The sequence below is a fragment of the Notothenia rossii genome (genome assembly GCF_949606895.1).
Source record: "Notothenia rossii genome assembly, chromosome: 5".
Classification (NCBI taxonomy): Eukaryota; Metazoa; Chordata; class Actinopteri; order Perciformes; family Nototheniidae; genus Notothenia; species Notothenia rossii.
This window is the reverse complement of record NC_136903.1, coordinates 72,951,538-73,012,698: the sequence shown is the minus strand read 5'-3', so window position 1 is coordinate 73,012,698 and position 61,161 is coordinate 72,951,538. Positions and strand designations below refer to the sequence as shown.

The 61,161-nt window shown below is 39.3% G+C and overlaps 4 protein-coding genes across 7 annotated transcripts; 1 reads left to right on the top strand and 3 right to left on the bottom strand.

Annotated features, from left to right (window-relative positions):
- The first annotated feature begins 24,986 nt into the window (after positions 1 to 24,986).
- On the top strand, positions 24,987 to 34,479 carry oxtra (oxytocin receptor a). Its single transcript, XM_079685659.1, has 2 exons — positions 24,987 to 26,385; positions 31,208 to 34,479. The coding sequence occupies exons 1-2, from the start codon at positions 25,458 to 25,460 to the stop codon at positions 31,447 to 31,449; spliced, it is 1,170 nt and encodes a 389-aa protein (XP_079541785.1). The 5' UTR covers positions 24,987 to 25,457; the 3' UTR covers positions 31,450 to 34,479.
- On the bottom strand, positions 33,548 to 36,390 carry cav3 (caveolin 3). Its single transcript, XM_079685670.1, has 2 exons — positions 36,135 to 36,390; positions 33,548 to 34,886 (listed from the first exon to the last, which is right to left on the bottom strand). Exons 1-2 carry the CDS (start codon positions 36,249 to 36,251, stop codon positions 34,545 to 34,547), a joined length of 459 nt encoding a protein of 152 aa, XP_079541796.1. The 5' UTR covers positions 36,252 to 36,390; the 3' UTR covers positions 33,548 to 34,544.
- A 195-nt stretch (positions 36,391 to 36,585) lies between these two features.
- Positions 36,586 to 54,724, bottom strand: LOC307042014 (caveolin-2-like). 4 transcript variants are annotated; one of them, XM_079685660.1, is made up of 5 exons: positions 54,479 to 54,724; positions 41,003 to 41,107; positions 40,016 to 40,290; positions 39,244 to 39,431; positions 36,586 to 39,025 (listed from the first exon to the last, which is right to left on the bottom strand). In XM_079685660.1, coding segments are annotated over exons 2-5 (624 nt in total). In that variant the 5' UTR covers positions 41,004 to 41,107; positions 54,479 to 54,724; the 3' UTR covers positions 36,586 to 38,865. The 4 variants fall into 4 exon arrangements, with proteins under 4 accessions (XP_079541786.1, XP_079541787.1, XP_079541789.1 ...); XM_079685661.1 differs by lacking the exon at positions 41,003 to 41,107 and having other exon boundaries at positions 40,016 to 40,206; XM_079685663.1 differs by lacking the exon at positions 41,003 to 41,107 and having other exon boundaries at positions 40,016 to 40,196; positions 54,479 to 54,574.
- Positions 54,725 to 55,991: 1,267 nt separating this feature from the next.
- Positions 55,992 to 60,598, bottom strand: gpr61l (G protein-coupled receptor 61-like). The gene is made up of 2 exons (XM_079681254.1): positions 60,284 to 60,598; positions 55,992 to 59,606 (listed from the first exon to the last, which is right to left on the bottom strand). The coding sequence occupies exon 2, from the start codon at positions 59,555 to 59,557 to the stop codon at positions 58,259 to 58,261; it is 1,299 nt and encodes a 432-aa protein (XP_079537380.1). The 5' UTR covers positions 59,558 to 59,606; positions 60,284 to 60,598; the 3' UTR covers positions 55,992 to 58,258.
- Positions 60,599 to 61,161: the final 563 nt, after the last annotated feature.

Here is a 61,161-nt window from a genome sequence, read left to right as displayed (position 1 = left end):
TTTTTTTTCTCTTTGTTTTTTTCCATGTCCCTTTAGGGCAGGGGTGGGGAACCTTTTTCCTCTCAAGGGCCATTTCAATTTTTACAACATCCTCCGAGGGCCGTACAAATTATTGACCTCTGCTTAAAAATACTAAAATCACAGCAATCATCATTTCGCCTTTCTTTCATGCTGTGCAAAGAAAAAGCAACCTCTTAATCCAGATATCTTTCCATGACACGGTTGTGGCATGACCACCAAAACAGAAAGATATGGACACAAGATGTGTGGAAAGGAAATGTATTTAGTTAGAAATGTAAGAAATCGCTAGATTATTTCCTAAACAAAGCCCAACTTTAAGTTATGTTAAACTGTGATTGTTAGAAATTGGAAAGTGTGTTGCCTGTTTGACTCTGCCTTGTCATTTAAGCCTTAACTGTTTAAATATGGTCATCAAGTCCTGTCATCAGTTGAATTCATACTTACAGTTTAATGTAAATCAGTCAGCAGTCGTTGCATAAAACAACTTGAATCTATGCATTTCAATTTTGTACCAGATGGGTGAATAGCAATTTAGTGAATTATTCCCCAGGTAAGAAGAATAGGCCACCAGGTGTGCAATTGCAATGCAGGCATGTTGAAAAAGTTTAATGTGGACTGACAGATGCTAGATTCAAAGGAAATGCTCAGAAAAGCCATAATAATGTCAACAATATGGTGAATTCAATCTGTTGTTGCAGTTTCAACAGGAATTTGCCTTTTAGCACAGATGCACACTTTGATCTAAAGTTGCTATTAGCCCAAAATATCATTATACAAATGACAACTTAAACATGTACGTGTAGATGCCCTGTGCAAGTTAAACAGAGTGTAGACACCTGCCTTGCATTGGAACATTTAGTTCTACTTGATATTGAGGCTTCTTTATGTAGATCTGACCTGATGATCTAATCAGTTTCCTGCACCAATGGCTGGTGTCATCATGATCAGAGCTTTATGGGAGTTTTATAGTACAATGGCTATTGTAACATTTTCGGACACAGAAATATGCATACATAAAGCAAAAGATTCCTTTATGCAAAAGTCTGAATGCAGCGTTACTCAATAGATATCAACATTAAATCTGTCATAGACGTTCAGTGAGATCCCATTGAATTAACTGAAATTACCTTTGGCTTTTGTGTTTATACAAAACTAGGAATCAATTAACATTGGATGAGATTATTTTTTTGGATACGGCGTACTCATACAAAAGTTATTTAAGTAGTAGGATAAAGCGTTAATTCAGTAGAATGCCAAAACTCTGCCCAGAGCAACATTTAATCAAACAGCTAAAATAAATATTGTTGGATAGAATTGTTACATTGACCTAATTTAAGTACTTTTCTTGACAATTTAAACAATCTTCACATTTTTCCCAGCCATGCTTGTATAACTTTGAAGGTAATGTACTGTATCTGCTAAGTGGTTTTGTGTTTTCTTTGCCCAGAGAGTGCCCAGAAATTCAATTATCCCTCTGAGAGAAGTCAAAGTTTACTGAAATGAATTAGAAAGCCATATTTCTTTTGAAGTCCTTCTTTGACTTTGAGAGACATGAAAAGGTCGCTCAGCAGCAGGCTGTGCAATGACTTGAGAGACCTTTTTTTCTATCTGGAAAATATGAACAAAACATCGTGCAGCACTCACGTGTCACGAACCTCCCTGCAGAGGAAATCAAGCAAAAGGTGACATTTCAGAGATCAATAATATTTCAAAACAGATCACCATCATTTGACTTGTTTGTGCCTGGAGTGTTGAAGCAGTATGGCACGACCCCGTAGTCAACCCACAGTTCTGAGTGGTTCTGTGGTTTTAAGTAACAACACACAGTCAAAAAGTCTTACACCACAACATGTGTTCTCTCCTAATCTCCCCTCAGTGCCTGTTAGCTTGTTTAATATGTCGAGAGAATTTCACTGAATAAGCCACTGGCTAATGAGGCAGACGAGCACTTAATTAGAGGTGGAATACATTGTCCTCAAGGTTTTTTTAATCTCTAAAACCAATCCGTTTTTACCCCTTAGTCACCTTTCTTTAAAGGATGTTGCTGATTGGATAAAAGATGCAAGATCTTTCAAACCATAGACAAATAAGCACTGAAGGGGAAATGAAATGCTTAAAAATAAACACTGGAGAAGATCTACTGTTCTCAATCCATCTATTAGCACAACTTTCCCTCAGCCACCTTTATTTTAAAATGAGCTATTAAAGCACTTTACGTCGATTTGTGCATTGTGTATCTCATTTTGTGTTTATTTGGATCCCCACGAGTTCAGCTTCTACTCCTGGAGTCCGAACGCAAGACAAAAGTGTTAATACCAAAGTTGTACAGTACAAATGAGATACATTCACAATCAACGATAACCATATTATTGTGAGTTGAGTGGTGAACTCTTACAAAAATAACACATTTATATGATTAAAGTGCACAATAAGGATTAATATAGGGTTTATATTGGTCAGTGATGCACATTTATATCTAATTACAGTATGTGTTGAAGGGTTGTTTTATATGTGAGCAATATGTAATACAGCCATGTACAAACAGAGTTCTACATTATATCATCTGCATTACAGTGATTGGTATTACAAAACGAGCAATAACACATGAGTCCTTCTGAAAATGCCGTTTTCATATTCAAATATACAACGTCAAGCTTAACTCACTGTATGTTATATTTGCCTTGCATTGCCGGATCTTTCTCTGTTAAGTCTTTGCTATTCCAGCGCAGCAGAGAGTCATTCTATACTCTCCGCCTGTGCCTCCACTAGGCATAATGTGCCTGCAGCATTAACATCATTCTTGATGTGAAGAATGTGGAAATAACCAAGTTATTTTCTATTTTCATATCGGCAGTGAAATTAAATTATATTTTTATTATATGTACCAAGTCGAAACAATTCCTGGTCATTTGAGCCAGTTATTTTGGTTTTTATACACTCTAAAATGAAATACAAGTTTTTAAGTTGATTACTCCAAAAATTAAGTTGATCCAACTTGTTTTACTGTATGATCTAAGAGGAATTTTAAGTTGTATGTACTTAATTACCATCATTGTGAACACACGTTTTTAAGTTGACAACCATTTATAAATTAAGTTGCTCCAAATATATTGTATTCAATAGTTTCTTAGTTTTTTTTATGTTTTTGCCTTTAAAGAAAGAAATTAATTGATTCCACAAGAAAAATATTAGGCAATTTACTTTTTATTTTGAACTGCAGTTGTTTATTTCAACACATGATGTTTCAATCAGGAGAGAATTCATTTTGTTTGAACATTTATTGACACATGCCATATGATAAGGTGCATGAACACATTTTATAGTTTGGCTGCAGCACGTTGATTGGCGGCTGGAGAATGAGGTGAAATGTAATAGGTTAAAGAGAACGCCTGTGATGAGCTGATTATATGCAACTGCGGAGTGAATGTATATACACCCAGTCTTCCTGAAAGAACTTGCACTGAGCTTCATTTAAATCTTGAAAAAAAAGATAAATAACACAAATTTAAATTGCCCCACAAATAATAAATAAACATATTAGCCATATTACCATGGGAAATGGGGACACAGCAAATAAATGCTGACATCACATCGAGGTTTGAGGCCTTTGCATATTTAAAACCAGTGCCAAATATGTAAAATCTGTAACGTTTTTGTAAAACTACAGAAACAAACTCTCAATGGCCGCCAATCTGCAGATCACACACATCAATTTTACAAAAGATGTGATAAAGATGTTTACACTGCCGACAGTCATTATTTCAAACAGTATGAACACATTTAATGCAGAATGCTTGCTCATTCATTTGTTTCCCTGGTTACCATCGTATGGTCAGATCCTGGGGTGGACCGGTCACTGATGAAGCACTTATAAAGCATTATTGATTGGGGTGTGGTCAAAAGTGCAATATGCTTCAAAATGTAACTGACAGAGAGCAGTGCTTTGTCCTGTGTTTTCACACTCTGCCCATGGATTTTATTTTATTTCAAGATTTTTAATTACGTCACTAAACTCCTTGAAAAAGTCCTCTTCCTTTTCTCCAAGGTACACGACAAGGCAGTGGATGGCTATAGTTCTCTGCATACTTCAATTGTATTGTGCTATTTTTGAAAAAGGAAAAAAAGAGAAATGACCTAAATGAATATGTTCTGAATGGGTGACTGCCAACAACTTGCATTTCAATGACAACTCTAAATAACGATCCTACCTCAAGAAGCATGTCCTTGATCTGCTTCACCGAGATTCATTTTTAATAAAAAGCGATATCACAATAGTAACCAAAGTATTTTTACACTCACATTAGCCTCTACAGTACTACTTTGCAGTTCAAAGGCTGCTAATTTTGGTCAAACAGCAATTTGCCTATACAGTGCAACTACAAGGCTATCTACTGTATTTGAATGACAAAAGATGACACTCACCTTAAGATGTCCTTTGTATATTTCTATTTGTCTTAACTGTCGGAACTTGTCCAGGCATGTTAAGTAAGAGTGGACTTGAAGTCCTTAACCCAAGGTGTAGAACAATTAAGTTATCAAGCCAATTGCATTACTTACTACAACTTGAATTTTGTTTTAAGTCAATTAACGCAGAAATAAGAGTTCAAATTACACACAATATTAAGTTGATGTAATTACCAACATTATTACGTCAACACAACTTATAAATTAATGTTTGCAACTTAAAATGTTTAACTAAATCCATGAACTCACATTTTTATCTTGCACCCATGCATTTAATTAAGTGGAGGTGAAAAGTCGCCTGAATTCGTTTTTAGAGTGTAGTAGCTTGGTACCATCAGTGAAAACAGAGCCATAGAAGGCAGTGAGGTGAGTCTTCAGCATCTCTCATCCCTTCTCACCAGGAGGGAACAAATCGACCAAGGAGGTTAAATGAAGGGAGAACTGTCACTGTTTTGTTTGCAAGTTCTCCATCAATTCTCTGTGAAATAATATGTGTATCTGTTAACACCTAACGATTGTTTTGGCCATGAATGGATGCAGTTTAGCGTTTTTGTGTTTTTCAGGTTTATCATGTATGCTCCCTGTAGGACAAATCATTTCAAATCACATCAGGGCGCTGTAACGTCTGACAGCCTGCAAACGTCTCTCAGCCACTCACGGTTCCAGTGTGTGGCTCACAGGGACGGTGAATGAGTTTCAAAAAGACTCAGGAATTGGACGATTTCATTTCTATCTTTGCTTTGCAGGTCTATATTTCAGTGACATGTCCTGGCATACATTCATCCTTTTTTCAGCAAACAAACCTCTGCTATCTTCTCTATTGTACTTTCTTTCAAATATTAACGTTTCTCTTTTCCCATTTCTCTCCTGCTTTCTCATCAATATGTATTGACTCTTTTACTGGTTTTCAAAGCCTGTGTGTGTCTGCTATTATGCAAAGGTTAAGTAGAAATAGAGGTTAAATGAAAAGAAACATTGGGGGAACCCAGCAGGATATTGAAAACACCAACCAACCAAGCTTGCCCTCCAACGCTTCTGGGTGAGTTTCTTTTGGTCATTTTTCCTATCAGTTCTACCCACTGACTAAACCATGTTCATTTTTGTTGTCTCATAATGACATTTTCTGTGTTTTGAAGTTACTCAGTGGACACAGTTACAAATACAGAAATGGAAAATTTATAGATTTGATGAATACAAGGTATGAATTCAGCCTCACACAGACAACTTAATGTACAATATAGTGTGAGGATTGTTTGTTCCTACTTTTTTCTCCTGATGACTTTTTCTCCAACCTTTGTCACTGTTTGGCTGTTTATAACTCTGTTTCAATCAGGAGAGACAGTTTTGATGTAAGAATACATATTTATTGCCAGGAATACACAAATGAATGTAACAGAGTTTTGGCAATTAGGCCCCGCTGTGCAGGAGTATCATTCGGGAGGGGAGAACCGATCCGATGAAATCCCCCGGGGTCTAGACACTGGTGGTGGTGAATGGATGGTTGGGTTTCGGTCTGAAGAGGAGTGGCTTGGCTTGACCCTGGATTCAGAGGGACAAGAGGTGAAAAGGGGTGGAGGAGGGTTGCGTCGAGTCACCTGAAATGACGCTGTGGAGGGGAGAGCAGATTTAAAAGGTTTAGCGGAGTGCTATGATAGGCTTGTGAGAATAGAGCGAAGCGATTGGTTAAGCTGGTGACGCCCCCGATCACTTATTTCTTGAGAGGAGAGAGAGTAATAACATGGAAATAGTAAATGAATGAGTAAAGAAAGTCTTCCTGGTTGAACTTGCGCTGAGCTTCATTACTTTATAGGGATGTAACGACACCAAAAACTCAAGGTACGATAATATCGCGATAAAAAGTCCACGGTACGATATTTATCGCGATCTTGAAAAATAAAGGGAAAAAATGTGATCTTTTTTTTTACTTGATTTTTTTTTTCTTTATTAAATAATAAATCTGATTTGTACAGCATTTTGTTACGATAGTACTATTTTAAAGTGTCAACAATGTAATAATCAGACCCTGCAATAGAATAAATCAAGTTTCACTTTAGTTTTTCAAGTAACTCAACTCTAACTCACTCACTCAGCATCACCAAGGTTATCTTTTAGGAATATGAGCGTGTCCACATTTCCAGGTAGAAGGGATGTTTGGGCCTTTACAATATCCCCTGCTGTGGAAAAAACTCTCTTGCTTGCTACTGATGTTGCTGGGACAGAGAGATATGCTTTGGCCATGGATGACAGCAGTGGGTCAAACTGTGCATTGTCTCTCCACCACTTCAAAAACGATACAGTTTTTGCCAAGAAGGTGAGGCTTATTGACAGGGCGAGATATAAATATACTGTTGGTACTTGTCAATGTCTCTAGGTATGTACATGTAGCCCTGTACATATGATGTCCTTTTGTGTTATCTGTTGTTTTATGTTCATGTTCTAACCGACTTGTTGGACAGGTCTCCCTTGAAAAAGAGATCAATGATCTCAATGGGACCATCTCGTTAAATAAAGGTTTGAAAAATTAAAAAATTAAAAACCGCGGTAGACTTTGTCAGTCTCACGACGCTATTGAGACATTTATTTACCGCGATATTCGATATATAACGTTACATCCCTATTACTTTAATAATTGTTTTTGCCTCTAAGCATTATAATAACCTCTGTGTGAGATTTTTTTTCCGGGATGACACATATTTTGAAGCTGTGTGTTTCCATGCCACTTTAAACTGGAGCCATTTCAAAGTATTTAAACTGCAGTGACTCTTTTATTGTTGTGATCTGTGTTGTCTGTTATATATTGAAAAATACGTATTTTATTTTTAAACTTGAGTTGAAGTGATTTTCTGGAGTTTATGTTGGAAAAGGTCAGAGAAACAATCTCTTTCAGAGGAGGGATGATCCCCCGCTGGATGTTTTTGATGAGGTTCTCCCTTAATATTTGTCCTCCCAGTACTTGTATCTGTTTTGGCAACATACCCCGACAGCGTAATCCCTGTCTATCACATTAGTAGGGATAAAGCCCTGAGGTGATGCGGCATCAACTGTCCCTGCATCTCAAAGAAACCTCAAAAGCAGGTTTGCTGTGGAAAGAAACACAGCTGTCCTTCCAAAGGGCAATATTTCAATTGCTAATCTCTCATCTATTGATATTCTGAAGGTTATTACTTTTGTTACCGTCACCATTTGCTGGAGGCTCTCAGCAGCGTGCAGGAGTAATCCACTTCTTTGCTGCTGTGAATAAAACTCCACTGGTAGGTGAGGTTCAACTATTTCTGGAGGATTTCATTTAAAAGGGAATTGAAGTATAACAAGTTGCTAGATATTTTCCAGCAGGTGAAATAAGGATTGTCAGAGTGAGTTACAGTGAGTTTCTGAGCTTGCTCTGAGTTTGTCTTTATAAATAGTCTAGCTGAATCACTGCTCAGTGTTTTCCTAGACTGCTGACATTTTGAGTACACTTTAAATTAATGCTATTACCTTTTGTGCTGCCTATTCAATGAAGCTTCAGCCTTCACCCTGAGACGTCGCTGAATGATATCTGTCAGAGCATGACATGGAGAGAGAATAAAACGTGTTTTGATTGAGGCGGATCGCAGCACTTTCTGTTGTCAGGGGGAATGTAAATAGCATAATACGATTGGAAGGGGGGGGGGGGGGCATTAATGCTTTGAGAACAGTGTGCACATAATCTTTTCAACAGCTTGTAAATGAAGTGCGTCCATGGAGACAGCACACAGTGTTCATGTCGTCAAATCTATTATCGTAAAGAGGCCTCTCACTGGGGGGGCAGCTGCATTATCTAGTTTGCTATGACACTATTCACAGTGTGTTGGACGCATTTAAACATGAAACATCTCTTCTGCCTGTAGTGGCAGATGCTGCAGTCTGAAATATTTACATCCTAAATACTCCCTTAGCTGCTGCCTTAAAGTGAAGAGGACATTCTTCATATGGTGCAATCATTTAGTACGTCTAACAATGTACACTTCCCCAGAGAGGAAAATACAAATTCATGTGTAATGGTTCCACCAATCTTTCTTTACACATATCTGGTGTTAGTTGCAAATAGCTCCGTTAGCTTAGAGACTTCATATTTTGTAAAGACATTAATCAAGCTGCTTCGAGAGTGAAAAGCACTTTATAAATTAAATGTGATATTATTATTCTGAACCCAAGGGGCCACTCTTATTCCTCTAATTTACTAAAACGATGATCACCCATGTCAGGTTCCCAGTTAAATGAGCTCATGCAGAAGCAGGAAAGGCTAATACATTTTTGTTGACAATATAATGTGACCGTGTCATAAAAAACACGTTCTGTTTGGGGGACTTGCTAGACAATATACAATAGCAGAATACATCCTAATTTAGTTTCCTCTGAGCGTTAAATCCCTTTTTCAAATTAAATATGCTTTCCGTGCTGTAATTCCTAACAACCCCATCAGCTGCCTTTGTGTGGGTTGGTTGTAACATTTCAATTAAGGTGTACTGCAAGGGCAGGCTGTGGGATTTCTGGAATGAGAGTTTATTGTCTGATGTATTTCTCTGTGAATATGTCTTGGCCTCTTTTTTCCAGAGAGCCTCTAAATTGTCTTGGTGTGAATAGTAAAGAGGCTGCAGGTACAGTTTCCCATTCAATTCAGGAACACCTCAGTAACTTCACGTACTGACATCTGGCTGTTCATGAAGCTATAGTATGAATACAAACAGGATTGTTGACAAGAGGATAGTTTTTTGTGTAACCTGTGCTAAGTGCCTTTTAGAAACTACATTTCAGAGCCCACCCTGCCACTCGTTCCTCTATTCAGTAAAATCACCTTAGGACATAAACATCCGTATACCGTTCTCTATCTGCCAGCCGCAAGCCTTTTATTCATTAGTGTGAGCTAGAACTTTGCAAAAGAACTGAGCACCAGAGCAGTTTTAGGAAAGTGTCATAAATGTAGACTGTAAAAATAAAAGACACTATAAAAATAATTCCACTTCTGAAGCAGGAATAATGATCATATCCAAGCCTGCTATCTGCTCTCTACACTTGATATTATCTTAACCTCGGTGGAACTAATTAGAACCTCAGATTACACTTGCCTCGAAGTATTTCCATTTCCCAGGCGACCAAACAGACCCAGCATGTCAAACATATGAAGTAAAAAAACATCCAATGGACAGACAATCAGACTGCGTGACTGGCCACCATGCCTCACACAGATTGTTTGAACAGATTTGTAGAAGCAAAATGTTGAGAGTTTAGAGATGTAGTGCATATTTTGGTGTCACAGATGGCTGATTCCTGTCTTCGAGACTATGACTAGTTACTAACTACCCATGTCACTCGTGTTTTTTAATCAAACTGAGAAGATGTCCTCCTCTTTGGGGATTCATATCTGTGTGCAAACACACTTATGCTAGAGTGCTGTTTCTACATGCTCAGGAGGGACGTGATCGTCTCTCCTTTGCACAGTCTAACAGGCCGAGCACCACTGAGACACAAAGCTTAGAAGTGAGCCCTCCTCATTCATCACAGCAGGCTCTGCTGAAACACCCTGAACTTTTGACCTTCAGCAACGTCAAAGACCAGTTACGACTTAGAGGTCCTCTTCATCCACATGAGGAAGTAATATATGTATGCTTTCACCAGCCGTGGCAGCGTGTTGCTGGTATTGCTTTGACCTTGTGAGTCGGCGTGTGTGAGTGTCTTCATGGTAAAGTGTTGTCATAGTAGTAGCAGGAGCTACCGCAGAAGCAGCTTTGAGTATTTTGTTAGGTTAATAGTTTTACATTTTGACAGCGGCGCAATTACTGAAGACCCAATCAAATAACCTTTCAGGTGTTTAGTTGAGATCTCCGGACAAGAAACATCTCGGACAAGATTGGGTTGAGGATTTAACTAAACATAGATGTCATAATCTAGATTGTGGACAGAAGTCAGACATGTTTAAGTATTACTTTTCCAATGGGCTCTTGAGAAACGTTTGTCATGTATCATGTTAGCAGAAGGCTTCAGTGGATCACTTAAGTCCATGAGTTCGAAACAATACAAAAGCTGTTTATGTAAAGAATTATTTGAATATTCTCCAACATCCTCCTATTGTTCTCAATTTGAACATCAGCCAGCCTGCTGATGTTCAGCATTAATATCCCTGATATGTTTACAACATATTTAAAGGTTGCATCTCAGATATATCATTAGAGTTTTCCTGGAATTAATGTTCACACAATTTAATAATGTGTAATCTTATTTGAAGCGAAGTTCCATCGTTTTTAATGTGACTTAATTTAACTAGCCACTAATTAGATGAAAGTTCATGATGTTTTATGAAATCATTGGGAAGAAATCTACTTTGTGGTTCCCTCCAGGCAGCTCCACTAATATAGTTAGTTAAAAAATATGGCGACCCCCTGATGGTAGCTGCTGAGATCACACCTCTGCAATAAGTTATGATGGGAAAACCCTGCTCTGGTCAAACCCTGTCAAACATTGTCCTCAGTAGGTCACAGTGTTATGAATGACAGTGATTTAAATGTCAATCATGGTCAATGTGTTTACAGCCATCTGTGATTGTCTTGTGTTGTCTCTGAAATTACTTGGCCTCATGTTATTGCCGATCATTTAAATCAGTCTGGTTATGTATGTTCATTGCAGCTGCGGCTGAGGAATAGACATAGTTTATCATGATACTTAGTATGGATAAGACAGGAAATGATCTAACAAATTCAATCAAATCCATGTACTGCTCTGTGTCCCAGAAGCTATAGAGACATCCATTAGTCAGCATGAGAAAAAAGAAAAGCAGGGCTGCTTTGGAGCATGACGCACTAAACAGAGACCTTGAAGAAGTTGTTAAATGTGCACTACATAAGTGTTTTTGCACTTTTAATGATACAATAACATATGCTGTTATTCAAAGTAATTATCATATTAGGGCTACTAGCACCATGCCCAACTTTTTCCAGGGAGAGTTAATAGAAGGCAAGATACATTTAGCTTGAACTGTCAACAGGTACATACATTTACAAGTGCTACGAACCACAATAGGCTAAGCTCGTTTGCCACATCAGTGTCTTTATGGAGTCTCATCAACATACAATTGCACACAACTCAGCAAAAATGCATACAAAACAACACAACACTTGCCTTTAATCCATTACTTTTCTGGCATAGATAATTGTGTCTTTCAAACTTTCTTTGATGCACTGCTTGAAAGGTTTACAAAAAACACAAACAAACTTGCAAACTTCAAACACAACATGGATGAGAAGGATGATTGGCGCAAACAGTTTCAAAGAGTGACCTATACCGAATCTGCTCTCACACAATGTCTCCTTCTGTGCTTCTGATTATTAAGGGGTTTGAACACAAGGTGCTCATCAGAGCAGTGTAGGGTACTCTCCCATAGCATCATGGACATGGGAGTATCAGTCTGACTTAGTTCTGATTCGACTTTTTTAGCACCATCCACTCAAGATGCAGATTGTCTACAGGATAGATACCTCATTGTGTTGCTAGGACTTAAGTGAGATGTAGAAAAGCCCAAAATACATGATTAATGTAGTTTATTTATTAAACTGTGTGTTTGTATCCCCTGATGGAAGCTGTAAACAGTGTATCTGAAGTACTAGTTAACTATCTTTAATAGCAACCCAGCTCACTTCCAGGGCCAAAATCATTTCACACCATGTTACTTTTTAGGAGTTGTTTTGAAAAGTTGTTTTACGACTTGCACATTCACTATGCAGTATTTCACCGCTGTGTGTAAGGCAGTCCCAGACGCTGTGAGAGTTTAGGCATTAGTTGCTCTGTCCTGGTCTATTGTTTTTGGCTAAGTATACAGATGTAATCCCAGCCAAAATCCTTATCGGAAATAATATTACATTTGCCAAATAGTTTGGTTTGTTCTTATAAGGCATTTTTCAAACTAAAACAGGAAACCAAAGAAAAATCTTGACAGGACAAAATAAAACACAGACAGATTGTGACACTCTGTGGCTGGAGCAAGAGTCGATCTTTAATAATTTCATCAAGTACATTAACAAATGGTAAAGTTTAGCCGCCCAACTGTACGAAGCAACAATTTATAAATCCAGCACAGGCAGGCAGGCAGGCAGGCAGGCAGGCAGGCAGGCAGGCCTGTAACTAGGTTGATGGTGCGCAGTACCCTAGATGTTTTGGTTCCTCGAGACGGCCACATTGTTGAGCATACACGTAAGGCATTTTATTCATTCATTCATTAATTTGTTGGAGCCCATTAATACTTTGTATTTTCTCATCTGCAGAGGATGCTAATGGAAGGCATGAAATACTTTCAAATTCATCACAAGCACAATGGACCCTGGGCTATTTGGTTCAAATAGAATACCTGACGCTAATACAGAGTGAGTGTAATCCTCAGTCCTCTGTTAATGGGGTGATATGGAACTGACTAATAAGCTACATTTCACTTTCTAAGAGGATTACTTTTGTTTCAACTTAATGGGATTATTAACCGCTGATTCCATACTCTTTGGTGTTCGACAGGATCATGAGTAGAAGTTCACTTTCATGACACTCACCCACTGTCCAACAATAACTTTATTCTAGTCAGACTTACTGTTGAAGCATAAACTTGAAAACTTGGATGAATAGTAAATGCAGTACCACAGTTTTTGTGAGACAGTTATATAACCATCAACTTAAATCTAATACAGGTAAAACCCTCTTATTTCCTGCTAAATCTCATGTCAATTGTCTGCTGGTTTTGAGGGATGATACAAGAAGACTTGTCAATACACCTCATTTCATTGGGACCTCTTTGAATAGTAAAACGTAGTAAACAGTACATTTTAATTAAAAAAGGATCCACCCTACATACGTTAACAAAATGTGTTTTTCTGTTAAGGGAAAGGATTTGCTCGTAGAGGCGTAACCATAGAAAATGGTAGTAATCCCCCAGTTGTGAAAATATAACCTTTGCAGCTTTCAATTAACTTTGCAGTTCCTCTGCTTATGAAGCAATTTCTTGTTAATGCTGCTTCCTAGCTGCTGAGTGTGTGAAAAGGCAATATGTGATAACATGTCCGTCATAATTAGGAAGCTAAAGGGTTATAATATGTCAATGTTGTGTTAAGAGATTGTTTTGCTGCCCCCTCTGAAACTCCTAATACATATTATTCTACTATCATAAAGTCAGAGAACTATAAGTAGCTGTGAAATATTGTTTATTGATGTTATTTCTATGACATTCATAGTTAATCTTGTTTGGATTGTCACTGTATATTTAATTATTTTATTTTATGTGTTTCTTTTATTTGAAACACATAACTTAGCAGAAATAGAGCTTAACAAAAAGGGGCATCAAAGAACAAAGATGTTCTGTCTTAACCAGAGACGTTTACTGCACAGGAAAATGTATTGTATTACAGGACTGTCTCAGAAAATTAGAATATTGTGATAAAGTTCTTTATTTTCTGTAATGCAATTAAAAAAACAAAAATGTCATACATTCTGGATTCATTACAAATCAACTGAAATATTGCAAGCCTTTTATTATTTTAATATTGCTGATTATGGCATACAGCTTAAGAAAACTCAAATATCCTATCTCTAAATATTAGAATATCATGAAAAAGTATACTAGTAGGGTGTTCAACGAATCACTTGAATCGTCTAATTAACTCGAAACACCTGCAAGGGTTTCCTGAGCCTTGAAAAACACTCAGCTTGGTTCAGTAAACTAAATCACAAGTATGGGGAAGACTGCTGATCTGACTGCTGTCCAGAGGACCGTCATTGACACCCTCCATCAGGAGGGTAAGACACAAAAAGAAATTTCTCAAAGAGCAAGCTGTTCACAGAGTGCAGTTTCAAAGCACATCCACAAAAAGTCTGTTGGAAGGGGGAAATGTGGCAGGAAACGCTGCACAACCAAGAGAGATGACCGCAGCCTTAACAGCATTGTGAAGAAGAGTCGCTTCCAGAATTTGGGGGAGCTTCAAAGACAGTGGACTGAAGCTGGAGTCCAGGTATCAAAAGTCACTGTTCACAGACGTGTCCGGGAAATGGGCTACAATAGCCGTATTCCCATGGTCAAGCCACTTCTGAACTCAAGACAACGGAAGAGGCGTCTGACTTGGGCTAAGGAAAAGAAGCACTGGACAGTTGCACAGTGGTCCAAAGTCCTCTTTTCAGACGAAAGCAAGTTTTGTATTTCATTTGGAAGTCAAGGCGCCAGAGTCTGGAGAAAGGCTGGAGAGGAGCAAAATCCAAGTTGCTTGAAATCCAGTGTGAAGTTCCCACAGTCAGCGATGGTTTGGGGAGCCATGTCAGCTGCTGGTGTTGGTCCACTGTGTTTCATCAAGCCCAGAGTAAATGCAGCTGTGTACCAAGAGATTTTAGAGCACTACATGCTTCCGTCTGCTGAAAAGCTCTATGGAGATGAGGAATTCATTTTCCAGCATGATCTGGCACCTGCCCACAGTGCCAAAACCACCAGTAACTGGTGTACTGACCATGGCATTACTGTCCTCGATTGGCCTGCAAATTCCCCTGACCTGAACCCCATAGAGAATATGTGGGGTATTGTGAAGAAGAAGCTGAAAGACACCAGACCCAACAATGCTAATGAGCTAAAGGCCGCTATTGAAGCATCCTGGGCATCCATAACACCTCAGCAATGCCACAGGCTGATTGCCTCCATGCCACGCCGCATTGATGCAGTAATCCGTGCAAAAGGATTCCCAACCAAGTACTGAGTGCATTAATGGAAATTTTCAAATGTTTGATTGTGTTTTGCTGTTATAAATCTTTTTTTTTTACTTGGTCTGAGGAACTATTCTAATTTTTTGAGATAGGATTTTTGAGTTTTCTTAAGCTGTATGCCATAATCAGCAATATTAAAATAATAAAAGGCTTGCAATATTTCAGTTGATTTGTAATGAATCCAGAATGTATGACATTTTTGTTTTTTTAATTGCATTACAGAAAATAAAGAACTTTATCACAATATTCTAATTTTCTGAGACAGTCCTGTATATTGTTTTTGTTTCTTAACCTGTAACGTTTTTGTGGATTGTCCTGAACTGGGTGTGTGCATGTGTGCAGGTGCGTCTGTGTGTTTCAGATTAGCTTCACATAGTTAGCTTCAAATCAGATATTGCTGTGGGGCAAAATCACCTTTTGTTGATATTTCTGTCAGACCAGTCGATTTCAATTGATATCATTTTTCCGACTTAATTTATTAGCCTATTTCACTGACTCAACATGTCAGAGAAACCCTGGTGTTGTAGTTTATATAGTAATTAAATGTTATTTTGGTAAGAGGAGGCAGTTTTAAATTGTTATTCAAGATCCTTTCAGATTAGCTATTAGTGAATGATGTGACACAAACCTAACACTTTACTTAAAAATGCACAAGCACATCCTCCTGACATGAGCATGTCGGGTTTACTGATGCCAACTTTCGAAGTGGTTTTTGAAATCACTGTCACATAGTGGCTGCCGGCAGAATTAATCGGACTTGAATTACATTTGAAATGAGTGCCACAGGCGTGCTGCTGGACAGATATAAGACTCAGGGAGGCCTTCTTTCAAGTGTTTGTAATAGTACCATAGACTGAAAAGCCCCATTGATCTCCTCCCATGGCAACACACACACACACACACACACACACACACACACACACACACACACACACACACACACACACACACACACACACACACACACACACACACACACACACACACACATACATATACACACATACACACACACACACACACACACACACACACACACACACACACACACACACACACACACATGCACATACATACACACACATACACACATATACACACACACACACACACACACACACACACACACACACACACACACACACACACACACACACACACACAACAAACAGTCCAATGACCAGCTGCTAACTGGTGTATTTGGAGGTAATGGTCCGAGAGGAGGCAAACTACCGGTGTTGAAAAGAGCTCTGATTATCCTGCCTCATGTACAGCCCTGTGCCAAGTCTGCTTGTCTTGATAAAATTCAAAGTCCAATAAGCAACCGCTTATCGTTCTGCCTCTGGGGTAGAATAATATATTTTAAAGCAACACTGGGTTCATTTCTAAGGTTTTTAGATATTCACAAAATTAAGAAGTTAGCGTTTCAGGTTACAGTTTTTCTCGATTGCTAACACATATTTTTTTTTTATTTGCTCAGTTTCTCAGAACACTAAACACAATTAACAAAACCACACACCCAAAGTGCAAAACACCTCATTTCTCCTGCTAAATGAATAACTGCCCTCAAAACTACATAAAGACTTACCAAATGCAAACTTTAGCACCAAATATAACACACTTCATCCTTAATACTAGATTTTGTTTGACACACTGCTGAGCATAATCTAAAGCACTTCCATCTTTTATGGGCTATGCTCTGTACATAGAGGTTTCTGCAGAGAAAGATTGCTTGAGTATACAGAAATACAGAAAATGAAGAAATACAAATTAGTTGTGGAAAAAAATCATATTTTATTCAAATATAACATTGTGCAACATGCATCTCAGCACATAGTTACTATGCTTCGGATCTCTCTAAGTGTGATGGCATTGTTTGCCAAAACCAAGTTTGTAACTGCTGCTTCCTGTGCCTCATTGAAAATCCTTAGCCTTCCACCTGCACCTCCTTGTTTCTCAGTCCTTCAGATAAACAACAAAGATATAGTGGATGTTCAGTGTGCGTGTTGCATAAAAGTAAGTCTACCACAGTACATTGTGCAGGATGTTTGTACAGTTATAGTATGCAACATGCCAACAATTCAATTACAGTCATGAAGTAAATACGTTTCACTCAACAGATATAAGCACTGATACAGTATATCATGATTATGCAGAGCTGAAAACTGGGAAATAACCTGTTTTCAAGTCTAAGTGTCCGGATTACAGAGGCAACAGTACATCGGCTTAGATTAGGCTGAACCCTCTGTCCAGCCTCTCTCATCGTCAAACCATGGTTGATAACATTTAATTTCATTAGAGAGTACTCTTCTTTGTCACGTCCTCTCCCTCCAGCTCTACCTCTACCTCTCTTCCTCCTCTCACTCCCACCCCACCTCTTCCTCCTCCTCTCACTCTCAGCCCAGCTCTTCCTCTTCCTCTTGCTCTTGCTTCCATGTTGGCTTCCATTGTTGCTGTAAGAAAGTACTCACCTGTGGTCTTTTTATAGTGCTAACATCCTGATTGATGAGCCAACAATTATGCCATCAGGTGTTTGGTCAGGTGGAACGTGTTTCTTGATCATTGGTCCATGTGTGAGGCATTTTGAATATCAGTGTTATGAATGTGCTAACACGTGACTTTATGTCAGATTCCTGTGTCTTACATGGAGAAACGTGTGCTGTTGTTTGCAAAAAGTGCCATGTTGATTTGCAAATTGGGTGAAAAGCTGAAAACGTGTTTAGAGTTTTGGAGATTTGAGCCGATGTTTTGCTCTTTGAGTGTCAGTTAAAATAATTGTGCTTTATGTTGAATTTTAGTGTGTTAGCAATCGAGAAAAACTGTAATACTTTTTTTTGTATTCCCATCATGGTTCACAGCAGGTGAATTCTTTGTTAGTTCAAATGCAGTGTCTTGGTTGCACAAACACATTGCAGATGCCTGATTTCTAAAGGGTTACATTGACATTCAGCATAAATGTTTGTTGGGCACATGTGTAATATGCTTTTTTTCTTCCCCCCATTTAGAAAAAAATGATATTATAGATTATAGTGCCTCTTCCGCAAACCAATCTTTCAAAATGCGAGATTTATTGTAGCTTCGTCCTTGTGAAATGTTAGTGTTTTTCTCTCCATCGCCACCTTTTTCCCATAAATCACTCACAAACACTACCATGCAAAAAGAAGCGGGGATTTGTGCTTAACTGGTCTGATCGTACACTGGGTTCCTTACAGTATATGTTGATTACAGTGAGTTGCACGATTACAGGAAGTGTCATAATATCAAAGTTGTAGGTGGGAACATTGTGTTTTCTTCTAATTTCCAATTTTTTACTCAAGCAGTTAGATTTGTTAGAAGCTGGTTCACATCAGTGTCCAGTACTTTTTTTGTTTGCTTAGCGCATGGATCTTATCGGCTTCGCTCCGAGAACTTTTTCCTTTAACTGTACCAAAGGTCCGTACTGAACTGGGGAAAAGGGCATTCAGTTACGCTGCCCCTCAAGCTTGGGACCTGTTCAAACTGAGCTGAAACCCAGAGAGCTGGTCTCATTAAACACCCTCAAAGCAACTTTAACTGGCCTTGAAGCAGGCCGCTGTGTCTGTAAATGCTTTGACTAAACTTGGTGTATGACTGTGTTGTGATTGTGTGTAACTGTAAAATTGTCTGTAACTGTGCTGTTACCATTCTTGGGCCAAGACTCTCTTGAAGAAGATATTTTTAATCTCAATGAGACCTATCCTGGTTAAATAAAGGTAAAATAAAAACAAATAAAAAGCATGTCCAAAAATAGTCAGGTAACTTTAGGCTTAACCAGTTGAGCCCCGAGCGTGATGTCAGCCGTTGTGGTAAAAAGTCAAACTCATGTCTCTACAATTTGTTGTTTTATCAACTCTCTACTTTGTTTTAGACACCGATTTAACAACATACGCTCTGGTACTGTCATCCACTGCATGTTTTGTTCATATAATGGAGTATGATAGTTGAGTTGTTATTTATAGAGGAGACAGCCCTGATTTATCAGACCAATAAAAGGAACAGAAAGACAAATATAGTTTACTGGTCGTTAAGTTTTGATAAGCCCAATGCCTCTGTTATTATAAACTAAGGCTTTGTGAATTTGAAAAACCCAATTACCTGTATCTGATATTGCTGAAGCTTGTAATGAAAAGGGATTTGCAATAACACATCTAATCAACATTCTCTCCAAACTTCCCCCTTTTATGGCATGAGTCATATGCAGCCATTTATTTATTATCAATATATTTTTCAGCAAACAAGATATGATTTGTGCTTAAAAAAAATAAAAGTTATTTCCTCAAACATAAAACAGACATCCGAAAAGGGGTAATGTTGAGTTGTTTATATTTTTAAAGATCCAATTCCACTTCCTGGTACACCATTCAGAATGGGCAAACACGTATATCAATCTTTTTCAGACCTGCCACTGGAAGTCTTTTTCTGTTATTGTTTTCGAGGCAGAAGTCTTAGATCTTATTTTTAACAAAAAGATCAAACAGCGACTCAGGAAGCTCCTGCAATGAAGCACGTCATTATCTTAGAAGTGAGGCCCCCCTGAAGAACTCTGTATGCAATACTGTTTAACACATTTGCAAGTTACAATCCCATGCTGGAGTGAGATATGTCTCAAACTGGTGTGATGTAAGACTTAATGTAGCCTGTTTACCTGCACTTCAATCTTACAATCCTCTGAAACATGTGGCTGTAATCTTGGAAATCTCCAACACCTTCTTCTCTATGAGGCTAATGGCTCACCGTGGTGCTTTAAATAACATGCAGAATCTATCATCCACCCACTGAGCCAGGAGTGACAGCATCCCTCTGTGTTGATCTACTTTTTCATGCACCTCAAGACACAAGATCAACTGGGGGAAAATGCTAGGCTGTGAACTTGGTGTATTGAGTGATTACATAAGCAGCAGGAGCCCAGAGTATTAGCGTGCCCAACCTTTTTATCTTTCTTCATCTGGGGCTTGGGCCTTCACCTTGTCTCTAATTGGATCTGTCAACTCAAAGCCCAATATGTGTGGGAATGGCACAGAAAAAACTGCTGAGCAGCTGGAATCAGCCGGGAAATGGTGGGATAGATATGTTGCACAGGTTTATGTGGCTTAAGAAAAAAAGGAAAAATATAAATTACTTAAATACTGGGAATAATAATCCCTAAAGTTGTCAGTGTTAAAATAAGTGTTTCTCCAATGTTTACTGTGTATCCAATGACCACAACAATCTGTTGTTATGATCAGCCCTTAAAGCAGCTTTCTTAGCGCCTTATTATATTACCATATTTCTCTAGAAAATAATCGTTTTATACAAAAACATTTTGACCTGAAATCCATGTAGATATTAGCGGGAAGAGAAATTCCTTTAATGTGTCTTTTGTAATGTGTCTTTTGTAATTTAAGATACAAAAAAACCAAGATCTTTTGAAGTCTCAAGTGGCACATGTTTTTACAGCAGAGAAAGACTGAGATTTAGAAAACACAAAAAGAAATATTTATATGAAATAAAAATAGAAAAATAAATAATTATTGAGGTAGGTAAAAAAAAGCCATGCAATGACCATGCCTATAGTGAATTATACTAATCTTTGTTTAAAATATGTTTATTAGTGCAACTCAAGCTTCCATGATTTACAAACTCTTTATTTAGTTTTAGTTATAGGTTTGAATAATAAATACAATGTAAACAATATTATAGTATTGTAATGTTATTCAGTACATGTGTTTAGTATCTTTATTTAGTACAGGGAAAATGCATTACTATATAAAATATAAATGGATCATCGTAGCAAAATAGTTTTGTTAGAGTGATGCAAGTAATATTATACAATGTCAAATAAAATTGAGTTGTGTTTACATGGTATTCCCTAACAACCCAAGTCTACGCATTTACTGGAGTCATTCTGTGTAACCAAATGACATGTCTGCTGACTTCATTTACAACCTTCGCCTTCAACGCTCCTTACTGGGCCGGACATAAAATAAATCACTCTAAAGATGTTTTGAAGATTTCACCTGGCGATGTCAGAAATATCAGAAAAATCCAGAGCATTATTTTTTCCATCCTTATTCTTTCTCTTATATCCCTCACAGTTTTGGCTCGCCACATGGATCCTGGACTTCTCTCAGCCTTCTCATCTTAATTTGTTCTTTTTATGGCAAGAAGAATCTCTCCACTACCCCGCCTCTCTATTTTAGCAATCAGATCTACAAAGCTTCACAGCTTTCTGTCCTTTTAATCCGACAGCAGAAACTTCACGCCAGACCTCATGCTGCTAACATGTGCACCTGAATCACAATGGCTCACATGCAGTTGTTCTTTCCAACTTCAAATACTATTTTCCTTCTCCTCCTGCCAAAATGAAGTGATCCTCACAGAGATGAAAACTGAGTGTTCAGGTGTTCCACATAAACTCCTAAAATCAGGTCCTTTTAAGATTGTAATAAAGAATTTGACCTCAGTCATATTAATCTGTGATGATGAAAAATTGCCACATTTTTCATCATCACAGATCAATATGACTTTGAGGTCAAATTCTTTATTGATGTCAAATTATTTTAACGAATTATAAATACCCATATTTTTTTCGTGACGACCCTGACTAAGAACTAGAACAGGCTACCAGCAATACTGATTTTCTTGCCTCCACTATTTAACAACTGGTGAATGTGATAATGGTCTCTGCAAGTTGATGAAGCGCACAGCTCATTTAGATAGATAGATAGATAAGATAAGATAGAGCTTTATTGTCCCCCTTAGGAGAAATTTGTTTTGGGCATCGAGATAATAAACATAAAACATTTAGGACAATCAGTCATAGATACAGAACAGAGATCACATACTGTATCACATGGCAAAGAAACAAACAAGAAACACACAGGTACAGAACTTTCCCTTTTGCACATATCCCTATTGCACATACACAAATCAATATTGCACTTTCCCTATTGCACCTATGCATAGTGTCCGTCAAATTGCACATATCCCTATTGTGTCCATACCTATTTACACATATTGCACTTTCCCTATTTAACCTTCTCGGTTGCACAAACTACACTGTAAACATTGCACCTCCCAACAACTCCTAACACAGCATGATCGCAATACTGTTCAGCAGCTTGATTGACAGTGGAACAAAGGAAGACTTATACCTGTTCAATTTACATAGAACACAGTCAAAGCAGAGTCAACAGGACCGGGGAGGCGGCGGCCGTAACAAACACTATTAAACAATGCAATATTATGTATTATTATAGGCTGCAGAGTGAACCTTGTGCAGGTTGCTCGCTCCACACTGGACTGTACACTATTTATTTGTTACATTAAGAGGATTCTTTGTGAGACAGACCTCATTATGACACATTTAGTCGAGAAATGCAGACTTTGGAGGACCCAGCACCTGAAACGGACATCGCTTATTTATCTCTATTTACCGTTAACCGCATCTTGCTTGTTGCACACAGCTTCCATCAGATACTCACTCCACACTGCTAAGCAAGTCCAAACTCCTGACACTAAAATATTCTAAGCCTTATCTCCCAATAAATCTTATCTGGCATAACCTCCCTAAAGCTTTGCAGCAGTGACTGGCCCTTTCTTTTGTGGACGTAAAACCTTGAAAAACACATTTCTTTACTTCACATCTAAGACTTAAACTGTATTTACTTTATAATGAGTGCTAGCAATATTCTGTATGCACCAAACTTTCAAATGGCACTATTCTGTTGTTTTTATTGTTTTCAGACTATTTCCAGTTTCTTTCCTCATTTGCTGTCTCATTTCACGTGGCTCACTCGAAAATGTAGTTAGTGAGATCATTCAATGATTCTTTCCAAATTCACAAGTCACATCATTAGATTTGATGTATCATTATGCTTCTTCCTCCTTGTCCTTTTTATTTCCAGTCATGCCTAAATCATCTTCAGCTTTCATGTGTTTCATGTGCTTTGAAATTCCAGTGGGTCTGCCATTTTCCAAAACCCAAAGCCACAAAAAGGGGGGAAACAACCCTCCCCCTTGGCATTGGTATAAGACCAGAGGCCTTTGCCCGCAGGGTTTGCAACTGCTGGAAATTTAAAGAGCCGCACAGTAGTTGACAAATATGACTTCCAGCACTTCTGATTCTGTTAGCATTGGGGTTAATTAAAATCATATTATCAATCATGTCCCTACAAGATGTGTAGTTAAAAAGTCAGTGTTGAGTATTGGCACTTATAAACCTATAAATGATCATGATCGACAACATGTTTGGTTTCACATACATTGTGCTGTAGTTTATTTTGTATCCATTAAAACAGAATTTAGAAAGCATAATGAGACACGATTGGTATATTACATTTTTACAAAAACCCTACTCCTCTTAGTGTCTGTAACGAATCCTCTCATATGGCCATTTTCATTCCTTTACTAAGACATTTCAGCATTAAACTGTATACATTCATGTATAATGGTTTTCATGACTATTCCTGGTACATCGCTCTCTTTAATTAAGTATTAATGGATTGACCTTCTTTATTTTAGTCCCTAATTCTGCAGCATTGCACTTGGCGACACAGATAGGAAGAAGACATATATCTTCGAGAGAACGGCTGGAATGTAGCACATGGATATTAACACGGACGTCGCACAACATTGCCAGCTACATTTCAACAGCTTTCCCCCCATGGTTATGAGGGTAAGAGGTAATCATGGACACCTTTACAATAACCTTATGAACTTCAGGACAAAAGTAATGAGAAACAGAATAACAACAACAATAAGGAATTTTGTTATTCATTTTATCTTCAAATATGGGCTTGGATCCGATACATCAACAAGGTTCTCCCAAAGTGTGTCATTATTGTAGTCTAAGATGCCTTTAGACATGGACGATAAAAAACACATGTATAGTGTGAACATGAAACATGTGTGCCGAGCTCTGTGTCCTCTCATGAAAAAGCGTATGGCTTTATGGGCCAAAATACTCCTCTTCTCATTCATATTCATTTAGCTCAGAGGGTGTTACCTTGATGGTGTCACACATGCAGGTGCAGTTTACTTTTAAACCAGGGTGGCTTTGAAAAGTTTTTAAGTAGATAGAAACTATGTTTTTATTTTTCCGCTACTTGCTTGCCCCCCCCCCTCCCTGACCTGTCTGCCTCTTTTCCCCTACTCCCCCCCCCTGCCCGACTTGTGAAGCGACCTTGGGTTTCGTGAAAGGCGCTATATAAATATTATGTATTATTATTATTATTATTATTATTATTATGTTTGTGTGTGTTTTTGACACACTTAAACCTCAGAAATCGTTTTAATTCTGATATTTGCATGTCTCCTGTTTTACCTTTAATGTTGCCTCTCAGTTGAAGCCTAGGAATGTGTATGTGTTTAGCTGTTCACTTATTAAAAACGCAGGTCAAATTACATCTTCGAGTATCCAGCAGAAGGTTCAGTCTCATTTGAACCCAGATTATAGCACACTGAAACTATCTCATAATGACAGCAAAGCTTTTGCACCAAAGGCTTCACTGTGTGGCCACTGCTTTCTCCCAAACATCAGTATGGACAGCTCAATTATTGCACAAAATGAGGTCAGTGAGAGTATGTCGAGGGGTTTATGCAGGGGTTAGGGCTCAGAATTGCAGAGCAGGATGGGAGGACACTTATGAACGCCTCACATCGCTCCCTTGTGGAGGTGATGGGTTTTCTCTCTGCACACTGAACCGGGGACAGATATAACGGGTTGAGTGCTGAGGTGCTTGCCATTCCGATTCTTACCAGAGAGGATGTTGGAGCTTACAATTTCTGCAGCACTTTTTCTCGTCACATTTTAATTTAAGTGGCATTTTTTGTTTTTAAAGTGAATATTGACTGTGTTTGTATTTCTTCACAGCCTGCTAATTCTTTGGATTTTGGAGAATTACCTATAGCCAGTAAATTGTAAACTCACAGATTTTTTTACTCTATTATTGCTATCTAGTAAATCCACATTGAAGATTTTCTGAACTTTAAGGTTACTTTTCTTTTGGCAGAGTGTGTGGAATATTTCAGTCTGCAGTTTCTAGAAAGGATGGGAGATTGATTTACAAATCCTTGGTAATCCTTGATGAATATGTGTTAAGACTCATCAAACCTCACCCTGCGTTTGAACACCTGAGGACGCAAGGAAGACTTTTCCACTTAAGACCCTCTAGGTGACTGTTTAAGTTATTTCATGAGTGCAAACCCCTTACGCATCTACAGAGGACAAGACTGCTACAATGGAGAGTATTTCAAATGAAAGTGACTTTTGGCAATTTAACGATTCCTGGAGGAACTCAAGTATCGTTAACGGGACCGGTTTGTTGAATAAGACGAACCCTCTGACGCGGGATGAAGAGGTGGCGAAGGTGGAGGTGACTGTGCTCGCCCTGGTGCTGTTTCTGGCGCTGGCGGGGAACCTGTGCGTCCTGCTGGCCATCCACACTACCAAACACAGCCAGTCCCGCATGTATTACTTCATGAAGCACCTGAGTATCGCCGATCTAGTTGTGGCGATATTTCAAGTTCTCCCTCAACTTATCTGGGACATTACATTTCGGTTCTATGGACCGGACGTTTTGTGCAGGTTAGTGAAATACCTACAGGTCGTTGGGATGTTCGCGTCCACTTACATGTTAGTTTTGATGTCCGTAGACAGGTGTTTGGCAATTTGCCAGCCTCTCCGCTCTTTGCACAGGAGAAAAGACCGTTTTTATGTCATTGTTTCCTGGGTCATAAGCTTGATCTTCAGTATCCCGCAGATGTTCATTTTCTCCCTGATCGAGGTTGGCTCGGCTGGATCCGGAGTGTATGACTGCTGGGGCGACTTCGTAAAGCCTTGGGGTGCCAAAGCTTACATCACATGGATCAGCCTCACCATATATATCATCCCGGTGGCAATACTGAGCATTTGCTACGGGCTAATAAGCTTCAAAATATGGCAAAACTTTAAACTGAAAACCAGGCGCGAGCAGTGTATAAGCCTGACGCCCAAAGCCTCCAAATGTAACACACTGGCCCGCGTGAGCAGCGTTAAGCTCATCTCCAAGGCGAAGATAACCACCGTGAAAATGACTTTTGTGATCGTTTTGGCTTATATCGTCTGCTGGACACCCTTTTTCTCTGTTCAGATGTGGTCTGCGTGGGATCCAGCTGCACCCCGTGAGGGTAGGTTGATTTTGAGTGTGTACCATGCTGCGATTTATTACGCATTTACAATGATTAAAACCCTAACACAGTATTCATATGTTCAACCCTTTTGCACATTTTCCTGACGATATGGTAATTAATGGATATCCGTGAGGCATATCAATATTGCTGTGCGCAACAGAGCTCTTTACGCACGAGGATACCAACGCTTGCGTATCCATGGAACAAACATAGAACACCAAACCCAATATTTGAGATGTGTGTATTTTGCTTTCCTCATTCACATTAATAAAGCACTATGGTTTAATGGCTGACTCATTGAGAGCCTGGTTCTGCCGTTTTAATGTCTCGGTAAATAACGCAGCCAGGGTGCGGGGCGGATGGGTGCAGTGCAGGAGGTTTGACACTCAGACAAACCATAAACGTGAAATACATTTTTGAAGTACTTAACATGTCAGATTTTATAGCAAAGGATTTGGATATTGTCCAATTAAGGCATTTTAAAGTTTGTAAATGTCAGGGTTTTTAATCAAAAACACATCCTTATCCCACAGTTATTATGAAGTCCCTGTCCCCTCACCACCAACATTTGAAACAGACCATTAGAACACGGGGTCATTTTACATCAGAAATGCATAGCATGAGCAACATGTCATATATGTCATAATAAATCATATTTCTCATGGTTAAAAAGAATTGGGTACGGCCCTTTAAAGTGCAAAAAGCAGTATGTATTACTTCACGAGTTTCCTTCGACGCTCCTCGACCTGCAAAGACCGACTGAAGGCTAATCATTGATCAAATTATTGTGCGCATACACGCGCCAAAGAGCTCTGTGCCTGCAAGGTACGTTGGAGTGTGTCGTTGACATTTAATCACAATAGGTCACTTAGCAACCATGTATATGGTCCCTACATTTATCGACAGGCTGGCACATGGCCACACCCATTTACCAAAAGAAGATTTAATCTACCAATAATCACAAGTTATTTGGACTCTGCCTCTTTTCTCCTTCTATATTTCCATTACATTTCAATATAACTACTGTAAATAAAAGGCGCCATAAAGTAAAAGCCAACAGAGTGTCCAAAGTGTTTAATATTAAATGTGTTTTCATTTGTCTGTAGGATCTAAGGGGATTTCTGGGCAGTACAGCTTTTAATATGAGATGTCTGCATGTCCTCAAAGACATTACAAACCTTGTATTTTCCCAGACAAAACATTTAAAAAGAGAAACATGTTCTAAAAAGACAGACTTAAATAGGCCTACATGTAGGGAATAGGAAGTTTCAGGATGAGTGAAGAGTAAATAGATGTTTGTGTTTCAGGCCTCTGGTCTTTTCTTTGCCTCTGTGGGTTTGTGTTTAAGGCTCCAGCTGAATGGTTGTGTCGCTGTCATCAAGTGGCATTGTTCATTTGAGCTCTTTACACTCTGGGGCTAAACAGTTGCTCTTAGCTGTCATCCAGTTCTCCAACACTGAGATAAATTGCTATGAATGGCTTTGTTGCTAAACCTCTCAGTGATATTTACAGTGCTGGAAAAAATAGCAGCAAAGGTGCTCTGTCCCTTGAATGGAAAAGAAAGTGATGAATTCATTTTCTGTTGCAGAGCATGGCTCAGTGCAGGGCGGAGGTTGACGTCTGATGGCTGTCGTCCACGTACACACTTGTTCAGAAAGGCTAGAATTGGCAGTGACACGTTGCCAGTGTTTGTGTAAAAAAACTAGGCGGCAGTGTCTCCTGTGTGTGTGCAGATAGAGTGGCCATTAGGTGAGCCCAGACTGCAAAGCTTTGAATCCCTCGCTAAGGGAAGACCCTGTACCCTGCAAACGTGTTTCAAACATTCACAAATGTTAAAAGGAAACAGTATGAACAAAACATCAGGTTAAGTAAGATTTTGTTGTTGCAGTAAATTGCCGTTAATGTAGTCATTAAGGTTGTTTGAATGTGTTTTGAATTTTAATGGGGCATATGAGAACAGTTTTAGTGAAATATTAGCAGCCAGTGAGGAGCGTAAACAGGAAACTAATTATTCATGTGTAATCTTTGCTAAGTCAACCTGCAGCGATATATAGCAAATATTTAAATAGCACCTCAAACAAAGATTATGATAATGCTTAGGTAATTCACCATGGAACATATCCATAGCATGTTGTTTGCACATTGTGCGAAGCAAAAACATAATTGGATATCTAAAGTTAAATTCATTTTCATGGTGCAGAAAAGTACATTATTTCAGCATGTTTATGAGTTATTGGCAGCATTATACAAATAATTAGAATAGTTTGCTCTGGGATATACTCAATAAAGACATCTTTTTATTTTCACCATGCATCAAACAAGCTGACATTTCAATATAAGTGCAAATTTGCTTCTTAAAGGTTGCCGTGTGTGTTTGAAAGGCAACACACAAAGGATGTGTAGGAGCAGTTTATGTACTTATATGCAGACTACCACACTTTCTCCACACTGTTCCCCATTTAACAAGGTAATCATGTGCTCTGCGATGATTGATTTAGTAAACCCTGGTACAGTCAACAACACTTTTGTTCAAATGTATAGTTTGACATTTATTAAAATTTGTTTTTTCAGACACTTAGATAAGAAGCTGGCTTGCTCTGTCATAACATATATCTCCTTAATTGGCCCAGAAACAGTCCAGCACGTAGTTCCACATAAAATGGGAAATACTACATTTTACACCCTCAATTTTGTACATATAAAAAAATATTTTAAATACTTTTATTAGTAAAATATTTGTTTACCTCTGCACAAGGCCTAGATAGCTTTCCCCAAGCTACGCTAAATGATTTCTTGTGGTAGATTCATTTTTACTTTACAGATGTCCCAGTGGTGTCTTGTCTAACATCTAATTTGAACTACTTTAGCCACAATTTGATCAGCTTTGTAGCACACACAAGTTTGAAACTCAAATACAATTTCCCATTGAGCCAATAAGTGCATGTTTTAAATGATTGAACAAAGAGCCAAATTGCTTTGTCAAAGTTCCAACAAAACTTCTGTTTTACTGTGAAAGAGCCAGTACTGTCACAGAAGGGACATTTCCATTTTTAGCAACCCACTCATCAATATGATTTTTGGAAATGTCACTGTCCTATCCTTCCAATCTTTTTGACGTCAGTAGCGCCTGTTATTTCACATTAACCGACAGATTACCTCGAGGACAAAAACACCTGAAGTGTAAATGTCAGTTTGTATACACAGTTTTGTCTTTACTAGCAGCAAGAAAAGCAAGGCAGGGTCTCAGGTATAAAGCCCTCTGAAAGCAATGTTACTCATAAATATCACTTGATGTTTGAATGGAAATGTGATTACTGCACTGCATTTACCATCAGGGAACAAGAATGACCACTAAGTGTCCTTGTTAATGACTTGCCGAAGTGTCTTTAGGGGCTGCCCAGTATCAGCTCTGACATTAAGACAGATGTACCACCCAGGGGAGGATAATTCTACCTTTTCACTTGCTGTGCGAATCATCGCTCTCGTGAAAGACACTGAATTAATTCAGTAAAGTCTTTGTCTCGATAGTTCTTTCTATTATTCAAATTGGATCCCTGCTTTGCTCTCATCCACCCCGATAAGAAGTCTTGATAATCAGCAGTTGGTCTTTCACGCCGTCTCCAATGAAGCATGGTTTCCTCCTCTCTCTCAGCAGCATAGTCTGTAATAGAGCAGGTTAACCCATGGCTCACAGGTTACATATGTCTAATAGCAGCTGCTAAAACACCTTTCTAGCTTGCCATTTTGTAGAATGTTTCATTCATTTGGATTTTAATGTTCAGGTTAAAATATATGTTTAGTATATCTAATACATTTTACTGCCAATTTCATACATCGAATATATTTAGCACAGTGTCTACCCAAAGGTTTTTTTTAAACCCATGACAAAATAGCTGAAGGGTATTTATATCATCTGCACTGAGTTAAAGTTTTAGTCTCATAAATCCATCCCCTAATGGCTGATGATAAATTCGTATTAATCATGCGTGTGATTTTCGTGCCCTTACAGAGATAATTTACTTAGAGACATTTTGTTGGAGCTCAGGGACATTAAACCGTTGTCTTTAACGACAACATGAGAATAGCAAGAGCACAGATGGATTAACAATTAGTAAGAAGAGGCTAAATACAGGATACGAGCCAAATACATGGATGTGGTGTGATCAACATTTCCGTCTCTCGCAGTCTAACCTTGAAAGTGTTTTTGCAGGAATTTGCTTTGTTTTAGAAATTCATTGTTTTCTGGCTTGATTGAACATATTTCCATTGACATCATCTTGTGTTTATTTCTCACGCTTGAGCTGAAAGTATTATGACACTCCTATGCCTTCTCAATTTCTGATTCCAAAGACTGAGAATTGTTTTTATATTACGGTATTCATGTTAGCATGATCTAATGTCAGCCAGCTAAAATGCTGGGCAACATGTGACCTGACATTTTTTCTAGATTAAAAGCAGTACATTAATTAAGGTTTGTATGATTCATCCTAAAGGTGGGCATAGATTTCTGTACCTTAGTTCAAACCAAACCACTCAATAGTTGTCAAGGCTCAGGTGAATGCCACCGTTATTGAAATTCAATCCCTGGGGACCATGGGTTTATGTTTCAAAACAATTCACATAGCAGTTAATATATTGCAATCTGGAAAAATAGTATTACATTGATCAACCAACAATGCCTTCTCTACAGCCATGGATCAAAAAGCATCACAAGTGAAACTCAATGCTAGCCTCTAACACCCTTTTTTTCTTTCACAGAGTAAATTAAATATCAGGTTTTTGCTTTGTCAGTAACTTATCTCTCCCTGATCTCCTGCAGCCATGCCCTTCATCATCTCCATGCTTCTGGCCAGCCTCAACAGCTGCTGTAACCCCTGGATCTACATGTGCTTCGCGGGGCATCTGTTCCAGGATCTCAAGCAGAACTTCCTGTGCTGTTCCACACGCTACCTCAAGTCCTCCCAGCGTGACTTTGACTGCAGTCACAAGAGCAACTCCTCCACCTTTGTCATTAAGAGCACCAGCAGCCAGAGGAGCATCACACAGACATCCTCCACATAAACCCGTCTTCCCTTCTCTCTCGAGCCTTCCTCTCAAACACCTGCGTCACATCTAGCAGTTCAACTCCTTCAGATACACCTCGCAAGTTCAAGCCCTGAAGGAAAAAACAAACAAAAAAGGTCTTCATTGTTTTATTAACAGTATTTCACAGTGTGAAGTGGAATTGTGAGATAGAAATGTGTACAGAAAAGGAGTAATGGTGTGGTATTTCTTGTTCATAAAGACGTATAAGATAATCACAGACCAAGCTGAGCAATCACTTGACTTTTGTTTTTATATTATTCTTGTTTGAGATGTACAGTATATATGTGTACAGTGAAGAGGAATTAAAGCGAATATTTTTTAAGCACTGTAAACATTATTGATTCAGTTGCAAAGCTTGTGGATCCTGCTGTCTGTGTTATGATGAAATTAACTATCTATTCTAAATATTGTGAACTACTTTGTTATATTTAAAGTGGATTGCATACATCTATGCTTACTTACTTTACTTGATATGTTGTTAGATGTGAAATGTCATGTCTTTCCCTGGTAAAAAGAAAAGAAAAATTGCTTGAAAAATAAATAAAGAGCGAAAGCAGCACAAATGCACACACAGCTTTATTATTTATACCTTGCTGATGCTCATTAGGAGCACCTACCACCTCTTGAAAGCCTTGGCAATGTTGCTGGAAATGTTCTAGAGGGATGTTTGTTGACACAGAATCAATAACGTGACTGAGTTCCTGCACAGTTTTGGCAGCACATTGAAACTTCCTGTTTAGCCTCAGCTCAAATTGCATTATTGGGTTGAGATCAGGAGCACGTGCACACCAGGGGGGTGAAGTAAAGTAACACCTTGTTTTGAACACATTTTGGGTCAACAATCAATGGTGCAATATCCCGCAGGAAGCGCCAATAAACGTAAACTGTGTCCATGAGCTCCCTATCGCATTCTCTGTTGAAAAGCTAATTAAGCATGAGGCTGTTTTTTGTCAGTTGTGTATATATTCATGTAAAAGTTTCAAATGTAAGGGCCGTCAAGGTTGAGATCAATTTCCAGCACATTGATTATCCCTGTCAATAATTAGAAATGACCGGAATAAAAGCTAACTTTGTCAATAAAAACAATCCAACTCAATATCTCTGGAGGAAATCATGTTTATACAGGTTAGCTGCTGGGTATTTACACTGCATTACACCGTATCGTTGCTTTGATTTTATAATTGTATTGTCTACGTTTTAGAACTTATCAATAAACTAAAATTGAAATTATAAAAAAAAAAGGTAAGTAATATTTAGGGGGGGTTTATCCTAAGAATGTGAATTTCCCTAAGATAATGAAGCACAAGAGGAGAGTCTTGTTTGAGGAGAAATTATGTAAAGAACATTAATCATCCATCTAAATATTGTGTATAGTTACATATTTTAAACCATCAACCATGGTATTATAATGATCAGGTATAAATTACTGCATTATTATATTATATTAATTAGTAAACATGTTTTCATTTTAATGTAATAGTTTGTTAATAGTAATATAACTATTACCTGAATTGGTCATTTATGATCCATTTACCGATTATTTATGATTGTTATTATAAACAGTTACTTATACTAAAGACCTAACAGAGTTAAAGAAAATACCTTTGCTTTGAACTTCATTACCAAATATATTTCTTTTAATTTTCAAATCTCCCACAATGTGTGGAGGACCATTTTCATTAATAGTATGTTTGCAATTGCTCATGTTTAATTAATCATTTCCAAAATAGTCCAAAATATATAATTCAATTGTAATTGTGGAGAATGTGTTTTTTTCTTTGCTGCATTTTTAGTCTGCATATTGACTTTCTATGTATTGGCCAATAAATCACTGTTGCTTCTTGTTGACACAATCCTTCATCAGACTAATGCTTTAACAAGGTGTGGTGTCTCTGCACATATTATCTCTAGCAGTGCATTTCCAGATGCAGCAAAGGACCAGTATGTGTTGGCCAGAAGAACACGAACAAAGAAGGGCGTGGTGACACCAGAGACACTGTGAAAGAGACACAACAGCAGCCTCTAGTGGGTCAGAGCTCCCAGGTCACTGTCAAAGAAATTCACTGAAACGCAGTTAAGATGGTTGGTGAATCTTAAAAATGTATTTCTCCAGCCTCTCACATTGACCTGAAATAACACACATAATATACTTTCAAGCAAACGGTGAACCAGTGATTCAATACACTTATTATAAGGACAGTTTCATCAATTGTGAAATGTACTTAGAAAAGTTGCAGCCCATGTATAATTAACGTTTCTCAACTAGAGGTGGACAATAGCAGCAAAGGCCTTATACTTTATACATAATTAATAAAACACTGTTGAAAAATGCAATTCCCTCCTTACTTTACTCCACCAGTAGTTAATTGCACACTTGTTAACAGACGTGACTTAAATGTGGAGTAGTCAAATATTCCACTAATCTCACGCTTCGGTAAAAGGAAGTAGTTTATCTGCATGGTTGGTTCAACATATTTCTTACATGTACAATTAAGCAAGTGGAGTCATCACAAATGACAAAATAATTATTTTTTTCAAATGCTTTTCTTCTTCTTCTCTGTTAAAGCTCTTTAAATAAGGTCATTATACCAAATCCAATTACATTAATATAGAGTTAAACTTTACCAGGCACATACAGCGTCAATACAATATTTAATAATGGCAAAATGTAATGTATACATGAAGCATTGTCCACAGGTTGAGCAATGTTGGGGGGTTTATATCATCTGTTGAATGTCTTTGGCTTTTTGTGACACAAATACATGATTACAGACAGATCCTGGTCATGGCAGGCAGTCCTCTCCTCCCTCAGTGAGACGCACTGAGCCCTGCAGGAGTGCCAGAGCTGTCACAGAACCACGCTGCCTGCTGCAGCTGTCACTGGGCTTCATGGTGGCAATAGGCACACAGGGCATATCAGCACCCAGCTTGAGGATGGGTGGGTGGGGAACGGCATGTTATGAAGGAAGGAGGAGGACTATGAGGGACTGAGACGCCTGGACTGAACTTCTGGTGTATAAAAAGATACCGCACTTCATCCGATCATACTATAAACACTACAGTGTGAGTTTTTAGACTTCTTTGCGCACTGCAACGCGCACACTGCTGAAGACCTTGCCCAGTGCTTCAAAGAAGGGATCACAGAAGGTCTGGATGCAGAGGGAGTAGATGCGGCTGATGCACTGCGACTCGATCAGGCAGCTCTTGATGCAGGGAACCACGGCCCAGATGTGGCAGAAGGAGATGCAAGCGAACAGGAAGCCCCAAAGAACAGCAACAGGGATGCCAAAGACAGCAGACAGGATGCGGTAGCACCAGTACTTGGACACAGTAAAGGTGGTGTAGCTGAGTTTCCAAACCCCATCCAGGCTGTGTGTCCCGTCAGGCTCTGCAATGATATCCTCAAAGTCCACCTAAAAGGGACATTTAAAAAGGGGCTTTCATTACGACACATCCCTGAGTGCACACCACTTTTTCCTCTCCCTCAAACAGAGCTCTTTGGGCTCTGAATATCTGAAGTGCAAAGATAGACGTGTGAAAGCTGCAGATTGTTAGGGTCAAATGTATGCAGAAAAAACAATATGTGTCAAAAAATTCCCTAAATGTCATGGCAAAGTTATGGAGTGGCTTTTAACACTGATTACAATCATTTCTAAAAGCTCTCTTCCAACCTACTTCTTAGTAACTGAAGTTCACCTCATGTAAAATGCATGAGAGCAACTGTTCAATCGTCTAATCTGTTTTCAGTATGTGTCACCTTCCCCTTTAGAAAAGCTTTCCAAGATTAGACTCATATATGAAATGCAAATCAACCTAATCATGACAGACAGACGAACAGTTCTAAAGCCTTTTGTTTTCTTTCAGAGCTCTGGAGTCTGGATACCATCGGTTGTGTGTTTCCTGTAGATAGCCTCCCGAGATCATCCTCTGAATAAAGTGCTAAACATCCACTGTTTTATGTCTTCTCAGTCAGCTCTGGCCTCGTTCAGCTCTTAGAAGAATTGCTGGAGTTAAATTCAGCATAAGAACAGTCAGTGTCCTTTGGAAACTATAAATGGACACCCTAAGCTTGCAAACATCCAGAAAGGTTCCTGAGTAATGAGGTTGAAGGTTTCAATTAGAATTACTTTATTTGAAAATGTAAGCAGAAAATGACTGCTTGAATAAAACGTGTAAATGCTAAAGACCAGATTATTAGCAGTAAGTTAAAACACTTTACAGTTTAAAACAGACATGCAAATCAGTTCAAACTAAGTAATGCAGATACTGAACATATACTCTGCTAATAACGTGTAATGAACCATCTTCATTGAGCATAAAGCCATTGCAGTCATAACAAACAATGACATTTTAGCTTTTTTTCTTAGTGATTTCTTTTTCTTGCGCTAACAGGGCAACGATCACAGGATAAACAGTAGTCAAAACGTAATAAATCACAGGCACAGGTATCAGTTTCACACACTTCTACCCCATTCCCAAAATAAACGTTGGGTTCTGCCCAGGCAACAGGAAAAGCTCTTGATCTATTTAGGGATTTTCCAGATAGTATAGTAATCTCTTCTCCTGTCTTTGTCTCTACTTCATTAATTTGATCTCCTCAGATAACAGCTTATGTTCCTAATCCTTTCTGTGACAGGGTGGTGTCTCCATGCTGCACAAACCTTCACCACGTCTTCATTGATCTGCTTGGGGTCTCTGTTGATCAGATCAATCTCCTTGGTGTTGCTGTCCTTCACGATCTTTTCCTCGTTGGTGTTGTACTGGTACTGATCCGCCATGGTGGGGCCGGAGACGGTGAGAGTAAACCTTCCTGGATCAAACTGCACAGAGCCTCGGTTCACGTCTGCACCCCTGTATCACCACTGTGAGTGACGCTCCCTCTGGCATGCCAGTTGACAGCTGCTGAGGACGCCCTGGCAAAAAATGGAGGCTTGACCCCCACCCTGCATACACACAGGCCCCCGTACACAGACAGTGGAAACACACACACGGTAATGCACACACATAGAAAAGGCATGCCTTAAAGGAGCACCCAGGCTTGTGTCACATTTCACATAGGGCTGTGGGGCTCACTGGGAAGGGTTTACACAGTGGCACGAACTTCCACCACAAAGTGAGGCAGTGAGCACAAACACACCCTGCTGCTCGGGCTTCACTTAGGACACAGTTTTACATCCTAATACTGAAGCTATTTTGAAAAGGAAAACGTTGTTACGTGTTTCAAACTACATTCCACAACAAAATAGAGATCAAAAGCTTACTGCTTAACACAAGTGTGAGGATAATAGTACTAAATGTTGTACTATCCTGTATCATTCAGAAGAAAAAATGTGATTCACATTCATTGGCACTTTGCTGAAGCTTTATGTATCAATTCAACACCTTCATCATGTGTGAAACTGTACGTCAGGTGGTGCGGTGGTTAGTAGATGCCACATTGTTGACATTGTGCCAGTTTGAAAAACTCTACTGTACCTCCTCTGTCACTGTAACCGTAGAGTTGACACTTCATAGAGTAAAAATACTGCAACACCGAGTATGTAAATATCAGTTTCCTGATGGTTTTGTTTAGGATAAATGTGTGTAATGCATACCTTATATTTACAGAGGCAAACGTAAAGACCCCTCACATGTTCATATAAAAAAATGTTGCTTTTCATACATTTCATGGTCTATGCATTAGAGGGTTCTCAGAAGGTGTGTCCTGAGTCTCCTATGACGTACAATTCCGGGCTAAAAACGTAAAATCCAACAATCCCTAAAATAAACTCTGATTCAGTCTTGCTTAAGCTGTGCAGTTGTTGCTATCACTCATACAGAATGTAGCTTCCTATATTAGCAGGTTGCATAAACAAACAAACTCATACAGCATGGTGCTGCCAAAAAGAGGGGGAAGAGGAGGAGGCTCTTTTGAAAACTACTAAAAGGTCTCACAGCAAGGAGGGGTGGAATGGGATCTGAGTGCATGTGATCAAGAGCCAACCCAATTAGAGGAGTATTCTTGGTGAGGCAATGGAGAGAGTTGAGTCCAGTTAGGCATGGAGGTAGAGTGACAGAAATAGCTCAGCAGAGAGTCGTGGTGGGCATACCTCTGACTCTATGGGTGTCAATGCAATCAGCTGAGACTGCACTGGCTCCTGTCTTTCATTTAATGTAGACAGACAGACCTAAATTTAGAGTCCTATAGAATGTAATGGTGAGAGTGGGTATCAGTTACTCGGGTTAGTTTAATGAACAGTGCTGAATGTGTTACTTGACGCATACAACATGTGTTTTAATATCAACTACACTTTCAAACATAGTATTTGTTATAAGCCTTGATTCCAGAGATCTGTTATATGTCACATGACCTTTACAACATCTGCAAATTTAAAAACTGTCTTAAAAAGGCAAGTTTTAATTTTACGGGATGTTATGTGTGTGTGATTATGTTTTGTGTGTTGAATGTTAGGAGTGTCCTATTGGAGCCTCCGGTTGTTGCCTAGCAACCTCTATGACAACAAGATTCAACAAACCGTGCCCCGGTCCAAGAAATACCTTTAGATCCCCCGTCGTAAAGATTCTCACTTTTGCATGATCATGAGTGGCCAATATGTTTTCCGTTCATCACTCCTTCATAAATCAATACATTTTCCATCAAGCATTGTCATTACTACTTGATTTATTTAATTGTGCCCCATGAAGCTCTTTGTAAAAGTATTTGTAAGTCCTAATTAGTTAGTGACACTAGCTGCATGCTGTATTTTGCATTTATATTATATAAATATAATAATATGCCAGAGAACTAATACCAAATAATGTGAGAAAGTCCTCTTTGATATTGGACAATGAGTATTTCAACTGAACTTGAAATGTCAACTTTATCGCAATACAGATCAAAATAGTAAACACAATCAAGAAAAGAAACACAATTTAATGGAATTCATATGATTGGTGTGATGTTCAACATATTTATGATCCCACATCATCAAATAATTCTTAAAAATAAAGAAAACCTCATCCTGAGACTCTCAGCTTTATCATTTTGTTAAATGGGATTTGTTTGCTGTTTATTTCTGAAATTGAGTATTAGAAAGTGTTAGTACCAATCACCCCAAATAACCTATTGACACATGGTTGATCATATTAGCTTAGAGGCACCCCTATGCATCACACAATCACATTATTCAAAAAAGGTACACATTAAAACTGGATCAGCATGGCAAATACCATGCCAGGTGAGCCATAAGCAAATACCATGCCAGGTGAGCCATAAGCAAATACCATGCCAGGTGAGCTATAAGCAAATACCATGCCAGGTGAGCTATAAGCAAATACCATGCCAGGTGAGCCATGATACTAAATAATCATTGACTAATAATCATGATGTAGCTTTATCATTGGCACATTTTTCTATCTGTCTTCATCTGTTGCCAGATGGATGGTGATTTGACCACAGCACTTTCCCATACTAGTGAATAATGGGCTGATGAGAATGTTGAGTGCGCTGCCCCACACAGTCTGAACCCAGTGCATGTTGATGAGAAGCAGCTGCACACAGGGCATGATCAACCTGGAGAGAAACAGGGACATGAACACAACGTTAGATCATCTCTTTGATAAAAAAAGAATACATCTTATAAACTGTAACCAAAACATATAGCAGGGAAAAGCGTGTGTCACTGAATCTTTCCAACTACATTCTGCATGATTCCTTTTTTTACCAGAAAAACGTTTATCAGTTATTCCATGCCTGTAAGTCTTCACATCTCAGTGTGACAACAGTCCTACCAGATGTGAAGGAAGCTTAGCACAGCGAAGAGGATCCCTGCTGCCAGAGAGACCGGCACCGCCAGGAGGAGAGAGATGAGCCGGTACATCCACAGTCTGGACACCTCAAACAGGGCGTGACTCCACAACCACACTTTATCAAAGCTCCGCACCGAGGGAGGCTCGGCGATCACATCTTCAAACGTGACCTGAAGACACACACAGAGACACTGAGAGTGACTTCTGAGGACACATTTTTCTAAAGCATATTAAAGTCAATACTGAGGTGTGGAGGTTGGATGATAACATGTTGACAGGCTGAGGATAATGTGTAATGCATGCACATGTATTGCACTGAACCGATTTAAATGCTTATTTAGCTTTACAGAGTAGTATTGTATCAGCATGGGCAAACATAGACCTGTGTGTATGATCCTGTCCACTTGTGGTCAGTATAATGCAGCCTATTGATATTTACCACAGAGGAAATGGGTGGTCTTATATTATCTGATAACAAAATTAAAGGTCATTGTCCTAGATAGACACATTTATTTATTAAAAAGCTCCACTTTCTAATTTGCATGTATTTTCATAATCATTGTTCACCACCAGGTTTAACTCTTTGCATCACATGGGTCAATAGAGACAGCAGGAGGTGAATGCAGAGCAGGTGGGTTTGTTTATTTGACTGTCTAGTTCTGTTTCTCCACACAGAAATTACATATTTGTGCCGGAGGTTCTGTGTCAAGTTTTATGTATGTTTAAAATTCCCGTAACGCGACAGAATATTTACCTTCAGAATCGTGTTAACTCCTTTGGGATCCCTGCCCTGAATCTGCGGCCTTGTGTCACTGTGGGTGGAGTTCAGATCTTCAGACTGTACATCCACTTTGACTTCCATCAGTTCCTCAGCTGGTCTCTCATCTTTTAATCTCTGGTCCTCCATTTCTACTAAGTTCAGCTGTGTTCCCGCTCTGTTGAAGGCTGTGGTCATGTCATTAGAAATATGGAGGACGAGCGGGGCGCAGCAGGAGGATGACTTTCCACTGTAACTCTGCGGGCATGTCACTGACACCCAGGTGGAACATAGTGGACTGATTACTGCCTTGCTCCTTATTGAGGAATGCCTTTATTGGCTTTTAAAGTCTTTGGTGTCATTTTCCATGTGACACACTCCATGGAAAGTCTCATTTAGACCGTCATGAGAAATGGCCAATGGCCGTTGCTAATTGGCCTTCACTTTCTCAATAAATATTGAAGAGGGTGAACATAAACTGGGGAAGTACGTTTGCATGACATAACATAACATGTTTTCATGGTTATAAAGTACCCTCAGAGTTCTCTGCATTTCAACGTTTTTTTTTATTCATGTAATTAAAATAAATGTATTCAAGAAAAAGAAAGACAACAAAAAGATAAAAAATAATCTGATGATCTTAAACTGCATTAATATTTCCTTGGTATTTGGTGCATAAAAATAAATACATAACAAACGAAAATGAAAAAGGGAGGCTAATGACAAAGTCTAAAACCATAAATAAATATATAAATAAAAGGCTTTACAAATGAGAAATATATATTAAACTGCTCAATTAGGATGTTTTTTAAATGAAAAGAGCTACTGTTTGAAACAAAGAGGACGCCTTGTGCAAAATATGGAGAGAAGTGAGCAGAAATATAAAGCATAAACAAGATGTGGATTGTAACAATATAATAATCTTAAATTGGCAAGTATCTCACTCAAATATCTTAGACACCTAACAGAAAACATGTATCTCACTGTTTGTTGAAAGTTCCTCAGAGCCTTCTTGTCAGAAATGAACAAAGCGCTGGGAGGAGAATCACTGGTAAATAGTGCACTCTGTTGGCCATGTTCGGTCTCGCTCTGTATTTGAAAAAAACAAATCAATCAAACAAATCCTCTTTGTTTGTCACTGATGGTTAAACCAGCCTAATGTTTCCCTCACACATAATAGCTTGTTCTCTCTCAGTGCCTCCAAGAATCTCAAAGTGCTGCAGGTAGTGGAGTGGAGACGGGGTCTGATAGCTGATGATTGATGCTGTGTGTCTGGAAACCATGGCGATGGAGAGCTCCTGATATTGTGTTGTGATTGTGTCTTAAAATCCTCCACATAACGTGCTAGCTAGGATTAACTTTGAAACATGTCCTGATTTTTTAAATAACAATGTTCATCAATATGGTGTCATGAGTTGAACCACAGAGAAATATCACAATCTGGGCAACTCGATAATAGCGACATACAATAAAAAACATCAATTGTGCTTTTGTAGGCTTGTTGAACCAGCAAGCAGTGTTGTTTGAGTGTTTGTGAAACAAAAAGAAATGTAATATGGTCATAGATAACCTACCACTCTCCTAAATACTACTAAGCTGATAGTATTTACGGTAGTGCTATATTTTTCACAATGATGTGTGCCATTTTCTTTGAAAATTAGTATTAGTATTTGGTGCAAATACAGTGAAACATATAACTCCAGATGAGCCTATTGATGATGCACTTAAAAAAATGGAAATCACATTTTTTAATGTGGTTGTGGATACAGCCATAGATATATATAAACACTAGATGGCTCATGTGAGATTTTCCAGCGTAGCTGACCGGCCGCCATCTTGCCACAGTCAACAGTTACTCTGATTTGCGTTATGGTAGCTGTTGTAAGGTGAGTGATCTGCACAAAAATACTATTAACTCGCTGAAATCTTGACTGATTTACAAACGGTTTGGTTTATTATAAACATTATTAGCATGGCTATGATACAGGATGCTTGGACATGTTGAAATTGCAGCTTTTCTTTGTGTATGTGGTTGTATTTATTAGCTGGCTAATAACAAGAGGCTGTGAGTGAGACCTAGTATTACAAAGTTGACCCAGCAACTTTACACCAGTGGGAGAGGCAGAACTGCTCTTTCTTTTCAACATAACTTAAGTTACACATGATTTCTTCCAAGTGGTTTGGCTTGTTAAAAACATCTTGCATTATGATACAGGAATTTGCTGGCTTTGTGTTTACAGAAGTACCTGACTATCCCGGACTTTTGTGCAGCCTACGGATGCTCCAATCGCCGCTGTCTGCCACCTACCATGAGACGCAGCACTATGTTCCCAACATATGTTTATGTTTGCTCAGTCTAATAAACCCATAACATGGTTGTGAAAGAATACCAAAGCTGAGGCTGGACGATGATTGATTGTTGGTGTGCCATGTATCACCGTGTGTCTTATTGGTTTTGTGTTATACTGTATTTTATTGTGTGCAGCTGATCCTTATCTCCAAGACACATTTAAAACAAATAACCTTGAACCTTGAAGCCCCATCTCTCCCCACCTGCTTCCTACATCCCCTCCACACCACACCAAGTTGTTCTTCTTAATAATAATAATACATTTATTTTGGGGGGCCGCCTTTCATAACACCCAAGGACACCTTACAGGGGCATAGGGGCAATATAGGGAACAATTTAAACAGTGGATTTTGTGATATATCAGCCGGGGTGAGACAAGACAAACCACAAATGGACTACAGAAGGACACAAAAGGACACATGGCACAGTTTATATTATTCTTGGTCTTTTTTCAATAACATATTTCAAAGGTTCTGGATTTGTTTACAAATCTAGAAACTAAATACAAAACTAGGATGATATGAAGATCTCATGTCAAAAATAATTGTGATAAATGAGACAGAACTGGCCTGTCTGTGAGTTCATTTTATGTTGGTTTGGTTCTTCTGATAAAGGTGTGAATATCTAAATAATATACCAACATATGCTATTGTCATTAGTTGTGTCCCTGTTCTTCAAGCTAAGGCATTGCTAAATTAACAACTCTTGGCTTACAGAGTGGTAACATGAAACCGATTTTTATATATAAAATATAAATGTATTTTAATTTTATAATTTATTTATAATTTATTTTAAATATTAACAATATAATCAAATAAATGGAAATATATACACCGGCAAATATTTAATATAAATACCTTGTGTGTGTGTGTATAGCTATTGCTTTATCTTATTAATGTTATTTTCATATGAAAGTCCATGATTATAAGTATGCAGTATCATAACTACATCTTTGATGTTTATAAAAAACTAAAATTGGTTGAAAATTGAGCAAGCTATGGTTATTTAAATAGTAAACCATAATGTTATGAATGAGAGAACTGCCTGTGGCAAGATGCCGGCCAAGTGGCAACGTCGGTCTCCATTGGCCAGCAGCGCGGGTGAGTCATCTAGTGTTTATATATATCTATGGATACAGCCCTCTCTTCACTTGATGAGAGATTTCAGCACCTTGGAGAGGTAAATGACAAGTTTGGAGTGCTCATCAACTTTCCCAATACATCAAACGAAGAACTGCCATAGCGCTGTCAAACCCTGAGCTCTGCTCTGACCCATGATGGACAACCAGACATTGATGGCCGGGAACTTGCTGCAGAAATGCAACATTTTCAACATTTGCCATCAAAGAAGATGACAAACATGGAACTATTGACCTTCCTTCATGAGAAGAAGCTGACAGAAATGTACCCCAATTTGTGGGTTGCTCTGAGAATCTCTGCCACTCTTCCTGTTACAGTGGCTGCTGCTAAAAGAAGCTTCTCAAAGCTCAAACTGTCAAAACTGACTTGATAGACTCTATGGGACAAGAACGTCTCAGTGGACTATCCATCATAAGCATCAACCATGTGGTCTCAAAACAGCTGTCTTATGATGATGTCATAGATAATTATGCTTCAAGAAAGGCAAGGAGAGTCAGGCTAAGGTAAGGTATTAGGTGTGAGACCTTTAGTATTTTAATGGGGGTTTATGTGAAAAAGTGGGGGGGGGGGGGGGGGGGGGCGCCATCTAAAATCTTGCCTAGGGCAGCAAATTGGTCAGGGTCGGCCCTGAGACTGAGACAGAGACTGGGCTTGAGCTGATTTATGTTGACCGTTTGGTTCTACCGGAGTTATTGTTGATTTAATTTAGTTAATTAAACATCATCAACATTTCTAGATCAGTATGGACTCTCTTATTGAAAATGCATCTGAGCCTAAAGCCAAGTTTAGCCTCTTGGTTTTAGCACACAATTCATAAACACTACTTGTTTTAACTGTAACCAGGAATGACACCTGTGGATTCCGAAACATATGTAAAAGAACAAAGGGGAGATTTCAGTTGTTCGTCAGGTCAGGCAACAGCAGAGAGCAATCTTATTGACCAGAAAACAGGTGCAGCTCACAAAATAATTTGAATATCATGGAATATATTGCGTCTATATCATGCAAAATGTAAGCATTTATCTCTGCAAAAGGAGCCCAGACCAAGTATTGAGTACATATTTGAACAAACTTTTCAAAAAGATCGAAATATCTATATTATAAATCCGTATCAAATATTATACTATTTTGAGATACAGGATTATTGATTGTCATGTAAGCTGTAAGAATCACAATTAAAAGAAAAAAAGATTTGAAATATTTCACTTTATGCATAATGAATCTAGAATATATGATTAATTTGTTTTATTAAATTAAAGAAAAACAGTTCTATGATATAGTTATTCTTTTAGATGCACCTGTAGAGTCTGCGACTTACCAGATGGCAAAGAAGCAGTTACATACAGTGTAATATAGCATATTAAAGATAAAGGCTAAGGTATGCAGTATTTACAGTAGTGACAAGCATTTTAACACTGATGCAAACGTTACACTATTGAAGATTCTTTAGACAGCATAAACTGTAAGGCAATACAATTAAAGGCCTACAACTATAAATTATTGAGGGGATGTAAAAGGAATAGCCATTTTAATGTGTTGCAGCCAATTTGATGTATTTTAATATTTGTATATGAAGGTGCTGTGATACTACTGAATTGACCTGGGCATACGCGGGGACTCAGCCAATGTCAGGGTACAGCCTGCTATTTGGGGAGGACACAGGTGCACAGCATTAGGGATTGGGAATCACCAGAGGGAAGCCACACAGTTTTTCAACCGTGCGTGTTTTCGCTTATTTTCTGTTTGTTTTGAGTTAATTTCGGTTTATTTCTTTATCACAGTTAGTTGTTTAGTTATCAGTTAAACACCCGGCTCTTGTTTTGCTGTCATCATCCTGCAATCCAAATAAACATCTTAAATGCACTCAAAGAGAAGACCTGATTTGCTGTCAACACCACGCGTCTGGAAAAGCTTCACACCATATCCCTCACTGGCAAATATTTGTTGTTCGGTTGCCTTTACATTTGTTGAAAAACTTGCTTCCAAAGATGGATGGACATAGGAGGACAGCGCTGTATTCATTGACTTTTCCCGACTTAAATCCACGTTACGCACCCGCAAGAGGAACGGGGACGGACCAAACATCAAAGTCACGGTAGGAGTATTTATGAATGAATAAAAGGTTGCGGAGGAGAGTGGCCTTCACGCAACGGGATACAGGCAAATCCCATAAAGTAATTCTAAACAAAGCCTCCGTGGATTGCTAAATAATGGCTATGAGTAACGAGGAAAATCAGGAAATTAACGCAGAAATTAAACGCTGCTGTCAATCAAACAGAAAAGGAGGATGGGCTTGGTAAAAGGACAGCTAAACTCACATATAAAGCAGCGGAAGCAAAGATATTATCTATGGAAAAGAACAGGAATTCTGGGATAAAGCAATTGTGTAAAGTGGCAAAGGAATTGGAACAAATGATGATTTCAAATGGAAATGTTTCTGACATGCAAATCAAACATGAAATGTTGTGGAAACTGTCTGGGGAAACTACAAGGTTGCATGAGTCATTAAAACCTTTGTTGCCTGAGGATGAAATGTTTAAACAAACAGAATGGTTTCAAAATCAAATGCACAATGTTAAAGGAGTAATACACAAAATGGAAAAATGGGTCCATGCAAACAGGGAGAAATGCACAGGTTGTGGATGATGAAATCGATGATGTGACAAATAATGCAAATGAGGTTGTGGATAACAGTGGCTCAAATGAAAATGATGTGTTACATGCAAATGAGGAGCTGGATAATATTGGGCCAAATGACAGTATTTCTAACATTGGTGACAAAACAAATGTCAGGTGGAAGCTCTGGCCATTCAAGGTCCTCAAGGTCAACAACGTGCTCTGCACGTATCAAGGCCGAGGCTAAAAGGGCTGCAGTCCTGGCTTTGGAGGCTGCTCTCAAGGAAAAGCATGAGCTGGAAGCTCAAGAGGCTCAAATTAGGAAGAAAAGGGAATTGCTTGAAGTACAAAGTCAGATTGCTGCGCAGACAGCAAAAGTCACAGTACTTAGAAACAGAGGGTCTGACATAGGAGTCACAAATGGAACAAATTCATATGTGTCAAAACACAAGTCTGCTCTCAAACCCTCTGCTGTGCCATTTGTTCCACAAACTTCAAGTTGTACCGTCAATCATCCACCAACAGGAGGCAGTAAAACTACAAAACCCACTCAATCACATCAAAATCCATACAACCAGTACAATCCACCAACAGGAGCTGCTAAAGCTGCAATGCCATTACAGTCTCAGCAGCTACAGGATCCATACAACCAGTTCAATACTGCAGCTACAATGCCAAGTGGAACAGGGGCACGGCGCAAAAAAACCATTTCACAAGGAACCAGATCAAAAACATATGATTCAAATCACATCCCAAGCATGCCTCAAAGGTCTTTGCAGTCATATCCCAGTGCATATACACAACAGCCATGTTTCCAAGTCGATGAGGACCAAGGCAGAATGCCTCAAAGATCTTGTCAGTCATATCCAACCGCACAGCCATCAAAGCAATCAAACCAAAACAGTGAGGAACCGGACCAAGGCAATATTTTCACCATCATGCAAAAGCAAAACGACATCACAGCATTACTAGTGCAACAGCAGTCTTCATTATCATTAACCCCAAGGGACATACCAGTGTTTGATGGAAACCCTCTTGAGTACAACTTATTTGTCAGAGCTTTTGAAAATGGAGTGGAAGGAAAAGCTGCTAGCAGTGTAGACTGCTTATACTACCTGGAGCAGTACACTCGAGGGCAACCTAGAGAGCTGGTCAAGAGCTGTCAACACATGCCATCTGACAGGGGGTATCAAAGAGCAAGAATGCTTTTAGAAGAACGCTTTGGAAATTAGCAAAAAATAGCCACTGCATATATGGAAAAAGCACTTGGATGGGCACCACTGAAGTCAGAGGACATCAAAGCCTTACAAGCATTTTCACTATTCCTACGCGTCTGCTGTAACGCTATGGAGGACATAAGCTACATGTCAGAAATGAATATGCCATCAAACATATGTGCTATAATCATGAAGTTACCATACAAACTGAGGGGAAAATGGAGAAACATTGCTTTTGAACATCAGGAGAGACGCCATCGTCAAGCAGGTTTCAGTGACTTGGTCAATTTTATTGAGAGACAAGTGTCTATTGCATCTGACCCACTGTATGGAGACATTCAAGACACAGTTGTCTCATTCTCAAAATTCAAAGTTGGAAATAAAGTGTCACAGGGACGCATAAAGGAGAAAGGAAGCATTTTCGCTACATCTGTGGCAGCTGTTAACTCTGAAACTCAAAAGGAGAAATACTTACCTGATAAGTCAACAGAGGGACCTTGTCTGCTGTGTGAAGAGGGCCACAGATTGGAAGTGTGCCCCAAGATGGAAAAGAAGCAGCATCGGGATAAAATTGATTTCCTAAAAAAGAAAGGTGCTTGTTTTGGATGTCTATCAGTTGGACACATGAGTAAAGATTGTCACAGTCGGCTGTCTTGTAAGTTGTGTAACCTGAAACATCCTAGCATTCTCCATACCCATGCAAAGGAATGGAAATAAATCAAATCAAAGGACACACAGCAAGAAACAACATGGATGAGTCAAGCCACTACTCCCAAGACATGTGGCCATATAGGAGCCGGAGCACAGGATTGCTTCTTGTCAATTGTGCCTGTAAAGATCAAGGCAAAGAAAGGAAGCACAATTCTAAAGACCTATGCATTTCTAGATCCCGGCAGCTCATCTACTTTCTGCTCTGAGCAACTGATGAGGAAGCTAAAGGTGAGAGGAAGGAACACTAAATTCCTGATGAAAACAATGAATAAAGAAAGCTTTGTCAACAGTCACATCATCTCAGGACTAGAGGTAGCTGCACTCAATGATAACATCTATATTGAGTTGCCTGATGTGTACACCCAACGCAAGATGCCTGTGACTCGTAATAACATCCCACAACAGGAAGACTTGTATGCTTGGCCATACTTAGACTCTGTGGAAATTCCTGCTATTGATGCTGATGTGGAGCTGTTAATTGGAACTAACTCTCCAGAAGTAATGGAGCCATGGGAAGTGATAAACAGGAGGGGTAAAGGACCTTACGCTGTTAGAACCCTATTGGGATGGGTTGTCAACGGACCACTGAGAGGAGGCAATGAGAATGGGAGTAGCCGCCCCACAGTCACAGCCAACTGCATATCCATTGCTCACATAGAGGAACTGCTGGTGAAGCAGTACAACCATGACTTCAATGAGAAATCAGCAGAAGACAAGCCAGAATTGTCCATAGAAGATCTTAAGTTCATGCAAATTGCCAACACTTCAGCTGAACTCAACAATGGACATTACTGCTTGAAGTTGCCTTTTAGAGAAGAGGACAATGTTGTCATGCCCAACAACCACCATCTTGCTGAGCAAAGGGTCCTCTGCCTAAAAAGGAAATTGGAGAGAAATCCAACATTCAAAGAGGAATACACCAACTTTCTTGGTGATGTCATAAACAACGGCTATGCAGAGAGTGTGCCAGAGCATCAGGTGAAAGGAAAAGAAGGAAAGGTGTGGTACATCCCGCATCATGGGATGTATCATCCTAAAAAGAAAACCCTGAGAGTGGTATTTGACTGTGCGGCAAGCTACAAAGGTGTGTCACTCAACACTAAACTACTCCAGGGACCTGACTTGACAAATTCCTTGCTCGGAGTTCTCAAAAGGTTTCGCCTAAACTCTATAGCAGTTATGGCTGACATAAAAGCTATGTATCATCAAGTCCAAGTGTCAAAACAGGATGTAGACTTTCTTCGCTTCCTATGGTGGCCAAGAGGTGATCTGACACAGCCGCTCACTGAGTACAGAATGACTGTTCATCTGTTTGGTGCAATATCATCGCCCAGCTGTGCCAGTTTTGCCCTTAGAAAAACGGCTGAAGAGCACAAAGCAGACTTTCCAGTTCATGTAACAGACACCATCAAGCAGAACTTTTATGTGGACGATTGCTTGAAATCCTTGTCTTCAGAGGCAGAAGCCATGTCTTTGGTTACAGACCTGACCACTCTATGCCAGTTGGGAGGATTCCAACTGCTGAAATGGATCAGCAACAGCAGGTCAGTGTTGGAAGCCATTGATGTGGAGAAAAGAGCCAAGGAAGTGAAAGAACTGGATTTCGACAGAGACAGCCTTCCTGTCGAAGGAACCCTGGGACTGCAGTGGTGCGCAGAAACTGACACCTTTAGATTCCAGATGGCAGTCCAAGAGAGACCATTCACAAGAAGAGGTATCCTGTCGGTGGTGAGCTCGGTCTACGACCCCATTGGATTTTTAGCACCCTTCACCTTACCTGTCAAGATAATGCTGCAAAACCTCTGTAAGATGAGCTACAGTTAGGATGAGCAAATTCCTCAAAACTACCAGTTGCAGTGGGTGGTGTGGCTAGAAGATCTAAGAAGACTCAGCACTTTCAGTGTGCCGAGATGTTGTAAACCCAAAGGATTTGAACAGCTCACAAGTGCCCAACTACATAATTTCTCTGACGCCAGCGAGAACGGCTATGGCACAGTTTCATACTTGAGGCTGCAGAGTGATGATGAGAAGATCCATGTAACTTTTGTTCTAGCAAAGGCACGAGTTGCTCCTCTAAAGAATGTTAAAATTCCAAGGATGGAACTAACAGCTGCTGTGCTGGCAGCGAGAGTTGACAGACTCCTGAAAGCAGAGTTGCAACTAGAGCTGGAAAACTCAATTTTCTGGACAGACAGCACAACAGTGTTAAAGTACATCAGGAACTAAACAAAGCGCTTTCACACCTTTGTTGCCAATAGGGTCTCTGCTATAAGAGAAGCCACAGACATCTCACAATGGAGGTATGTTGAGACAAAACGGAACCCAGCTGATGAGGCCTCTCGTGGGGTGAAAGTTGAACACCTTCTCACTTGCAGCAGATGGATCCATGGCCCAGAGTTTCTTTCCAAGAGTGAAGAGGAATGGCCCCTTAACATCTTGGATTCAACTTCCATCAGCAGTGATGACCCAGAGGTTAGAGGAGAAGTTTCAGTTAATACTGTCATCATTAATGATGCACCAAATGCAACAAATAACATCTCTGATGAAGACCCACAGAATGCTGTAAATCAACTGATAACCCACTTCTCCTCGTGGAAAAGGCTTAAGATCTCAGTTGCGTGGTTTCTCCAGCTGAGAAAGACGTTGCAGTTGTTGAGTCAAAAGAGTATACAAATACAAGCTTCTCTGTCCAGCAGTGGACTTGACCCAACTCAACAAAAGAACAAAGAGGAAGAGGACATGAAAAGATTCAGAGCCACAATGGGTGGTCACGTCTTATTTCCTGAAGATATTGACGCGGCAGAAAGTGTCATCATTCAGTACTGCCAAATGGACAAGTTTAGTGATGAAATCACTGCTTTGAAAAAGGGAACATCTGCAGTGAAGAAAAGCAGTCACATTTATAAACTTGATTCGGTGCTGAAACAAGGAATCTTGAGAGTGGGAGGTAGGCTTAGCCACAAAACATCCAGTCATTCTTGCTAAGGACCAACACATCGCCACTCTAATCTTACGCCACATTCATGAACAGTTAGGACACTGTGGAAGAAATCACCTACTTTCCAGACTTCGTCAACAATACTGGATCACCAGAGCAAATGCTGCTGCTAGAAAGATCCTCTCTTCCTGTGTTGTCTGCAGACGATATAGGGGAAAGCTGGGTGAACAAAAGATGGCAGATTTGCCCCAAAAAAAGACTGCAATCTGATCTTCCACTATTCACAAATGTGGGCATTGAGTATTTTGGGCCGTTTGAAGTGAAGAGAGGCCGCAGCCTCATCAAACGCTATGGAGTTATCTTCACCTGCATGGCCAGTCGGGCAGTCCATCTGGAAATGGCCTATTCATTGGACACCAGTTCTTGCATTAATGCAATACGCAGATTCATTTCCAGGCGAGGCCAAGTATCACACATCAAATCAAACAACGGAACCAACTTTGTTGGAGCAGAAAATGAGCTGAGAGAAGCTCTATCCAATTTGAACCATCAGAAAATTCAAAACTCACTGCTTCATTCTGGAGTGAAATGGAGTTTCAACACTCCAGCCGCATCCCATCATGGAGGAGTATGGGAAAGAGTCATTCGCATGGTCAGGAAAGTGCTGAACTCTATTCTTCATTAGGGGTGTCACGGTTACCGGTGTAGACGGTAACCGCGCTAAAATATTTTGACGGTGAGATAACCTTCTGAATTTCAAAACACGGTGTTATGTCGGTGGGTTAAATTACCGCACACCGTTACACCGGGAGAGCTTTCATTTCCCTAATACTCCCACGGTTACACTGTATTACACTGTTACCGCGCTAAATACTTTGCATTTCAAAACATAATGTTATCTATGTGCGTTACTAGAGCTCTACACCACACACGTGACACTTTCGAACGTTCGCAGGCGCCACTAGTCCTAGGTTCTTTTATCACACTCTCTCACTTTAAGCATGGCAGCAGAAGAAGGAAGCCGCGATGGTACCATTTTTCCACCTTCTAAGCGCAGAAGATCAGAAGTGTGGTCCCACTTTGGATATTTAAAAAACTCCGAGGGGCAACTGGTGGAGGACGGTGCCCCCGTGTGCAGGACATGCCGGCGGAAGGTATCCGCGAAAGGGAGCAACACATCGAATTTGCTCACTCATCTACGAGACCATCACCCGCAGCTGCACAGCCAGTGCAAGGTATATTTGTTAATATTAACACATAGTTTTAGCTGAAATGCTCGAAATAACTTTTGCCTTCGGGTAAAGGGGAAATGTAACAATTATATCCGACTGTCAATAATGTTAAATCTTGATAATAATCATTTACATTACATTAGCAAATGCACCTGCTCTCGTGTGTTCACCATTCTTAGATCGGCGCTAAACGCCATTCTAAGCTAAGTTGAATAGCTAAACTTTGATATGCCATGAGACAGTGAAAATAGTGCAGTGAAACACATTAATGATTAAGTTACTTCTGACTTTGGGTCAAGGGATAATGCAACGATATACCCGATTGTCTAAAATGTTAAACCTTGATATTAAATGTCAGTGTAAGCACGCCCACTGCTAGCATTTTAAAATACATCCTACTGCGGTGCCATGCTCTATTCGTTGGTAGCTAGTGCACTACTAAACGCCATTGTAAGGCGCTAAACAGCTTAGTTCTCATACAGTACTGGCTTCTTGCCTAATAACCTAAACTTACCATTTACCTGCATCAACATTACACTTTTAAGGTAATAAATTAATGTAGGTATTTGACTTCATACGCAAACTTGATGATTGTTGAATAGTAACTTAATGGCTGTTTTTCTCTCTCTCTCTCTCTCTCTCTCTCTATATATATACATATATATATATATATATATATATATATATATATATATATATATACATATACATATATATACATATATATACATATATATATACATAAAAAATTACAAAAAAAATTACAAAAAAAATTACCGAGATAATATCGTAAACCGTGGTAATTTTGGTCACAATAACCGTGAGCCGAAAATTTCACACCGTGACACCCCTATTCTTCATCAGCAACATTTGGATGATCAAGGACTACAAACACTCCTGTGCGAAGTGGAAGCCATATTGAATGACCGTCGCATTACAAAAACCTCAGACGATCCAAATGTTCTCGCACCCCTGACTCCAAATCAAATTCTCTTGTTAAAAGGCAAACCTTCTCTACCACCCGGGCTTTTTGACAAAAATGACTCCTACTCCTAACGACGATGGAGGCAAGTTCAATTCCTTGCCAATCTCTTTTGGCACAGATGGATTCAGGAGTATGTACCACTGTTGCAAGAGAGACAACGGTGGCCAAAGGACAAGAGGAACTTTGTCACAGGAGACATTGTCATCGTAGCGGACTCTAATGCCCCTCGCGGATCCTGGCGGTTGGGCAAGGTACTGCAGACCTTTCCCGACAGAAAAGGACTTGTGCGGTCGGTTAAAGTCCGGACGAAGTAAAACATCCTGGAGCGACCAATCACGAAGATCTGTCTTCTATTGGAAGCTGAATAAAGACTGAAACCCAACTTCTATTATTTGGGTTACCAACCCTATTGGATTATCTACATGAACAATGAACATTATGGATTGAGAATACTGATATGGACTATTCTATTGGGCTGCAATGTTTTGTATGTTGTTGAATTGTTATGTTATTATACAGTAACAATTAGGAGCCGGTGTGTTGCAGCCAACTTGATGTATTTTAATATTTGTATATGAAGGTGCTGTGATACTACTGAATTGACCTGGGCATAGGCGGGGACTCAGCCAATTTCAGGGTACAGCCTGCTATTTGGGGAGGACACAGGTGCACAGCATTAGGGATTGGGAATCACCAGAGGGAAGTCACACAGTTTTTCAACCGTGCGTGTTTTCGCTTATTTTCTGTTTGTTTTGAGTTAATTTCGGTTTATTTCTTTATCACAGTTAGTTGTTTAGTTATCAGTTAAACACCCGGCTCTTGTTTTGCTGTCATCATCCTGCAATCCAAATAAACATCTTAAATGCACTCAAAGAGAAGACCTAATTTGCTGTCAACACCACGCGTCTGGAAAAGCTTCACACCATATCCCTCACTGGCAAATATTTTTTGTTCGGTTGCCTTTACATAATTACTATCATTATTACTAGCCTATTACTACAAGCAGGGCAAACATTGGCTCGCCTCAACAGATATAGTAGATGATATATAACAGGGGATTTAACATCTGAATAATCTTTCCAAATGTCCCTGAATTTAAGGTGGGAGTAACGGTAATAATTGACGTTAACTCTAAATGTAACTATTGATTAGCAAACAAACGACCTTGCTATCGTCTAAAAGTAAGCTAGCAAGTTAAAACTGTTCCATCAACGGTAACTACAATTCATATTTTGACTTTGATTAATCATCATCACATTAATGTTACTGTACCTTGGTCTTTCTCCCGTTTGTCCTCCTCCTCTTTTCTTTTCTTTCTTCCCCGGGCACGCGATAACTTTGTTCTTTTCGACATTGCTAATTACCGTCTTTGTTTTCTTCTCCCGAGTCACCGCAGGTCAACGGCGGCGGGTCAAGTGTCAGTCAGTGACACTTGACCCGCCCCCTGGCTCCTCCCCAAGCTGGGGCAGTTCAACTTACCTATAATAAGATGTACTTTGTTGATCCAAAATCGGGAAATTGTTTTGTTGTGAAAAATTTAAATAAAAATTATTTCCCCCAATTTCCGGCGCCCCCCTGGCTTGATGCACCCTTAGCATTCGCCCGCACCCCCATCATGCAACAGGTGACCTTAATACAAAATACACACCCATGTGACAATTGCTGGTGTTGGTACAATATGTGTTCGGGGTACCATATGTGTTCGGGGTCCGTCTCTTACCAATGAAATCACGCACACCAATTTCCCCGCAGGCTAGGCAGTCAAGAATATTCTAATTAGCTTCGGCTTGATGTGGAGATGTAATTTGATGTGTCGTTTGTCCCCCAACTCCTCTCCAAAGTTGAGATATGTAATAAAATACTCGGGAGTTTCCTGAATTTTCATGCCCAAAGCTAAGCACTAGACCCTGGGTAAATTAAGAGGCTGATCTGGGGCACTTTTGTCCACTTTCCCTGGTGCTAGAAACTCAAGTCAGGCATCCCTTGAATCGTCTCAGAGAGTAGATGATCAGTGGGGCCTTGTTTTTACTGAAACATGATGTTTCGATGTATATTTCCATTGAAAATGCTAACCGCTAGCCGCAAAGCTAGCATCGCAGCCACTGCTCCGTTTTCAGAGACTTTGCACACGTTTTTCACAAACATTTTACATTATTTTTGTTACTTTCGTTGCAGTGTCTTAAATGTAATTTAGGTTAACTTCCTGTTCGAAGTTGTTGCTATGGAAACAACATGACGGAGAAAAAGGTAATATCTTCTACATAATAACGGACAAAGTAAAGAATGAAGTGTAGCTATGTTTAAATGTTCGGAATTTGACCGTGTATGATGGTCCTCTTGAGTTGCCGTACAGACAATGGCGTACAGCCATTGCTCCGTTTTCATGTTTTTTTTACATGTTTTTCACAAACATTTTTCACACGCTAGGAGTATAGGAATACTACAATTCGGTTCGTCATGATCTGTAGATGTGATTTGCCCCCGAGCACCCCAGGGTAAATTACCGTACAGCCAATCACAATGCGTACAATGCGTGATGTCATTGGTAAGAGACGGCCCCCGAACACATAGGTACTCACACCGGGAGTGCTGTATAAATACAAATAAAAGTGATTTAAACAAACAATAATAATACGAATAACAAACTAAGGTTAAAGGTCATTTGGCTCCAACAGGATTACTTAATTTTGTATTCTGTAACTTTAAGATACATTAAAATGTGTATGCTGCCATGCAAAGCTCTTTCTAACTGAACTTTGGAGTATTTGCTCTTTCCTTATCTCACAGTTTTTTGGCCTGATGATGATTCTCATCCAAAATAATACAGAGATATTTGACTTTATGTGTCATTCTTGCTCCTCTCTTCTTTAATCATTGTGTAAAACTCATTTGAAATTACACATACTGAGACAGTATAAAGGAAAGGATGCACACACTATAAAAGCCAGCAAAGAGGCCCCATTGAAAAAATGTGTCAAAGATACAACACCTCATCCTTACAATTATCGAATTACCTACCTGAAACTTGATTTGATTTGTGAAGAGAGACGCATATTCGGAACTCAAACAACAAGTCCCGTCATTCCAGATGTTTCTGGAACAACATGCTTTTGTCTTTGTCATTTCAACTCTGAAAATACAGAGCTCTGAAAGTCATGAATATCAATGTAAATGATAGTGATTCAAATGTAATTTACACAGGTCACAAGAGAAATGAAGGTTGACCAGGTTGTGTCCTTATTTGTATTAATTGATTTTTGGTTTTATAAAAGCTATTTTTAGATCCAGGTGTTATAACCCTGTTTTTATTATTGTACAAGTAGGGTTTAGGTAATTCAGACCTCAGCAAGCAAGGTATGGATTGTTTTTACTTCATGTTGTCAGCCCTGGCGGTCTCATAAATCAATTTGAAAAAGGGAAATAAAAAGACACAAAGAAACAAACATACAGATATTCTAGGGATAACAAATGCTCACAGAATGCTGTGTTTGTTTATGTATAAAAAGATATTCCAGTTTTCACCTCTCAGTATTAAGCACACAACCACAGTTATGTAAGAGCGGTGTATACCATTATTTGCTTATCCACACTTTTTCGTCATGACCGATGGTGGTGAAAAGCTAATACAAACAGTAGAGGCCATAAAACAGCACTTTGTTACCACTCTCAGAGCATTATCAATCCATGATAGTGATTTCCATTGTAAATTCACTATCTTTGCCACGTTCCCATGTCCATATTTTAGCAGTTCATATTTGCAGGGACTTGGAAACCTTGGTCTCAGCCTCTATTCACATGTTAATGGCCTCTCTCTGAACCTATGTACTCTGTGTGTAATCTGTCTGCATGTGAAAAGCAGGCGAAAGCCATACATTGGCAGACAGACTCCAATCAGGATTCAGAGCTATACATTCATAAGAATATTTCCTGCCTAAAGGTGCTAGTTGCTATGTGAGTCGCAGGCTCACTTAATTTCCATGACGACAGGGGCGAATGACAATCGCCGTCAATCAGCATATCTGTTGCGCGCAGGAACTCTGGGTATTGTCCCTCAGATTCATGAGAGCGTGCCACACTGCAGAAGCCTTTGTGTTAGCAATACTTCATTTACATCCAACATTTACCTACATGTTAGTTTCTAGTCTTGGTTTGTCATGGTGACTCTATAACATTTGAATATACATGTTTGTTTTGACACAAAAACAAGGATGCAGTGGAAGCATTATATGGAATACAAATTGTTCCCATAAGTTAAAGGCAATACATCATTTTTAATATCCCTTCAATTATAACCTTGTTATTTTGGTTACACTTCAGATTTTCATAAACAACCTTCATCCAAACATCAATAAAACCAGACTAATTGAAATACAATTAGAAAATAAGCACAAGGGATCATGTCTATTTCAATAGTTCATGTTTCAGTAAAACCATAGCACATTGACCTAAAATGAAGAAAAAAAAGCCTCCCTGAATTGTAGAATGAAAAGAACAAAACATACATTTTGGACCTGACAACATGCTTAAAATAATCGATTAACAATCTTAATATTTTTTATTTCAGGCAAAGCAATACTTTTATTCTACGCCTTTCCAAAGACTTTATGGATGTATATTATTTAAGAAATACCATTAATATTAACTGGATGTAATGGCTTCAGCAGACAAATCAAGTTCTTGCAACAAACAATGACTTGGAATGTTGACCTCCATCACTTCAGTTAAAAGAAGGGATCATTTTAATATAAATATCAATGGATTCTTGTGCAAGGGTCACATTGCATATGATGCAATATGAGACCAACTCCAGTCACTCATGAAATATGAGTTCTTTATTTGGATCATAAAATATAAAATTATTGAAGAAATGACCTCATTGTTGCCAGAATGGATAGGAGAAGGTATTCCAGTGATCAATAATCATTTCAACATTTAAATCATCTTACATTTCTTAGATTATGAAGCTATCCAATATGAAAATGTCCTGTTTACATAAAAAACAACATGTCCTTTATATTAGCACTGTGGTCCATCACCCATGTTGGTCAATGTCTAAGCCTGCTCTTCAGGAATTTGTCCAGGGATCTTAACCCCCTGGTCCGTAGTGTTTCCCGGGTTTGAGTTGGCGCAGCTGGACGGGGTTTCAGCTTTGCTGCTGCTGGTTCTCTGGATGAACTGGAGGAAATTCTCCTGAAGGGAGCCTTCGTGGCTAGATGTCCCAAAATCTGCTGGCTGGGTCAAGCAGCAACGTCGGAACTTAACCAGCTCTTCTCTGATCTGCCTGTTCAAGAGGCCGTAAAAGAACGGGTTGATAGCAAAAGAGGAATAGGCCAGCCAAGTGACTGCCTCCTCCAAGTCCCCGGGGCTTTTCATGGAACCAGTGAGAGACATTTGCATGTGGAAGATGAAGTAGGGTAACCAACAAACAAAGAACTGTCCAACAATTAATACCAATGTTAGGGCAGCCTTTCCTCCACTGAAGGCCCTCTCAGGAGACAGTCTTTGGGGCAGAGAGCGTGTGGTGGCGATCATGGTAGTCTGGCTGTTGATGGAGTCTGAGCGATTTTTAGCAAGGCTTGCATTTGCCCACGCCGGCACAGCAGGGACTTGCTGCAGCGCTGCGGAGCGAGCTACCTTGTACACGGCACCGTAAACACCAAAAATGACTACTGCAGGAAACAGAAAACAAGCAACACTAAAGAGCACAGAAAATACACTTCTTAGACGACTGTGGCTCGCGTGGAGAGAGCAGTGAGCTGCGGCAATAGAGCTCTGAGGTCCATAAGCTGGCCATCCGAAAAGTGGGACCATAGCTAAGAGGACTGACTTCACCCAGATCAGGAGCATGACACCAATAGCGAGGTTAATGGTCATCTTGACTTCATAACGCATGGGGTGTACGATATAAAAGTAACGCTCCACACTGATGGCTGTGATGGTGAGAATGGAGAGACAGATGAGGAAAACATTGAGAAAAATGTAAACCTGACACTCCAGGACGGTAAACACCACGGTGCCAAAGAACGCCGAACTGGATATGATACCCAAGGGCATGAGGAGGATGGCACACAGCAGGTCCACTGCACAAAGGTGACACACAAAAGCAAACCTCTTCAGGTGAGGAGCACGAGCGATGGCCACCATCACTCCAGTGTTGGCCAACAAAGCAATGAGGTTAAGGGTCACCATGCAGAACAACCCGAAAAGGTCTTTGATCTGTGACTGGGAGCTGGTGACGACGCCCAGGTCAGCAGGGACCGTAGGATTGGGCTCCGTTTGGGTGGTGTTTAGATTTGTCACTGAGTGATGTGGCACAGAGGCTATCATCAGACCGGTGTTGGCGGCCATCATGTATTCACAACCTCCGCTTCCATCTCTGATGTCGCCATATTTGGATGTCCTGTGTTGAGTAGACCAAAAGCAGTTATTTAAAAAAACATGTTTTAGGTGGTTCAGACTTTTTAAGTGCTTAATTAAAAAACTGAAGTGTGCCTACACGTTTTGAGTGTAAACAGATACACTTATGGGTAAATTGGAAACTGTTTACAGTAGAATACAGCAAGACTACAATTGTTCTATTGTCTCCCCTTGAGGGCCATTCAACACTGATGTTAAAGATAAGAGTTGTGAGGACAAAAAGCAATGACATGTTAGCCAACTGGGGTCTAATATATATTTTTGTGTGACAATACATCTGTGAATTCTCTTTTGAGAAACTCTACAACAATTTATATTGGAGAAAATACATTTATTTACTTTCTTTCAGAGCGCTGACAGGTTACTAAGTGCAGCTTTCACCTGTCTTAAAAAGCTCTGAACCCATTGTTAATGCAGTTTGAAAAAAAAAAAGCCATTTTAAACTTTGTCACAAATTGTTCCTGGACATAAATTGTTGCAGTTAAATCAATTCATTTTTAACAATCAGTCTTAACAATTGTGGGACATTTAACCTATCTGAGAGGCTGATATTCATCCCTTCAGATCTCATTGAGTGGTAAACACACAAAAGTACATTCTGTCTAGATTAAAACATATTCAGCATAAAAACATATTCTGATTATGCATAAATGTACTTACCCATGATTCACTCTGTGTTTGTGTGTTTCAATTCACACTTAACAGGTTGACCAGGTGTTTGACTTCACAAAGCTACTGTTAAATTCCCACTTTTTGTTTAGATACACTGGGCTAAACCCAGCTTGATTAATGTATTTTCCAGAAAGAAAAGAAGTCAGTCTTCCAGCTGAAAATTCATAAAATCCAGATAATTCAGTGTGTGAGGTTTAGTTATTCAGTATAGAGGGTCCTCCAGAGGTCCAGACGCATCACCATTGTTATCTCCAGTTGAAGAAGAACTGGTTCCATGATGTTTTTTGATGGTACATGATGCTTCCCCTCTCTCCTCACCCCTCCTCTTCTTATTCCTGTCCTGTGCTGTGTATGGCAGTGACAGGCACACATTGTATTGTGTTTTTTTTTGCTTTCAAATAGACACACACTCCACTGTCTCCCTACTAGAGCCCAGCCTCCCCTGGGTCCTAATGCCCGCCGTTAAAGGACAGATCATGTTTCCCCTGGCAGCCATGCAGCTCCACATCTTAGCTGTAGTGTATTTACTGAAACCAGAGACAGCTGTAACAATAGGTAAAACGGCACTTCTCTACTGACAATAAGTCATGTTTAGACTTTTGCAGTCACAAAATAGGCATGCCAGTTACATCTATTTCAGGTCAATGGTTTTCTAAACCAAATACCTGTTTTTAAGAGCAGTTACCAAAATGTCTATTCTAAGGAGCCAATAACTCAGGAATTTCAGGAACCACAAACAATGTCTGGTGTTGAAGAAAGGAAAGATTAAAAGGAAGATTAAACGCAAATCTTTTTAATATTTCCATGTGCTTAATATCATTTTTTTTTACTCTTCTCCTCCAAAGGGTATAAGGCAGTATTGTTAT

What these genes read in the sequence shown, in the direction of transcription:
- oxtra (XM_079685659.1), top strand. Translation starts at nt 25,458, where the DNA reads ATGGAGAGTATTTCAAATGAAAGTGACTTTTGGCAATTTAACGATTCC. An exon ending in TCCAGCTGCACCCCGTGAGG is followed by an intron (nt 26,386 to 31,207) that starts GTAGGTTGATTT and finishes GATCTCCTGCAG; the next exon opens with CCATGCCCTTCATCATCTCC.
- gpr61l (XM_079681254.1), bottom strand. Translation starts at nt 59,557, where the DNA reads ATGATGGCCGCCAACACCGGTCTGATGATAGCCTCTGTGCCACATCAC.
- LOC307042014 (XM_079685660.1), bottom strand. An exon ending in GAGTTAACACGATTCTGAAG is followed by an intron (nt 39,432 to 40,015) that starts GTAAATATTCTG and finishes GTGTGTCTTCAG; the next exon opens with GTCACGTTTGAAGATGTGAT. An exon ending in CTAAGCTTCCTTCACATCTG is followed by an intron (nt 39,026 to 39,243) that starts GTAGGACTGTTG and finishes GTTTCTCTCCAG; the next exon opens with GTTGATCATGCCCTGTGTGC.
- cav3 (XM_079685670.1), bottom strand. Translation starts at nt 36,251, where the DNA reads ATGGCGGATCAGTACCAGTACAACACCAACGAGGAAAAGATCGTGAAG. An exon ending in TCAATGAAGACGTGGTGAAG is followed by an intron (nt 34,887 to 36,134) that starts GTTTGTGCAGCA and finishes TGTCCCTTTTAG; the next exon opens with GTGGACTTTGAGGATATCAT.